Source organism: Ctenocephalides felis, unplaced genomic scaffold (assembly GCF_003426905.1).
Source record: "Ctenocephalides felis isolate EL2017-DRISC unplaced genomic scaffold, ASM342690v1 CF-g0.4_SCAFFOLD_00845, whole genome shotgun sequence".
Taxonomy (NCBI): domain Eukaryota; kingdom Metazoa; phylum Arthropoda; class Insecta; order Siphonaptera; family Pulicidae; genus Ctenocephalides; species Ctenocephalides felis.
The window spans coordinates 9,167,225-9,220,701 of NW_020536999.1; the positions used below are offsets into that span (position 1 = coordinate 9,167,225).

Genomic DNA, 53,477 nt, shown 5'->3' on the forward strand with positions numbered 1-53,477 from the left:
ACACCCATTGTAGTATTTTTACACCCATTGTAGTATTTTTACACCGATTATTGTAGTATTTTTCCAAACATTGTAGTAATTTTACACCCATTGTAGTATTGTTTACAAACAATAAGTAGTAATTTTACACCCATTGTAGTATTTTTACACCCATTGTAGTATTTTTACACCCATTGTAGTATTTTTACACCCATTGTAGTATTGTTCACAAACAGTAAGTAGTAATTTTACACCCATTGTAGTATTTTTACACCCATTGTAGTATTTTTACACCCATTGTAGTATTGTTTACAAACATTGTAGTAATTTTACACCCATTGTAGTATTTTTACACCCATTGTAGTATTGTTTACAAACAGTAAGTAGTAATTTTACACCCATTGTAGTATTTTTACACCCATTGTAGTATTTTTTACACTTTTCTGCTTTTTACAAAGAAACGGCTTGGCTGATCGTCGCACAAGACTGAGAAACGCTAGTCCTCATCAAGATACATCGAATGGCTTCTAAATTTTTGAAATCGGTCTAGTCGTTTTTGAGAAAACGTCGATTTAAGGTAAAAAATCTGTTCACACACATTCACACACATACTTTTTCTAAATTTGATCTCAAACGATTCAGAATAACGTCCAGGAAAACATAAATTTAGCATATCATATTTTTTACCAAAAACTCTTGGAAAAGTTAATAAGAATATATAAATGCATAAGAAATTTTGTGCATAGAAAAATTCTTTTACTCACTGTGATCCTCGTTCAACTTTTCTGCAAAGGACAAATTCCGGCATGTGATCATCAGTCATCGCCTTGGTTTTTGTTAAATACTCCATATTCAATCTTGAAAGCTTGACAGTCAACAGTGTATGTTGCAGTGTAGTCATCAATAAAAAGTCACTATGTAAATAAAACGATGTGACATTATTAGCAATCTCAACAGTATTATATAAAACCTATTTCTCTCGGTTAGACCAAATGTAAAAGACTCTTCATCCAGGATAATGGACTTTACTTTAACACAAGGCTGTGGTAGATTGAATAACGGCTGTGGTAACTCTATGTCTAGATTTAGGGTAAATAAAGACCCATTTAGGGATTGTAGTACTGCTGTGTTTGCAGATGTTCGTTCAATGGATATTATAACGTCTTCAAAGCTTATTTCTTTCTTTAATTTCATCTTGCATAACTCGTCTGTTACTTTTAAATCAACAAGCATAATTTTGGTACTGTTTGTACCAGAGTTCATAGCCACTATTGTATTATCATTAATCCAGCACCAGTGATTCCAAAACAATGGACTGGCATTATCTTTATCATCACAATCGATACGGCACGGTGGAAAAGTTTTGACATCCAAGACTTTAACACCATCGAATTCGGGTTTGCAAAACATAATACTATTATCATCCAAGACAGCAAAGAACATGTTGCTGTTGATTTTTGTTTCAGAGTTCTCTAAATCTAAATTGCTTGGAGCGTAGACAATATGGTTTACAAATTTTGGACAGTTGATTATCGATGAAGCCATTGGTGGAGGGACGCATACGCCTCTAAAATTTGTGAATAAAATTTTATCTCCATCTATAACAGATACGCAAGATCCATCGTCTTCATCTAAACCGTAACTGTGGTTTATTGTTCCTTCCCACCTGGAAGAAATAATAATTATAAATTAAAATAAATGTATTATATAATTTAATGCATTCATTATTTAATATATATATATATATATTATATATTTGTTTTTTATTATTTTAGTTAATTTTAATTGTTTTGAAAGTTCTAAAAAAAATGATATTTTGGAAGTTCTAACAAAAGTTAAGGTTTTGGAAGTTCTAAAAATAATTGAGATTTTGGAAGTTCTAAGAAAAATTGATATTTTAGAAGTTCTAAAAAAAATTGAGATTTTCCAAGTTCTAAAAAAATTTGAGATTTTGAAAACCTAAAAAAAAATTGGTATTTTAAAAGTTCTAAAAAAATTGAGATTTTGGAAGTTCTAAACGAAATTGTGATTTTGTAAGTTCTAAAAAAAATTGAAATTTTGGAAGTTCTAAACAAACTTGTGATTTTGTAAGTTCTAAAAAAAATTGAAATTTTGAAAGTTCTAAAATAACTTGAAATTTTGAAAGTTCTAAAAAAAAATTGAATTTTGGAAGTTCTAAAAAAATTTAGATTTTGGAAGTTCTAAAAAAAATTGAGATTTTGGGAACTCTAAAAAAAATTGAGATTTTGAAAGTTCTATAAGAAATTGAGATTTTGGAAGTTCTAAAGAAAAAATTGAGATTTTGGAAGTTCTAAAAAAATTAAGATTTTGGAAGTTCTAAAAAAATTTGAGACTTTGGAAATTCTAAAAAAAATTGGGATTTTAAAAGTTCTTAAAGAAATTAAGATTTTGAAAGCTCTAAAAAAAAAATGAGATTTTGGAAGTTCTAAAAAAAAATGAGATTTCGAAAGTTCTAAAAAAAATTAAGATTTTGGAAGTTCTAAAAAAATTGAGATTTTTAAACTTCTAAAAAAATTGAGATTTTAGAAGTTCTAAACAAAATTGTGATTTTGGAAGTTCTGAAAAAAATTGAGATTTTGAAAGTTTAAAAAAAAATTGAGATTTTGGAAGTTTTTAAAAAAAATGAGATATTGGTAGTTCTAAGAAAAAATTGAGATTTTAGAAGTTCTGAAAAGAAATGAGATTTTGGAAGTTCTAAAAAAAATTGAGATATTGGATTTCCAAAAAAGAATTGACATTTTGGAAGCTCTTAAAAATTGAGATTTTGGAAATTCTAAAAAAAATTGAGATTTTGAAAGTTCTAAGAAAATTAAGATTTTGGAAGTTCTAAAAAAATTGAGATTTTGGAAGTTCTAAAAAAAATTGAGATTTCGAAGTTCTGAAAAAATTGAGATTTTGGGAGTTCCTACAATTTGCTTCAGGGCACAATGCCATGCACCACTAGTTTTTAGTTATTTTTAATCTTTTTTACAATATAAGTTGTCTGTTTTATAAATTTATAAGTGTTTTTACAAATTTAGCATTTTGTTTCACAAATTTTCAGGGTTTTTTTATATTATAAGTATTTAGCTTAACAATTTTATAAATTTTTCTTATTTCAAATAACAAATTGATAAAAAAAATTCCAATATATACATATGCAAGTCTACTTACAAAACATATGTGATTTTTATCATAAATATTTTCTACCTGTAATACATAAGTTTAGCATCCTCTGTTAAAACATGTAGAGTTTTTCCTTTACCAATTCCAGTATCCCAAAATATGTCAACTGGTCCCGAATTTTTTGGAAATTGCAAACTTTGTTTCAAGTACCAATGATAGTTACCGGTTGTGTATAATAATAGAGACTTTTCACCAGTCGAAACATTCTTAGTTTGCACACAGAGTACTTCCGAATCATTTGACCAGGATAATTTTACCACTTTTATCTAATAAGATGGAATTGACTTATAATATTAATTATATATATATATATATATAATATATATATATATATATACATATATATATATATAATATATATACATATATATATATATATATATATATATATATATATATATTCAGTCTTCATTACTTAATTTTTTGTTACTTTGTTTACCTCTTCATAATTAAAAGGCAAATCGAAAGAGCCGTGCTGCAAACCATTTTTCTCAAAGAACGTAATCACATATTTGTTAGGAAGAGCTTGTGAAGATGCAATTAAATTACCAGACGGTCTCCAGCACAAAGGTCCTCCTAAGCCACTGACATGTTCTGACGTATATTGTAAAACTCCTTCTCTGTTAAAAACCTAAAAACAAAAGAATAGTCAATATGGGGTAAAAAAAAGTTAAGTGTTATATTATCAATTGATTGCGTCTATTTACTACCTTGAATTGTCGACCAGTGGCACTTGGAAATCCTACACAGAATAACGTACTATCACCCCTCCAGCTAATAATCGGCAACACATCACCGTCAATTTGTACAGCATCAGTTTGTTTAGCCTTAGCAGCCTCTTTACCTTCAGAACCATGAAACTGTGTCTCTTTCTTACCCCAACCAACGTTGATAAAATTCTTTTCCCCGAACTCAGCATTTGTCAAATGATATTCAGTCAAAGGAAAATAATCGCTTGTCATTAATATCACACTTAACTGTGCAGTTACAAGAACTAAAAGTTCCTGATCGGGGCTCCATGTAGCTGAAACTAAGCCACTTATACATTCCCCAACTTCTTCAATATCAGGTGTTCCATCGATGTTTAATTCTAACAGTGTCCCACTGCGTTCAGCTATGGATAATTTACGGGAAACTGATAGGAATTCAACATGTACAATTTCTAAGGGGACATTTGCTTGCCAGATCAACAATGGAGGGTTTGTGTCATCTTTATTGACATAGAACAATTTATTTTCGGTGAGCAAATACGAACTTGAACTGTCTGAATCCACTGACAGATATTTACAGTTTTTTATAATCGGTAATGATTTCCATTGGTGCTGGTGCAACGTTAGGTTCCTCATGATTTAAGTTTTATTTTGTTTAATTTTAATATAATTGTGACGTTTAACATAACCTAAAAACATTTGCACACATGAAGCACGTTTACGTTCAAATAGAAGGAGACCAAAGGCTGCCAATATTAAGGAAAAGTTTACTTACGAAGTGCCAACTATAAAAAGAGAGCGGTACGTTCAAATTTAAAATTTACAAAATTTTGTCAACAAAAACTTATGGATAAAAATACACAATCAAGGTATTATGGAGTTAGGCCTAACTTTGATTTTTCTATTTAAATCTGCTAAAAATGATAAAATTCAATACAGATCAAGGACATTATTAGCTGAATAATATTTGCATATTCTTTTCTCAAATCTATTGTAATAAAATATTTCAAATTCAAATATCTTGATGTTTCTATATATAAATTCAATACAGTTCTAATAATCTTGCAAAGATAAAAAAGTTTAGCCAGATAAAAAATTATTATGGTACTTAATATATTAAGTTAGTATAATAAAATTAGTATACTAATTTTTATGTAAATTAAGTATTTATTAACATACCTGTTGCATTATAATGTGTTAGATTTTAACATTTCTCTTGATTTAACAATAAAATCATGGTAATCTTGCATAAGTCATGCTCAAATAGTGGATTATATAAAAGAGTGTACAAATATCCTTTTTAAATAACTTATTTGTGCATTTCTGTGAATTGTATCTTCATCATTAGATTGTAGATGATTCCTCCCATTTTTAAATAAAAACAAATATCCTTCATAAATGACTTAATTTGGTCGTTTTATGAATTGTGTCTTCGTAACATAGTTGAACAGCCTGTCTGTAAATTAAATCAGTTTGCGTGTTGATTTTATGCAATATTTATTATATATAGAAAATTCACATCCTGAGAATTTATCTCATTTTTGTACAAATTAAGATGAATATAAAAATGTGAAATAAATACTGTCTTTCATTAAAAGTGAAAAGTTTAAAATGATTAACAATTGCACTCGTTTTATTCTCAACTTGATTAAAACACATATTAAATTTACTTGATTGTGTGTAATATCTTGATATAAACCTAAACAAATATAATTTTATTATATATTTAATATAGTTGTTCTTATAATTGATAATCATGCAAAGATAAAGAAGCTTATGTGCCCATATGCTTGTTGCCGATAAAAAACTATTGTGTACTAAATACTAATAAGCGTTCAAATAAAATAAGTAATTATTAAGATACCCATTGTATTGATGTAATGAGTTCTTACCAGTTTAACCAAACGAATAATTCAGGTTCTAGAAAATTAATCCAATTGTAGACAATAACTATAAATTCTATATGAATGCAAATATCCTTTATGATTCATATAATGACTTGTAATTGTACTGGTGCAAATGTTTAAATCTTCAAATTGTAGATTATATGCCAGCGAGAACAAAATTTTTTATGAATAACTTATTTTGGCCTTTCTGTGAATTGTATCTACATAACATGGTTATGTTGTTCTCAGTATACAGATTGTGTGTAATATCTTCTTTTAAATCTACATAAACATTATTTTATTATATATTCAATATAGTTATTCTTATTATTAATAATCATGCAAAGGTAGAAAAAAGCTTATGTATGCATACGCTTATACTACACGCTTATACTACTTATACGCGTATACTAAATACTAATAAGTTTATGAGTGAATTAAGCTATTATTTACATACCTATTGTATTAATGTATTAAATTTTTACCAGTTTATCCAGTGAATATAAGTATCCTTTATAAATAATATAACACCTTGCTTTATTTGTACTTCTCTATGAATTTTGTCATCATAACATGGTTATGTTGTTCTGAGTTCTCACTTTGTACATAATATTTTCATTTAAACCTAAATAATCATAATTTTTATTATAAATTTATTGTAATTGTTCTTATAATTAATAATCGTTCAAAGATAGAGAAGCTTGTGCGTGCATATGCTTAAAGATAGAAAAGCTTATGCATGTCGATTAAAAACTATTTTGTACTAAATACTAAAAAGTTTTCGAATAAAATAAGTAATTATTAACATACCCATTGTATTAATGTATTACATTTTTACCAGTTTATCCAGTGAATATAAGTATCCTTTATAATTAATATAACACCTTACTTTATTTATACTTTTCTGTGAATTTTGTCATCATAACAGGGTTATGTTATTCTCATTACTCATTTTGTACATAATATTTTCATTCAAACCTAAATAAACATAATTTTGTATATAAATTAATTGTAGTTGTTCTTATAATTAATAATTCTATAAAAATAGATATGCGATAAAAAACTGATGAAAAACTATTGTGTACTAAATGCTAATAACTTTTTAAATAAATTATTACCATACCCATTATATTGATGTGTTAGGTTTTTATGTTTTTGTACTCAGTAAACACAAATAATCATATTTAATGTTTAAATTTAAATAATACTTGTTGCATTTACAAAATGGACGTTGGTATATGTTTGACATAAGCATGGGAGAAATAAGGGACATAAGGGAGAAAGAATTGGCCTAAAAATTTAGAAAATATATTATTTTATATTATAATATTATTTTTATAGTACTTAAGCAATAAGTATTCGAATTATGATTAATATTTTACGTGTATTTATTTAAATATATTTTGTGCAACAATTTAAATTACTTATAATGTTGGTGACACTGCAACAAATTTTGTGTACTTCACCTTGTTGTCATTTCAAACCAAAAAAATATTGGAAAATGTGTTTATTTATTTATATATTTATTAATATAATTTATAGTTTATATAATATAATAATGTGATAATTTACATCAGTAATAAGTTTACGAACGTTTTTTTAACATTTTGGCGCTTGTCAAATTAGTGTTTGTAAATGCGGTTATGATTTGATTGTCAACATGTAGATTTAGTTTGGAATTTTCTTAATTAATTAGTACAATACGCGGTTTGCAGTGTAATAATTGATATCCAGGTATTATTTAAAGCTATTTTTGGTTAACATCAGTGTGTAGTTATAATCATTTAGTTTAAATTTGTATCTGTGTAATATATGTCACTGACAGATACAAAATCTAAATTGGTAAAAGTTTAGTCACGTTTATAAACTATAGTCACTCAAGGAAAAGTGCTTAATTAGGGTGCGGAATTGAATTTTAACTCGATTTAGCGTATTTATCAAGGCATTTCGCCCATATCGTCTAATTTAAACAGAAATTTCGAACGGGATTTATGTTTTCCTTCAGGAGATGTTTTTCTTCAGCATTTGCATCCGCCATTTTGAATTTGTGCAACAGCTATTAATTTAGCTACTAATCAGCTCGCAGCTCATTAGCGCGTCAGCATCCGAACTGTTAACATCTCCGCGCAGTGCAGTGCTACAAATATTTAAATATTATTATTTTAAATCAAAACAGTGTCTAAAAAGTGTGTTCCAGTATGCAACGAGCATTTTAAATAAGGTAAGTGCTTCTATTTTGTATCATCTTGCACAAATTTTGCATTTTATTAACATGACAAGTGACGCCGTCTGGTTCTGACACCAACGATGTTTTGCGTGCCTTAAAATGTAGTATCCATGCTTTATTTGTTGATTTACGATAAATATATGTAGGTTTATTTGATATTATTGCACTTTTTCCCATTATTTGTTGAGATTTTTGCATTTTTTCGCAATTTAAAATTTGTGTTTTTGGAAAATCCAAGATGGCGGCCATAACCGCAACCGATGGTTTTGTCCTGTTTTAAGCAATACAGTCGTTTCCACGACGTATTGATAATGAAAATTCGATACATTTTGATCTAGTGTATCTATTTACATATAAAAAATAGGTATGTACAGTTTTTTTTGCAAAAAAGCAAACTCAAGTTTTTCGGTGTTGTACCGAAAGAAAATGGCGGCTATTAACTGTCAACTAACGAAAGTTTCAATTGAAATTTTAACAATACAATCGTATCTGCAATGATAATTTAATGATAAATCAATTTCATTTCACGAACTGAATACAATTTTGTATGAAAATTTGAAAATATTTGCAGTTTTTTGCAAACTACGAATCAACCTTATAAGTACCTATACTGTTGAAGAAACTTCAGTTCATATTTTCTTAATTATTATAAATTTTTGTATTGAAAAAATTACATACATTGTTAGAACTGCTTTTTTTATATTGATACTTCAATTTTACGATAAATATAGCAACGAATATTATAAATTGGACGTTTGCTTCTTTCTATTATATTTTTTGGCAACGATATTATAAATTGGACGTTTGCTGCTTTTTATTATATTTTTTTGGCGAACGATATTATAAATTGGACGTTTGCTGCTTTCTATTATATTTTTTTGGCGAACGATATTATAAATTGGACGTTTGCTGCTTTCTATTATATTTTATTGGCGAACGATATTATAAATTGGACGTTTGCTGCTTTATATTATATTTTTTGGCGAACGATATTATAAATTGGACGTTTGCTGCTTTCTATTATATTTTAATGGCAAACGATATTATAAATTGGGCGTTTGCTGTTTTTATTATATTATTGGCAAACGATATTATAAATTGGACGTTTGCTGCTTTCTATTATATTTTTTTGGTGAACGATATTATAAATTGGACGTTTGCTGCTTTCTATTATATTTTTTGGTGAACGATATTATAAATTGGACGTTTGCTGCTTTTATTATATTTTTGGCAAACGATATTATAAATTGGACGTTTGCTGCTTTCTATCATATTTTTTGGCGAACGATATTATAAATTGGACGTTTGCTGCTTTCTATTATATTTTTTGGCGAACGATATTATAAATTGGACTTTTGCTGCTTTCTATTATATTTTTTGGCGAACGATATTATAAATTGGACGTTTGCTGCTTTCTATTATATTTTTGGCGAACGATATTATAAATTGGACGTTTGCTGCTTTCTATTATATTTTTGGCAAACGATATTATAAATTGGACGTTTGCTGCTTCCTATTATATTTTTGGCGAACGATATTATAAATTGGACGTTTGCAGCTTTCTATTATATTTTTGGCGAACGATATTATAAATTGGACGTTTGCTGCTTTTTATTAAATTTTTTGGCGAACGATATTATAAATTGGACGTTTGCTGCTTTCTATTATATTTTATTGGCGAACGATATTATAAATTGGATGTTTGCTAATTGGACAATAAAAAATATTACTATTTTAAATAGTAATTTCTTTAATTAATTTAAATTTCTTTTAATTACAGATATGGGCCAACATCAGTTACAATGATATCAAAATAGATCCTCTGGAACATCCAAAGTCCTCAAAGACGATCATCATCAGTGATGAACATTATCAGGTAAAAATATATTTTTTTTGGCAACGATATTATAAATTGGACGTTTGCTGCTTTCTATTAAATTTTTGGCGAACGATATTATAAATTGGACGTTTGCTGCTTTTAATTATATATTTTGGCGAACGATATTATGAATTGGACGTTTGCAATTTTTATTATATTTTTGGCAGCGATTTTATTAATTGGACGTTTGCTGCTTTTTATTATATTTTTTGGCAAACGATATTATAAATTGCACGTTTTTGCTGCTTTCTATTATATTTTTAGGCAAACGATATTATAAATTGGACGTTTGCTGATTGGACAATAAAAAAATATTACTATTTTAAATAGTAATTCCTTTAATTAATTTAAGTCTCTTTTAATTACAGATATGGGCCAACATCAGTTACATAATGACATCAAAATAGATCCTCTGGAACATCCAAGATCCTCAAAGAGGATCTTCATCAGTACATTATCAGGTACAAATATAATTTTTTTGGCAACGATAATATAAATTTGAAAAATTAATTTTTGGTACGGAAAGTTTTGGCAATTTGTCTTAAGGCACGATGCAATTCAACGTCACACAGAACATCATTTTCAATTAAAAAACACTATTTTCTTTATGAAACTACATATTAAAAATGTTTACTTTAAGATATTTACAGTACTATTAAACTCTAAAAATGCAAACAAAATATACATACATATATATTAACATAATAAAATATGAAAATTTGTTAATAAAAACAATTGACCGTTGAGTTAATATTTCATTCTGCAACAGGTCTTTTGGAAATGGTTTCATAGACATCAGTACGTCTTTGCTTGTACACAGGAATTTGTTCGCGGAAGTCATCAACCGCCTTTTCATCTAAAAATAAAAAAAAATATTAACAAACATATTGCCTTTATTATGTTTATTATTACCGTACCGAATTCTCCATAAAGTATCTCCTCTTTATCCTGAGCTTCAGTCAAAATTTTACCCCAAGGGTCAATTAAAAATGAATGTCCATAAGCTACATATCCTGCAGAAGCATCCCTCGCAGGTGATATAGCAGCCACAAAGGATTGGCAATCGACCGATCTGGCCCTGTGCAAAAGCTCCCAATGAAGGGGCCCCGTTCGCATATTGAAGGCACCGGGATAAATAAGCATCTTGCAACCCTGGTTCCTATACACTTGAGCCATTTCACTGAATCTGACATCGAAACAGATTCCGACACCGATTTTCACTTTGTCGACTTCGAAAGTGGTCAAACACTCTCCTGGTGCCAGCACTGAGGATTCTTTGAAGGCTATTTTGCCTGGGAGGTGGATGTCGAAGAGATGCACCTGAGGAATAATATATTTTACAAATACTTGCGGACACTATGTTATTTTTAATGATTTAAACTGACTTTTCTGTGAGTGGCGATCAGGTTTCCCTGGGGACACCAGACCGTGCAGGTGTTGTACAATTTTCCGTCGAGATGTCTTTCTGGAATGGTTCCTCCGACTACGTAGATTTCGTTTTCTTTAGCAGCATTGCTCAGGGCTTTGCAAGTCTCACCGCAGGGTACTTCCTCGGCATAGGCCGCAAAATGTTCTAAGGATAACAATCATTTTAAATATTTTCAAATATATTATTACTATAACTAGTGGTGTATGGAATCGTGTCTTAAAACAAATTGCTGGAACTTCCCGTAATGTAATGAAATATTCGAGAAAGTTTAAACGTTTTCAATTACATTATTACAAATATTGTAACTTTCATTATTTTTGCTATCATGTTGCAAATTTGTCTCCGGAACATTAACAATCGTCATTTCATTTCGAATTCAATTTCAAAAAAAAAAATAGTTGCCTAATTTGCACAAAATTGAAAAATTGCTCCCGTATAGTCACAGTCTAAACATTTGCATTTGCAAATAATTCTGTACGACTTTCACTTATACTGTGCTTTACTGGGCAGTATTTTCACATTTTTCACGCACTCATATGTTCACATTATAATAATCGCTTCAAAATAAAAAAAACTCAAATTTACTATAACAATTGTTATAATATATACGGTTGTTGGTTTCGGTTAGATTAGTGAAGAGGTTGATGCTGAACAGACCCAAGAAATTTTAGAGCTATGAGAAATTTGGTTTAAGTCTGGTTTGGTAAAATTATTTTAAAATTGGAGAAAGTAGAACAAACTGAGAAGATTGTTGAAAAAAGTAGTTTTTATGTTAATTTTGACATTTTTGAAAAATTTTAAAACCGCAAAAATTTTCATTTTCGATTTTTTTGCGGTTACTATAACTTACCTACCCTAAGAAAAGTTAGAAATGAAAACAAAAAATATAAAAATAAAAAAATAATAATAATAGAAGTTAACAAACCTCTTATTATTGAAAAGAAATTAAACAAGAATAACAAAAGTTCATATTCAGATTTTAGAAAAATAATTGAAATAATTCAGAATATCATGATAAGTATCATGCCCTAAAAGGGCAGAACTTTTCAAAATTCGACCCTGGAACATTCGTGAACCTCATTGTTTCTAAAAAGCTCGACTTTGCATTTTGCTTTGCATTTAAAATTTGTTAACAATGTGACTAACTACATAATTTTATTATTAAACTTTTAGTTTCTTATTTTATAGATATTTCATTAATCAAATTCTGTAAATTTGTGCATGCGTTTTTATTGGTGTGGTATATATTAATATTTTTATTATTTAAATTATCTAAATATTATCTAATTTCATAATTTTTGTAAAATGTTTTTGTAGAATTTGTTTAACGTGCTGAATGATAACACATATAGAGTGTCAAAACGTATCTAATAATTAACTTCCCGTATAGCAAGTTATAGTAATCGCAAAAAAATCGAAAATGAAAATTTTTATATATCTTTACGTTTCAGAGGTTTCTGAACAGTTTGGCATACCTTATAAACAATGGATGTATGTGTGTGTGTGTGTGCTTATGTGCGTGTATGTGTGTGTGTTCGGATACAAATGTTGGTCGACGATTTCGGGAACACGGATGAAGCGATTTGAATAATTCAACAAACATTCGATTCGTATTGATAAGGAGACGTGCTGATTAGTTTTTGGTATAGGCTGGTCTAGCCGCTTTGAAGATACGGGGTAAAAAGTGCCGAAAATGGTAACTTAGTTTTTAAGAGAACGGAGCGTCCGATTTTAATAATTTAATTACACCAAGATATTTAATTACAGTAAGGAAAGTTCCTGCCATTTGGCATAAGGCACGATGCCATGCACCCCTAGTATTTTTTTTAATTCGGCGATTAGGCTGCAAAATACTTCAAATATATATATATATATATATATATATACATATATATATATATATATATATATATATATATATATATATATATATATATTATCTTGATAGTTTTTTCGACGTTGAAACATATTTCAAAGTAACTAGCAGCCCATTCGTCGAAATAAAAAAGGTATAAAGTATAAAAACTTTTATTTATACGTTTCGACACAAGATGCGTGTCATCATTCAGCAACTACAACAATTTGAAAATATATATATATATATATATATATATTTATTTATTAACAAAAAATAAGATTTATTTAAGGTAATATAAATTGACAAATGTAAGATCGTTTTACCCTGTTATAATATTGATACAAAACAAAATTTTTAGGTTATGTAAAAACTATTATTCGTGAATTAGTATCTATACCATTCATTATACTAAAGGTTATGAAGTTACATTATATCATTTAATAATTTCATTAAATTACTTAAAAAAAAAAAAAAATTTTGAATAACTGTTATTCCGGCGAGTGTGAATGCGCCTTTATCTCTCGTCGGCCATATTGTTGAATCGTAGCAATGATGGCCGATGTTTGTTCTGTGTTCTGTGATTTGTTTGGCATTTAATATTACTCTCAATTGCCAAACAATAATAAAAAACCGCAATCAACGATACATATACATTAAATTCAACTAATTATGTACTAGTATCAAGCCTATAAAATGGAAACGAAGGAAATTAACGTCGAAAAGTTGTGCAGGGCTTGCATGACAGAAACCGATGACAAGAAAACACTGTTTCAAAATAATAATGAAAACAATGTTAAATTGTCAGAGATGTTATCGTATTGTACCTCTTTACAAATTTTAGACAGCGACGGTCTGCCGAATCAAATCTGTACCGTTTGTGAATTGCAATTGAACAGTGCTTATTTGTTTAGGAAAAAATGTTTGGTATCCGATGTAGAGCTGAGGGACAAATTAGGACTGATGAAGGAATCTATTGTTGTCAAACAGGAATTAGAAGAGGTAAATAGTAAAGGATACATTAGCCAATGCAGTTTTAGTATCGAAGCCAAGTATTCAATTCCTATATAAAATCTCTTATTTGTTTGTATTGTAATAGACAAGTTGTTTTTTAAGACTGGGGCATCACAAAGTATTCAAAACAGTTTGTTTTAATGCTCGAGAGCATAAGAAAATGCCATAATATTAAATTAAACACTTTTAAGTAATGTTAGGTTAGTTTTATATCACAACTACTAGTTGTACCCGATCACACATTGCTGTGTTATGCATATAAATAATAACCCAAACAAAAGTTATGTCAAGATGGAAAGGAGAGTTTGTTTTGTATGTGCTTGCAATTTCTTCAATGCTCGAAAGCATAATTAATACATGATATTAAAATAAATATTATGAGGTAATGTTAGGTTAGTTCTCACTAACAATTTTAAATCACAACTACCTGTACTCGATCACGCATTGCTGTGTTATACATATAAACAGAATTCCAAACAAAAGGCAGGACATCAAATAGGAAATTAAAAAGTATAGGATAGGATATTAAAAAATTTAGAGCTTTTGAATTGTAGACGTGGGTACAGGACGTCTGTCGGGTCATCTAGTATATATATATATATATATATATATATATATACAAGATATATACATTGTATATATATATATATATATATATATATATATATATGCATACAAATTATCGTCGACGATTTCGGGAACACGGATGAACCGATTTGAATGATTTAAAACACATTTTACTTGTAATGATAAAATGAAGAATTGTTTTCGGAAGGCAGGTCTAGCAGTTTCGGAGATACAGAGAAAAAAAGTAAAATAGGCATTTGGCGGTCAAAAATGATAGAGATTTTAAAAATGTTGTTACAATTTTTTGGGTTCCGTACCAAGATTTTTAATTTTTAAAGTTCACTTATACGGTTCAAGCAAGTATCAAATTTTTCAGAAAATATTTTTTCAGAATTTTCAAAAATATACAAAGTTTTAATATGTTTTAAATGTAAATTTTTAATTTGTTTTTATTAACTTAAAAAAATGTGTATATTCAGTTTAAAATTGTATATATTTCAAATGCGTTATCCTAATCGTAAGAAATATATCCTCAGATGTATTCTTTCGGCATCTCTTGTTAATGTAAACTCAAGTGTTTTGAGCGATAAGACCGCTGAATATTTGAAAATGTTTAAAACAATTGTTATTTTATTAATAATTGATCAATATATATTGATAAATATTTTTTTCCCTCGAATATTTAATTCTAGTATGGGAAGTTCCAGCAATTTGCCTTAAGGCACGATGCCATGCACCACTAGTTTATAAACTTATTATGATAAAATAGATAATTGACGCAAAAATGAAAAACGACTTCGGGGTTCAAGCCTTACCACTTGGTTTCAATCTATAAATTCAACTATGGCATCGTGCCTTAAGGCAAATTGCTGGAACCTCCCGTACCGGAAACTAAATTATTAAAGAAAACTTTGAAAAAAAATTAGAGTTTTGAAATCATAGCTTTCCGTCTAACGTGTAAACTTTGGTACGGAACCCGTATAAATGTACACAACATTTGTATTTATTATAATTTGTACAAATGGGATTACTTTTCTTATTGGATTTATGGAGACCCTGGACCTGCCTTCACAAAAAATTCACCAGTTGTTCAATTCATTCAATACAAGTAAAATGTTCCTGTAAATTACTTAAATCGGACACTCCGTTATCTTAAAAACTGAAATACCATTTTTGGCACTTTTTTCCCCGTACCTCCGAAACGGCTATGTCTGCCTTTGCCAAAAACTAATCAGCACGTCTCCTTATTAATAGAAATCGAATGCTGTTTGTATTATTCAAATCGATTGATCCGCATTCTCGAAATTGTCGACGAAAATTTGTATCCGCACACACACACGCACACACACACACACACACCTACATCCATTTTTTCTGAAGTATGCCAAAATATTCAGAAACCTTTGAAACGTAAAGATGTATAAAAAATTTCATTTTCGATTTTTTTGCGATTACTATAACTTACACTACGGGAAGTTAATAAAATAATCTCATGTATATTATCATTATTATTATTATTATTATTATTATTATTATCGTTTTCCTCCCCCAGGTAAAACAAGAGTCCGAACCCGAAGAATCAACCAAACCCCCGATTACCCCAACGCCGGTAAAAAGAGGCCCAGGCCGCCCCAGAAAAGTAGGTCGCCCAAAAGTGCAAACCCACGCATGCGAGGTTTGCCAAAAAGAATTCAGCAAAGAATCCAAACTAATTCGCCACATGACAGTACACGATGCCACCAGAAAGCCCTTCGAGTGCGACATTTGCAAAAAACGATTCCTGAGGATAGATTTGTTGACCAGACACATGGTTATCCATACCGCCCGACTAAATTTTACGAATAATATGAAATTTGATCACGATAGCTTGGATGCTAAATCAGACGAAGACTCTGATTACTGTCCTGAAATACTTGAACCGGATTGCGAGATAAATGATGATGATCCTGAAGATTTAAAGCCCTTGGTTGAAATTATTAATGAATCCAAACCTGAGGTTAAAGTTGAAGAGAATAAAAGTGTCAGCACCGATTCGGATAATGATAATAGAGATAACGATAATGATAATGATATTGATATTGATAATGTAGATGAAAATACCAATGACGATAACAATGATGATCAAGGTGATGATAAAAAGTTCTTTAGATGCGATAAGTGTCCCCAAACCTTCAGACGAGAAGAAAAATTAGACATGCACAAACAAAAAGCCCACAGAACAAAACGGAAATACGGTAAACGATTGGAAACAGACCTATCTTGTAAAGTTTGCAAAAAATCATTCAACCGATCAAGCCATCTAAGAAGACACGAAAAAATACACATGGAAGTCAAAGAACACAAATGTACCTTATGTCCCAAAACATTTTCCAGAGGCGAGTTCTTAATAAATCATTTAAACAAACACAGCGGTATTAAACCTTGTGTTTGTCACATTTGCAATAAGAGTTTTGCAAAACAGGGTGTTTTGAATAAGCACATTTTAACGCATAGTGGGGAAAAGACGTTTCTTTGTAATATTTGTGGTAAGAGCTTCAACGCCAGCAGCACCCTAAGGCAGCACGTGTTTAGGCATTCTGGATTGAAACCATTCGAATGTACTATATGTCATGCTAAGTTTACTGAAAAAGGTATAATTACATTCAATGTTATCATCATTATTTTAGTTTGCTTTTAGGCAAGTTGCATGAAGTAATAATCGAAGAAATAATCGATCCATTAATCACGTGATCGATTTTTTAGGGGTTTTTGGACTCTTCCTCTCCATTGGTGATATTCAAAATTACCCCCCCTTCCCCACCAAACATAACGTGTATTGTTAGTTACGAGAAAAATTTGTAAAATTTGAATTTTAAATATGTTAAAAATAAATACACGTGATTCTTACTAAACCCCTCCCTCCCCCATGTGATATTTCGCGATGTTTGTCCAACCGCGCTTCCCCCTAAAAACCCCCTAAAAACCTAAAAAAATTTTCAACAATTTATTTCCAATTAGTTTTTTCTTTCGCTAAAAACTAATAAATGTGATTTCCAATTGTGAAACTTTATTGAATTGTTAAAATTAATAAGATTTTTGAATTAAATTTATTATATTAGAACTCAGTGGTTTCCAACCTTTTCATACTACGCACCCCCTTAATTTTTCTAACAATCTAATTTTATAAAAACTAGACTAACATTACAATTCATTTATCAGGCTACAAATTAATATAAATTATGTCAAATATGTATAAAAAAATTATTTCTTCATTTATTTTGCACCTCATTTCAATGTTTTCGGTTTATTTTTTTGAAAATTTGAAAAGCAGCTGTACGCCTCCTGTTCCTGAGGGGTTGCGACCCACAGATTGAAAACCACGGTTTTTTCTGTAAATGCTAGATTCTTGATGTTTCGATTTTTATTTTCAATAATGTCTTCCAAAACTAGCCAAAAATATATCTCTAGAATTTTAGAAACAAATTCAAATTATTTTCGGAATTACAGAAGAAATAGTGAGCAAACGCTATTTTTTCATTCTCGGTTTTTCATTCTTTAGATTCTTTCTAATTAGAGGGAAAGATAGGAAAAAAACTAAACGTCCTGTCGAAACGATACAAAATTTATTGTATTCAGGATTAAACTCAAAAAAAAACTCAAAAAAAAGTTAAAATTAACCCACTTTTTAAACAATTTAAAGTGAAATTTTGAATAAAAAACCGTGATTTTTTTTCAAGTTGCGAAAAATTGGAAAATTTCTAAACTTTTTGGATTTTTAGGTTCAACCAGAATCTATACTATTGAATATACATATATTTGTTTTGATTTTTTTGTTTTGGATGAAAATTGTGACCTGCATCTTTCCCGCCAAATGACACCTGCACGCTCGTGGCGCATTGGCAAAATGCTTGTACCCGGCATATTATGAGATATATTTTATTGAAAAAAATAGGAAGAATGTTGAAACAAATAATAATAAAACCTGAAAGTTTCGTTTCAATTAAACATTTATTTCCTTCCCTAAAAATTAGTCAAAAGAGCGATTCTTTAAAAAGCCTCTAAAAGGAGGATCTAAAGGAGGCTTCTCCCTTAAACTACGTAACAAAAATTCTTGTAATGTAATTGTAATTAACTGTTGAAAAAAAGTTATTTGTCGATTTTTATGAAACTTTTTTTGGCTATAGGTCTTATGAAACATACTAAAATATTACGGCCCTACAATAGTTGAAAATGGCATTTAGCCTTAAGGCAATTTGCACGAACTTCCCGAAATGTATAATAATTGACGTAATCAACCAAAATTGAGATCTAAAATTTGAGATTTAGATATTTAGATCAAATTTTGAACTATTTATTTACAAAATTAAGTTATCGCTTTCAATTAAATCGAAACCTTACGATTTCGGACAGAATTTTCTCAAACACATTTAAATTATTTGTAATTATATTAATTATATTGCACAGACACTAATGCTTGTATGTCCTAAAATTGCAACTTATTATTTTAAATTTCAATGAATCGATAATGACTCATCACATCACGAAAGCAACTTTTGTCACAAATTTTGACTATGATATTTTTTCAAACTTTGATGAATTTTTAACATTAAACTATTTGTTGTAGGGCCGTAACATTTTAGTATGTTCTATAAGACCATGATATCTATCAATATAAAAAGTTTTATCAAAAAATATTTTTTCAACAGTTGATTACGAAGAAACGGTTCGGCCAATCTTTACCAAAAGCGGTAAGCACGATTCCCAACCAATATCTTTCGAACAGTTTTTGAATTTTCAAAAGCGATTCAAAATTGCGGGCTAAAACGTGGACGAAAATTTTTTCACTTTTCTGCGATTTACAAAGAAACGGCCCTGCCGATCATCGGACAAAACTCAAAAACGCCAATCCTCATCGAGATACATCGAATGACATTTAGATTTTTGAAATCGGTCCAGCAGTTTTCGGAGAAAACGTCGATTTACGGCAAAAAATCTGTTCACACACACACACACACACACGCATACTTTTTCCAAATGTTGGTCTCATTCGATTCAGAATGGCTTGAAACGTCGATAAAACATAAAATTAGCGAATCGGATTTTTTGATGAAAACAAACTTCTCCTTTGAGAAGTTAAAAAATCTAGTTTGATGTAGCTGCTTGCTTTAAGTTATTTAGATAAAATTCAAACTGTTTATATCGATAACAACATTTTGTTTCGCGAATTTCAATCGACATCAATTTAACCAAATATATTTTTTGAATTTTTTCAGGTACTTTGAAAAAGCATATGATTACACACACGGGCGAAAAGGCTCACGTTTGTGACGAATGTGGAAATCGATTCACGACAGGATTCTCTTTAATAAAACACAAAAGAATTCATAGTGGAGAGAGGCCTTATCCTTGTGATTATTGTCCGAAACGATTTATCAGTTTATTCATTCTGCAGAACCATGTTCGAACACATACAGGTAATAATAGAAAACTTATCAAAACTAGTTTTAATTCTAAAACACCTAATTTTCTGGCTGCCATTATAATTATTATTATTATTATTCTTTTAGGTGAAAAACCATTCCAATGTCAGTATTGCACTCGAGCCTTTGCCCAAAAATCAGACATGATAAAACACACAAGAACACATACTGGAGAATCACCTTACGTCTGCACAATTTGTGGACAAGCCTTCAAACAACCATCAGCATTGAAAACACACGGAAAGACTCACGAACGAACATTACATTTGCAACAAGTCGCTGCTGCTGCAGCAGCTGTACATTGATAGAAAGGACGCATGAAATTCAAATGATTTATAATTGGTCATTTTGATTTTGCTACAAAACACCACTCAGATAATTGTAAATAATAAGGAAACTATTGAGTTTTCTTTCAAAATTTATATTGACTTGTGAAATGAATATTTATATTATAAAGAGTCAATGGTTATTTTAAGAAAGTATTATAATAATTTTGTAAAGATTAGATTAGTTTTTTTTTGTTTTTGGTTTATGATGCTTATGATTTACAATTCAAGCTTTTTATATTGCTGTTTACATGGAATATATGTATACTATAATAATAGAATTTTAAATGTAGGCATAAATTTACCAAATATATATGTACTTAGAATCTTGTAATAAAATATATTATTAATGAATATTGCTTTTATAATAATGACCTGAGTTAAACACAGTTGAAACGTAAGATGTTTAAAGTACCCTATCATACAAACTTAAGTATTTCAGGATCTTTTTTGAAGTAAAACTTCTTTAGGCGCGATTTTGTAAATCTGTGAAAATGAAATGGAAGTGCGTTAGGCTCGAGTCGAGTGCCAATAATTCGTCATTCGCTCTCCATGATATCATTTCTATACGATTTCTATTGTGATTGGTCGTCGTGTCGCGTAAGTATGATTGCTTTGATTGTATAGTGAAAATAATAAAACAAATGAAAAATCTGTGCCGTGTAAGAAACGTAAGTTTATTGAAGCAATTTGTATTATTCGTGGTTATTATATATATTTTTGAGGTTACTAAAATGTAAATTATTTTTATAGACAAGACGGATACTACAATTGCTCAAAGAATGAAACTGTATGGCCAGCGAAAAACTAAAAGAAGCAAGCAGTCAATGAATGTCTGTTAATTTTATTTACATAAAGTTCTTCAAAGAAAATTACATGATGAGTGAAGTTGCAAAAACAATATTTCTTTAGGCGTTGTGTAACATAATAATTCTCTGCATTTTTATAGATATTAAAAAATAATAAAGCAGTACAGCTTTATTCTATCATGCCGAAGATATATCTTTTTCAGAATTTTTATTTCAGACACTTTTGGAAGTTTAGAGGAAATCTACATGTTTTTCGATCATGATGGCTATTAAGTATTACAAATAATTAAGAATAAATTGATATTCAGATTTATTACTCTAAACAAAAGATGAAGCATGACAATAGTTTGTGTAGCTATGTATCATTTATATACAGATATACTTCGTAATGGATATCTATGCAGTTTATTTATTGATAGTGTTAATGAAATTACTCAAGATTGTTATATTACAGCTGTCCATTGTGTGAACGAATATTATAGAATTTATTAATCAGCAATTACTTCATTTCTCTAATAAAGGTTCAAGTCATAAATGCTAATTACAATGACAAACCGATCAAGTCATATTTGAAGTATGACTTTCATTACATTATTGTATTCAAATATTATAAATATTTTTAATGCTATTATGAATATATAATTTATAATTTATTATTATATAAATATGCAAAATGTTTGGCATTAATAAATGTGTGCATCGAGTGTTACTATATTACTAATAAACATGATTTAAAATTATTTTATGATGTATTTATTTTTAACTTAAATGTCATCTCATACAATGACAAAACAGTTTTACTTCAATTTTGTGTGAAACTTAAACGCACTCTTTATTTTATCCATATGTCATGCTATTTATGTCAACACTTTTTACCTCTAAAAATTCCGTATTTACCTCATTTGGGATAATTTACCCCGGTTCTCTAACCACAGCCTTACAAGCTATAAAATATCTCAAACAACAAAATTTGCTTATACAAAATCATTTTTGAACATATTTAGACATATATCATACAAATATGGAAATCAGCTTCCCAAACAATAATCTTATAAATTTGAAAATATCAAAAGATGAGCCCAAGAAAGAATACCCTAAGTTGAATGATTTTTAAAAATGCTGATATCAGCACAATAAATGTTAATCCGAATGTAATGTTAATACGAAGTCATTCACAAAAGTACAAAAACAACCTTGAAGATCACCTAACTAACTGCCAGAAAACTTTGCAAGAATACTACCAAGCCCAGATTAAAAAAGAAACTTAATATCCTCCGTCAATCTCAAAATTTCTGTCAATGGTCAGATAATCATGTATCTCTGTAGATTCTTAGAAAACTTTATAGTACAATAAATAAATAAATAAATATATATATATATATATATATATATATATATATCCTCTTACCTGTGCCATAAGGAGAATTAAAACATTCTGGTAAAGCGACTAATTTTGCACCATTGCACTTAGCAGTTTCAATAAGTTTCAAAGCTCTTTCCACATTACTCTTTTTATCTGCTGTGACATGCAGTTGAATCAAAGCTAATTTGAATTCTACAAATTAAAGTAATATAGTAAAATCATGATTGGTTTAGTTAATTAATTTCATATTTGAATATTTATTGTATGACTTACTGGCTGCCATTTTCTTTGCTACATTCATTTGAAATGTTTGTGTTTGATAATATAACTTGGAATTTTCTTATCTATGAAAGAAACTGATATAATAATAATAGATTATTTAATAAATAAATAAAACATAAATATAACCTCTAATTTTGAAAGTCATTTGTAACAGCTGTGTTGTGTTGCACAATGTGGTTGATGTGAAGTTGGCAAGATGACAGTAGTGCAAAAAGACCGGTAAATTCAAATAGTTGTAAAAGAGACAAATTGGATTGATATAAAATTTTCAATTGACGTCATTTATACAGATTTTTAATACCTGTAAGTATGTTATTTTGCACAAACTTGCTCTTAGAAAAGACACGGTCCTAAACTTGTTGCACATTATTCCCAACTGCACTGGATTTTTATATTTAAACCACTTTTTGTGGGTCTATAATACTTTACTAAATTTGTTAAGACCGCTTTATATAAAATATCACTAAATAAATAATTAATATAAACGTAGGATATTTATTATAAACTTCAAAATGCAAAACCAATAATAGAAAATTTTAACAAGTAGTTCAGTTAATAACAATATAATAATTAACACATAGTTTTTATAACCACAACTTTTTTGAAATGACATCTCTTGTTCTTATAGTATACAGACTATCTTATTCGCAAATGCTTCGCAATTTGACAATTGAATTGTTTAATTTTACACTACCAATTGTTATTAAAAGTTTGATGTTACAGCACACAATACAATAAATCAATTGTCCCATAATTGTCCATTGTCAATTATTGTTATTTAACTTGTTTTAACTGTTTGTTTCAGAATTGTTTCATAAACATCTGTTCTTCGTTGTTTGTAAACTGGTACCTTGTTTCGAAAATCTTCCACTGTTTTCAAATCTAAAAAAAAACAGAATAATTAATATTAATATATATCTTATATATAAAATTCTTCTGTACGGGTGTATGATTTGATACTTCTCCTAATATGTTATTCGGATTTTAATAATTCTTTTTGGAGTTTGTCAAAGAAAATTTTCAAGATTTATTGAACGATAAAACTATAGTAATATTGTAGAAATAAATGGCTAAAATTACCAAAAACCACTTTGGAACTTTTAAAACAATTTGGAACTTTTGAATTGTAGACGTGGGTACAGGACAACGTCTGTCGGGTCATCTAGTATATATATATATATATATATATATATATATATATATATATATATCTACATATATATAAAAATAAGTCGGGGTTTCCTTACTGACGATATAACTCCAGAACGCACAAACCGATTTCGACAATTTTGAATTCGTTGGAAAGGTGCATGGCATCGTGCCTTAATGCAAATTGCTGGAACTTTACGCAACGCAATTAAAAATTCGAGTAATGACATTAGTGAGAATTATCAGAATTATGCTTGCAATTAAGTCAACGAGCAATTCTTGCCGCAAAGAAATATGATGTACACGTACTGAATTTTACCATTCAATCAAAAATTGCTGGCGATTTGGTGACATACCAATGATTCCGACTTGTCTTCCGTTTGACTTCAAACGATTTCAATTTCCAGTTTGCCTTGCGTTCGCAATGACAATTAACAAGTCGCAAGGCCAATAGCTTTGTGTTTGCGGGATAAATTTCAAATAGATTATTTAGAAAATCATTGTTTTTCACAAGGGCAGTTATACGTTGCCTGTTCACTAGTTGGAAAACCATCCGCTTTGTTTGTGTTAACGTCAGACCAAAAAACAAAAAATGTGGTTTACCAAAGAGCACTTCAGTGAAACGGATAATTTGCAGATTCACTTTCATTTACTTAGAGAAGTTCAACTAAAAAACACTTCATTTTTGTAATTGAAATAAATTCATTACTGTTGTATAATAAAACCAATTTTTCCTTTTCAAATATAAAACAAACAAAAAATGTCTTCATCTTTCTCACGAAACCATCTGGTGGCGAAACGGAGTTCCTCGGGTTTGCTAGTACATATATATATATATATATATATATATATATTAGTGATGTAACGAATGTTCGCATTCGCATTCGCATTCGCGAATATTCGCATATTTTTCGATATTCGCATTCGCATTCCTATTCGCAAAAAACGATGCGAATATTTAGCGAATATATTTAACAAACAAAAAGGAAATTATTATATAGTTGCATATGAAATGATAACACAACTGATAAGATTTGTATATTTTTATTTAATCATACTTATTGATTTTTCCATTCCACTATATATTTTCTAAGAATTAAATATGATAATGAAATATAAACTTAAAAAATTAAATAATGAATACTTGACTATTTGTAAATAAGCTTTTTACAATAAAAAAATAATATTTATTTCTATTTAAAACAAAAGTAAAGTTGTAATATTCATAATGTTAACATTTGGTTTCAATTGCACATTTTTTCACTAATTTTCTCTTTCTATGAATTAAAAATAATAAAATATAAACTACACAATTATAGTTTTGCTAATAACAAGTTGACACAGTTGACTATTAAATAATTAAACTCGCTGTAACTTTAAATTCTTAGTAATTAAATTGAAGTAAAGGAATGTTAAATTTTAAAAATAAAAGTTTTCATTTTCTAATTCTTCCTCGCTTTCACTTGAGTCCATCATCATTTTCATAGTTTCTTTTAGTGATACAGATTTTTCTGAAAGACTGGCACTGGAGCCAAAGTTTTCCTTAACCTGATTAGTCATTTCAGGACGCTTTGAATTTGAACATGAAGGAAAGCTTAAGTCCTCATTTCCAATTAAATCCAAAATATTTTTCACGACCTGATCTTTGGTTGAAGGATTTTTGAAAAATTTCGATTTGTACCGTGTTTCTTGTAGATTAGCAAGTTCATCTTGAGCTACATTAGAGTGGTAAAAATGTGTTGCTATCGTTTTACATTTGAAATGTCAAACATTTTGCGCGCGCTTTATTTGAAATTTAGCATTCGCATTCGCATTCGCATTCGCGAATATTGAAGATGAATACTCGCATTCGCATTCGCATTCGCGAATGTGAAAAATCCAACATTCGTTACATCACTAATATATATATATATATATATATATACATATATATATATATATATATATACATGTATCTTCTATCCTATTTACCTATATCAGCATGTATTATCTCGTCATCCACCCCCGCGCATTTGATAACCCTACCCCAGGGGTCCACGACCATGGAGTACCCGTATGCAATGTAAGGGGCTCCTGTGTCCCTTGCAGGAGACACCGCTGCCACGTACACCTGGTTGTCGACTGAACGAGCCCTATGCAAAAGTCTCCAGTGCAAAGGGCCGGTGGTCATGTTAAAGGTTCCAGGGTAAATCAGCATTTGGCAACCTGGATAAAGGATAATAAAGGATATTAAAAAAAGAGTGAGAGAATTGAAGTAAAACTTATTTCCTACTGTACAAGATGGCATTTAAGTAAAATTAAATACATCATATAACAATTTCGAATAATGTTTATTCGTAATATGGTAACACTCGTGATGCACACATTTATTAGTGTCAGTCCATTATACACATTTATATAATGATAAATTATAAATTATATATTTATAACAGCATTAAAAATATGTATAATATTTAAAAACAATAATGTAATTAAAGTCGTAATTCAAATATGACACGATCGGTTTGTCATTGTAATTAGCATTTAGAAATGAACCTTCATTAGAGAAATGAAGTAATTGCTGATTAATAAATTCTATAATATTCGTTCACACAGTGGGTTATGTTAAACAACGCCTGAACAAATATTGTTTTCGCAATTTCACTCATCATGTAATAATTGTGTTTGAAGAACTTCAAGTAATTAAAATTAACATACATTCATTGACTGGTTGTATTTTTTTTGCTTTTTCGCCGGCGATATAATCTCATTATCTGAACAGCTGTAAAATCTGTCTTTCCAAAAATATTTTTCCGATTTTGCATATAAAACCGTATTAACATTTATGATAACAATCTTGCTAGGTTGTAAAATACGCCTGACCGCACAGCAAATAAATAGCATTTTTACAGGTTTTATGACCAAGAAAGAAGGATAAGATATCGTTGCCATAACAACGCTATGTTATCGGCTATTCTATTGAAAAATTTGCCCCTTAATTAGTGCTAAAGAGGTTCATTGATGACTTGGACCAAATATTCTATAAGATGTAACTTTTGATTTAAAATTGAACTAATTTAAGGAGAACTGGTCTCAGACCAGATAAACAATCAAATTTAAAAGTACAACGAGTGATTTATAGAGTCGTCAAATATATTGTCTTGAGTTAAGAGTTTGTAGACATAGGGACCGATTCCGTCGCATAACAGACCAATGTTATGGCAAGGCTATGTTATGAAGAACTTTCCATACAAATTCTTTCTAAATATTGACAAAATCATGTGGCTGTTGTGCAGTGAGGCGTAACCTAGAAACCGCAAAAATGTCAAAAAAAGATCTTAGAATACAGGTCTTTCTAACTCAGCTTCATAACATAGTGACGTAATAGAGTTACGTTGCAGTATATGTGTAAAACGCCTGAATGCGCAGCAAATACGTGGCATTTTGACAGTATTCAGTATGATTCAGTAGCATAATGTATAAAAGTTGGAGCGTAGCCTTGTAACATTATGTAAAAATCTTTATTATTTCAAAATTTGCAATCAAAATGTAAAAACCCCAGTGAAAATCTGATTAATAGCAACCCCCTTGTATATCCAAACCAAGTCTAATTAAATTGTCTATTTTGTCTATCAAAAAAGAATCAATTTATGGACTATCTGCAGTCAAATTAAATTGCTGGTGTCTTCCAATTTTTTTTTGGTCTAGTCCAAAAACGTTTCTGCGATCGCCCAGCAAATAGTTAGACATTTTCACAGTTTCACTAACAAACAATAATCATATAATATAGCAATGCCATGACAATGCTATTTTATGAGACAGAATTGTCAGGTAAATAAATAATAAATACAAGTGTTATTATACCCAAGTCTCTATAAAGTTGAGCCATTTCAGCAAATCTGACGTCAAAACAAATGCCAATTCCGATTTTGCAAATTCCATCGACATCAAACGTCGTCAAAGTCTGTCCTGCTGATAAAATCGATGATTCTTTGACTGGTATCTGTCCTGGAATGTCGATATCATATAGATGCAACTGAAAAAATAAAAGAAAAACTTATTTGTTAATTTATTTATTCAATATTTATATAATGCTTAACGTTATTTAAATTATAAATGTAATAGCGAGCAAAGTCAAAAAAAAATCTGCAAAATAGTTTAAGAAAGAATTTTTCTATTTACTTTCCGGTGTGTAGCAATAAGTTCTCCTTTCGGCGACCAAACTGTGCAAGAATTGTACAATTTATTATCAGCTCCTAATTCTGGTATAGTTCCTGCCACCAAATAAATTTCACTTTCACGAGCAATGCTGCTTAAACTTTGGCTGGTCTGGCCTTCTGGAATACGTTCTGCATACTGAGAAAAATGACCTATGGAAGGAATATATACTGATGAATAATTGCAATGAATACTAATAGATAAACTTGATCTCTATCAACAACTTATTATTTTTTATCCTAGAATAAACCAAAAAGTCCTTTCCGTCAATTCTTCCTCATTAAGTAGCATCACTATCTATGAGTAGCATTGTCATGCCAACACTATCTTATACTTGTTGTTTGTTCGTGAAACTGTAAAAATGTCTAACGTACGATCAGGCGTATTTTACATATAAACAAGCAAGGAAAAATCTTATGATAACTGCACCATCTAAAATTCTGTTATCATAACATTATTCTTTATTTGTTTATATGTTAAATTCAGATGAAAGATTCGCCAATAATAAACAAGCATAAGATAGCGTTGCCATAATAATGCTATTTTTTGAGGCAGATTTGCCCTGATTATCTTACTAGGATCGTATGGGCAACTGAAGCACTCAGGAAGGGCAGCGACCCTGGCGCCTCTTTTTCTTGCGATGCGAACTGCCTGAGCTGCTGCATTGACGTTGGTTCGTTTGTCCTGGACAGTTTTTGCCTGGACTAGGGCCAACCTGAAACCTGAAAATTTATTTTGATAATTAGTTGAAGAGAAATACATAGTTTGAAACTTTACATTGGTTTTATCAATACTATACAAATAAAAAAATAGTTTTTAAAAATGGTTTGGTAACTCCAGGATGAGTTATTTTTGGTTAGCAGTCTTATTTTTGGTTTCAAGTATAAATTTTAACTAAATTAAGTATGACATAGGGCCTTAAAGCAAATTGCTGGAACTTCTCGTACCGAAAACTAAATATATTAAAAATAACTAAAAAAATCAGATTTTTGAGAAATTTTGAAATTATTGAAAAAAAAATGACTTTCTTGAAATTTTTGATTTTTTTAGTATTTTGCTTTTTTTTAAATTTTGAACATTTTTTTTAAGCAATTTGGAGTAAAAATGTGTAAAGTTTTTTACTTTTTTTATTGAATCTACGGAGATACTGGACCTGCCTTTACAAAAATTTCGCGAGTTGTTTATTTCGTCAATACAAGTAAAATGTTTTTGAATTATTTAACTTGGACGCTCCCTTATATCAAAAACTGAAATACAATTTTGCCTTTGCCAAAAACTAATCAGCACGTCTCCTTATCAGTAGGAATCGAATGTTTTTGAATTATTCAAATCGGTTGATCCGTGTTCGCATAATCGTCCACGAAAATTTGTATCCGCACACACACACACGCACACACATACATTCATTTTATCTAAAGTATGCCAAAATGTTCAGAAACTTCTGAAACGTAAATATATATAAAAATTTTCATTTTCGATTTTTTTTGCGATTACTATAACATACCCTACAGGAAGTTAAAAAATATTTACTTCTAACTAGAAAATTTCTATATATCCTGAATAGGTTTTAAAAAGTCCTAAGGGTTGTTACAAGTACATAATAAGGATCTAAAGTATTAGCTAACAAATTGTTCAAAATTTTATTATATTGACCAATAACAAATGATGCTAAAGACCAACATTTAACAAATAAAAACTATTATTATTTTACAACTTACCAGTTTTAGGTATCATCTTGATGACTGCCAAATTTTGTAATAAAGATTCCTTTATCAGTTTATTTGGTATAATTTGTTAAGACCAAATTTTGGTCAATTGGCATTCCACTTGCAAACTCCTTTATCATTTTATCACTCTAAAAATAATTTGTAGGAAATTTAACCAATTTTATTTAGGAGAATAAATCTCCTAGGAATTTATTTTGAATTTTGACAGAACATTTTGAAATTGCGTTGTGCAAAACAATAGAACGATATGGTCAAATACTTAAATAATAAAATTAATAATATTATTAAAATCTTTATACATTCATCGATACATTTATTACAATATATTATTATATATACATAAATATGTTACAGAACACATTTTTCTATGCTTCTTAGACATAGATTTTTTTGAATAGGTAAAACTATTTGTTAGATAGTTTATATATTTATAAATTAATTGCTCATTTTGAAGATTGTCATACATTTAATAAGAACAGCGAAAGGTTTTTACACATTTAGGGGTCCTTAACAGTTACAGTAATAATAGATTATTAAAGACCACAATTTGCAAACAAAAAGGTCTTAAATTGTGGTAAAAAATACCAGAAAAGGTGGCATGCAAAATCACATCTTCAAAAATAATAAATTTAATTAGTAATTTATATTAAACAAGACAATAATTTATTTTATACTGGAGTTTCCACTTTTTAAATCTAGATGCAATGTGATTTCCAAATAATTTAAATAAATAATTTACAATTTTGATTAAATTATACAAGTTGGTCCCAAAACTTATTGAAGACAAAAATATAGCAATAACAATTTTGAAACTGATTTTTCGGTTACATTTTTAAATAATACTCGATTAATTTTATATGTCTATATACATCTCTTCTAACATTTATCAAACATCATACTAATAGTTATTTTACAACGAATGAAACATATACAATCACTTTTTCATGAACTTTAAAGCTACCCTGGTTAAATCACATATTGGGGGAAAAGGTTAAAATATTTATAAAATATGCTGGATAAAAAAACATTTTAACAAAATGTTTAACAAAATGTATGCGAAACCGTATAAAATATCTTTAACGACAAAATGAATTTGCTCTATACAAAAGTTAGGTTATGTTTTTTAACCGTGAAAAATATTTTATAAATTTTAAAGAGGTTTTAGTATAACTGTATTTACCTTAAAATGTGTACCAGAATTCCAAATTTATTTTCAGAACTTCTTCAAAATTCTTGTTTTCCACTTTTTTTAACAAATTATATCAAAATTATCAACAGCACCTTGATTGAATTCTTTCATACTTATTTTTGGATTTAATCCCAATTTAATAATAGTTTTTAATTATATTTATCACTCTTAACGATAATGCATCATTGAACACATATTTGTAACCCAAATTATATCTAAAATGCTTTAAATTGTGTATTTATATTTTATTTTAAAGAAAACTTAATTTGAGATTGACTGTTAAGGATCGCAACTAACTTCAGATTAAATTGGATAAAAAATTTAATTAAATTATTTAAAGTTTTGAATTACAAAATTAGTTTATTTTTATTGATTTAAATTATTTGTGCTCATTAAATTATTTCTTTATACCTATTTGTTGTATTTGAATAAAAAAAATAGTTTTTAATTTATTTAAAATTAGACTTTATGTTGACGTCAACTTAATGTATTTTGAATAATTTTTATTTAGAATTAATCAATATAATTAAATTTTGAACACATTAAGTATTTATAACTTGAATTCATCTTTAATTACATATAAAACGCCTTTAATTATAAAATATTATGTTATTCAAAAAACTTAAAAAGTTTGACATTTCGAAGGCGGCCATCTTTGAAATAATTTGGATAAAAACTAAATTAAATTGATTAATATTTTTGTGGAAAAACTACAGTAATTACTGTATTTGTAAATACTTACTTATAATAATAATAATACTTATTTCGCTTGTTTTAAAAAGAATTTAAAAAATCAACTTTTATAAAAATCAAGTCTTAATTATTATTGTAGTGTTGCCAGAAAACAAACGTTGACGTCTTAACGTATTTTAAATAAATAAATAATTGAATTTAAAATTTAAAATTATTAGTGATATATTTGTGCTGGTTTAATTAAATCTAAAATGCATTTTGATTATAATTAAATTAGTTTTAATTGAAAAGCTGTTAAATTCTTATTATTAAAAAAACTAATTTAACTTTGACAGTTTGACAGTTTGAAAGCATCTAACTTCATATTAACATTTTTTTTTTTTAAACTAAAATAAATGTTAAAAAAGTTATTCATCTTCATTGTGTGGAGTTATATGAGTTTGGTTAGTTATATTTTGAACTTATATGTCTTATTGCACACAATTTTAAAAAAAATGTTTTTTTCGAACATAACCTATATGTTGTTTCAATTTTTAAATCAAACTTTTTATGTTGTTGATATCAAAAAAACCTTTGACGTCCACTCATTTTCAATCAATATATGGTTTAAATTAAAGCAATTATTTAATATTTAAATTATAATTAAAATCATTACGTCCAACGCTCATGTTGTATCAGCTCCAGAACATTAGATAATACGGTTTTAGAATATCTAAACAAAAAATACTTTCCTTAATCTTCTTATTCAGATTCTATTCTTTTCGAAAAAAAACCCGACCGTTAAGTCGGGTTTTTCTTCTACTTTTTTTTCTTCTTGATTTTGATTTTCAATACTATAACTTTTAACTTATAGATTGTATTATAATTTGATTGTTAAATTTAGCAAAAATAAAAATAAAATCAGGATTTGAGCTACCTCATCTTTCATCCAATCCACTTAACCCTATTATCATTTTTTTATTTCTGCGAAGAACCATTGTTTCCCTTGTTCTCTTGCTGAGAAGTAGTAGAAGATGCAGGAGGTGCAGAGTTGTTCCTGATTTTGAAGAAGGCCCTTTTGTTGATAGCCGTGTGCGTGCAGTTGCAAATGTTCTCGAACCAGCGGACGACAACGCCTCGGGCTCTGGTGACCACTCGCTGGGCCACCTTGGACTCACTTTGGCGGCGACCTGGAGAAAAAGGTAAGAATTAATTCGAATATATATTAGAAATAGACATATATATTAGGATAGTCCTTAATATACATATTTCTTGCTCAAATGCTTTCAAATTAATGAAAAAAAAATTGTTTTAGCTCTTAATATAAACTTCCGCACAGAAAGTCCGCACTCCAACCAAAGTTTCTTATGGAGATAACATTGCTAAAATTCCATTTGTTTTTCAGAGGTTGATAACTTAGCGACTAGTCAATCAAAATTGTGAGAATAACATTGCATTTGCTTATTTTGATCATAAATTAAAAAAAATTACAACAAAAATTGATATGTTTTATAAAATAAGTATTCACTTAGGAAAAAGAATCAAGACTCTTTGGATGGAGTGCAGACTATCCCAAAGTTTATATTAAAAGCTAAAACTTTCAGAAGATTTTTTTATCAATTTGGAAGCATTTTAGCCCCTGTTAGCAAAGAAATTTAAAAATATCCATATTACGGACCACCCTAATCTATAAATAAATATATTAACCAAAAATCAGTAAAAAAAAACATATATTGCTCTAGTCACAATCCAAATGTTTCGGGTATAATCCTAGGCTTCATTCAGTGGAAACTAAAAATAAAATATAAATTCAATTGAGATTGATAAATTATATAGAGTAAAAGTACTTACAGTTTGCTAATTTTATTGTTAAAAATAAAAAAATTCAATTATCCATGATATGAGGATATGGTAATGCACTAAACTATGTAATGTTTAGCATTTCATGTAAATATAAATTAATAAATTTCTTTAAAAAAAGTTATTTTCAAAAACCGCGTAAGAACGAAAACGTGTAAAACGAGTACCGTGTAAAACGGGGGATAGGTGTTTTTCACAATTATACTAATAAATAATCGCAAAAAAATGTGCATATATTTGTGTTATATGTAACTAGTTGGAGACATATCTAAGAAAAGATTTTTTTAAAAAAATATTTTTAACAAAACTCTAACATGTGTGGAACTAATTGTAAATTTTTTTGCACATTTTTAATTTTTTGCAAGGAATTTGGAAACACTATCTTCTAGATAAAGAATGTTTGTTGATTCCATTTTTTTTATTTATAGTTCTATCGTTATAAATGTTTAATTAAAATCCCTCGTAAATTCTTCTCTTGTATAAATTTTCTTCAAAGTGTAGTAATATAGCATTAAAAAAATCTATTTTGTGTATTAAAATGTTAATGTGTTCTGCAAGCATAGTTTTAAATTGTCTAGGGTTTTTAAATTATTTTTGTGTTTGATTAATTAAATTTGTCTTATTTTTCGTATATAAATTCATTCGCAATCTAGGCAATTAATTTTATAGATGAGATTTCTAACACGCTTTATGTTAAAAGGAGTTTTTGTTCAAGTAAAATTAGTATCGTAAACTAACCTCTTTTAACATCGAACGATTTAATAATCTCGTCTTTTAAATAAATTAGCCTAGATTGCAATATAATACATATAGGAGAAACATGTCAGAATTATATGAAAATATACAACACAAAAAAGATTTAAAGAATCCTAGAAAATTTAAAACTATGCGTACACAACATATTAACGCTTTAAAACACAAAATAGAGATTTTAGCCCCCTTATAACATTTCAGTCTAGTAGTTTGCAGTTATTAAATTTTTTATTCAACACAAATAGCTGTTCATTTTTTTTTACTGGTGAAATATTTAATACAATATTTTCGATGCCTCTAGTCATACGCACGTATACATATAAACTTTATACAAATTGAAATGATTTTCATAATTGAAATTTCCGGATGTACTTTGCTTTATATAATACATAAGCTGTCGTTTGCATTTGTGTTTTGATTATACAACGCTGTTTTACAATTCTACAAGGTTTTTTATTTTAAAAACAAATCTGTCATAACATATACGAAATGTGTCTGTTTTCCACGTTTTTCCGTCCGTTTCCCGTCACATACAGAGTGACGACCTGTTACGTAAATATATATATATATATATATATATATATATATATTATTTTTAATATTTTTATTTATTATTATTTTTTTAATTCTCGCAATTAATTTTATTAACTCCAATAATAAGTTCTAATTTTAATGAAACAAAAACCTCTTTTAACATAGAATGACTTAGAAATCTCGTCTATAAAATTAATTGCCTAGATTGCTATTGAATTTATATAGGAGAAACGAGCCAGAACTTTATAAAAAATTACGACAACACAAAAATAATTTAAAAAATCCTAGATAATTTAAAACTGTGCTTACAGAACACATTACCGCTACAAAAAATAAATACGCGTTAACACTTTCTGGGCAATGAGTCAAAATATTTGCAACAAAATTTTCTTTTGTCTCCAGTATCATTATTACAAATAGATAAGCGTAATATACAACAAATAATGATTAATATATAAATAAACTATCTAATGAATAAATTTTAATTTAGTTTAGATAGATTTTAGAAATAAAAAAAAATCCTTCGAGCCGGATTTGAACCAGCGACCTATGGATTTCGGCATTTGTTTACATTCTACAGTCCACCGCTCTACCAACTGAGCTATCGAAGGTTGTTTATACAGACCCCAAAAAAACGATGACATATTGGAACAATTTGACACGTGCACTGAGGGTTACAATATTATTTTGTGAAAGAATTATTTATAATAATTTTATTTAAATTATACAAAATTAGGGCGTGCGTCAAACAAAATTTATAAAATTATTTATATCCAATATTTTTTTACAATGAGTTAAGTTTTTTCTTCAAGTTTATTAGTATACCAGACATTGTTAAAAATAAGTTATGTAACTAGGTGTAGTTAGCATTTTGCCTTAAAGCAAGTTGCACAAATTTTCGATATATGTAAATAATGAACTTAACCAATAAGAATTTAGATATTCCCAACTACCATAATAGTTTTTTTTAATGGAGCAATTCAACTTTTCTCCTCCCTCGAACATAAATTACATCCCTCTCTCAATTTACTGCAAGTGCTCGAATCTTTTTAAAGGAATGAAAATTCTGCGAAAGTCAGAAGATGGAAAAGATTTATACAAGTTCTATAATAAATTCAACTCTTGATATAAAATTATTCTTTTTCATAAAATAAGATTTCATTAAGTCTACAAAGCTACGGAAGAAAAGATTCATGAGAGTTGGAGAAAATGTAATTTAAATATGAATTAAAATCTTGGGAAAGAAAAGTAGAAACGTGATTTGGGAATAGTTAACGATTTTATTTTAAATATTAAGGAATGGTTAAACAGATTCATAAAAATTGTCAATTTTTTTTCTGCAACAGTTAATTACAAGAAAACGGCGAAGTAGATTTTTACCCTAAATTAATCAGTATCATTCCCAACCAATATCTTTCGAAAAGTTTTTGATTTTTTTAAATCGAGTCAGAATTTAGAGCTAAAGCGTAGATGAAATTTTTTTCACTTTTCTGCTTTTTACAAATAAATGGCTTAGCTGATCGTCGCACAAAATTTGATAAACGCTAGTCCTCATCGAGATACATCGAATGAATTTCAAATTTTTGAAATCGGTCCAGCCGTTTTTGAGAAACCGTCGATTTAAGGTCAAAAATTCTATTCACACACACACACATACATTTTCCAAATTTGGTCTCAGTCGATTCAAAATGACTTGAAACGTCTAGAAAACATAAAATTAGCAATTCGAATTTTTTCGTGAAAATAAACACTCTTCTTCGGCAAGTTAATATAAATTCATATCAATTTAGGCTAATAAAATTTATCAATGGTCAATAAATTTAAAAAAATATATATTTTCAGATACTTTTATGAAACTATAAATTTGCGAAAATTAAGAAATTTTAAATTGTGGCTTACCTTGTATACCGGTTTTAGAAGAATCCTGAAAACAAAGAAATACTTAATTAATATGTATTATATATTAATTAATTATATATATAATTTAAATATTTAACAGAATACATCAAAATAAAATATAAATTAATTTAAAACTGTTCTGTTTTGAGAACAAAATGTGAACAAAATTAATCACCTTAAGAAAAAATAAACTAACGTAGTTAGAAAAGCTCGTGGGTTTTATAAAAAAAATTGCAATTTTAGTGTAACTTTGTATGACAATAGAGTTCCTGATTTCAATAAACATACTAAAATATTATAGGCTTACGATAATAATTAAATTTTGGCCGCGATTGTAAAAAATCTTCAATATATTTCGGTATATTTTTAAATCACTCATATATTAATATATTTATTTCTTATTAAGTCAATTATTTAGGGCAAAATACCATTTATACCTAGTTTAGTTATTAAATTTTATCGTGTCTATAAATTATCATTATCATTCCAATGGCAATTTGTGAAATTAATTATCAGTCATAAAGAGATACGAGGCAGTTCGCATATGGCAACACCATTTGTAATGGAAATTTAGATTACTAATTAACAGTTAATAGTCTTCACTACAATTTTAGTGGCACAATGGTGTACGTGTGGGGACTATTAAATTTATATCGGAATAATGAACATGACAATGCGTAGTAGACAGTTTGTAATTAATTTAAACGTTGTCATCAGATGGAATTCAATTCGATAATTGGTAATAAAATAGTTAGAAAAGACATATTACATCAATCAATCATTGTATTAGAGATGACTGTTATAATTTTATTATACTAGATGACCCGAAAGACGTTGTCCTGTACCCACGTCTACAATTTTTCAATATCCCATACTAATATTTACCGTATACCTAAATATAGTAATTATTGGTTTTTAAATTACTCTTCACACCAAAATGCATACATGTACATCAATATGAGCGGTGTTAAATGTAGAACTGCTTTAAATAAAATGATGAGTCTCAATCTCCACAGTATATTGGAAATTGAAGTCTTTTAAACTGTATAAAAAATTCAGAAAAAATTAATATATAGTGTACGCAGTAAAAGTTATGCACTTGACAATTTTACCCTAGATTTTTCCACCAATTGCTCCAATAATGTTGCCTATAATTTTTATAATTTCGTATCAAATTTTAGCTGGTTTTTAGTAATTATAATATCTAAATTACATTTTTTTAGCAATAATTTATTATAAATTATTACCAGGGACGCTTCTAGAGTCATCAGCACCAGCATGCCATTTTTTTTTTTCTAGCGTACCCGTGCCCCTATATTTTTCCTATTTTAACAGTTTATTATTAAAATTATTATCACTAATTAATATTTGGCTTTAGAAACATTTTACTTATTGATTTTGGCCATTTTATGCGGTTTGTTCTATTGAGCAAATCGTAGAGAGCAAAAAAATTCTAGTCTTTCATTATTATAACACTGGTACTTCATGTTGGATTATTTTGATTTAATTTTTTATTATTTAAGATATCCAAAATTACATCTTAAACTTCTCCTAATTGATATCGTAAGGGTCGAATTGTATGTATTCATCTTTACTTTCCCATTTGTTGTTTTAAAGTGAAGTTTTTAAAGTATTTTAATAATTTTGTGCAAAGATTAGTAAAAGATGCAAAGAAATTATATATTTCTTGAATTATATTTAAAAAAACTATATGAAAATTTCATATGCGAATTTTGTGTTGACGCCCCCCAAGGTAGGACCGGCCCTGATTATTACTTATTTTTATATTTTAAGTGAATTAATTTATCAAATCTTGTTCATATGCATATTCAATTTGCCATACACATACTGTATTTTATATTATTTTGATTCCTGCACATCTCAGCTGCTTTTTGGCAATAATAATGTAGACATTACATTTTTCTTATTAATATCCTTGAATTTTTATACATATTCTAATATCGTCTAGACTCATAAGTAAATTGAAATTTTTGGCTGATGATAGTTTTCATTTCTTTTTAATGCAAACAATGACATGTCGTTTTTTGCCATTTTTTTCATTTATTTCTACAATATTGCACAAAGATCCCAGTACTTTATAATCACATACATCCTAGAAAATTTCCTTAACAAACTTCAGAAAGATTTATCAAAATCTGAATGATCGTTTGGAAGGAGTATACAGTGAGTGCTTGTAAAATTGATTCCACGTTTTAGTTAGAAAACGTTTGTATGAGAAAAAGAGAAAGGCTGTTTTAGGGTTTTCCCGGCAATTATTCGATTTTTTTTTCGCCGTAAGAACCATCCTGGGACTTACGGCGAACCTCGTAGAAAACATTTTAAAAAAAGAATTGGCCAAATTGGTCCAGGCGTTGTTGAGTTATGCGCTTACCAACACATTGTGCGTATCATTTTTATATATAAGATATACTAATATTGTCTAGGCTCATAAGTAAATTGAAATTTTTGGCAGATGACAGTTTTCATTTGTTTTCAATGCCAAACAGTGTCTCAAATATTTTCAACGTCTAACAATAACATGTAATTTTTTGCATTTTTTTTTCTATTTATTTCCACAATCCAACTATATTTTTATAATCACATACATCCTAAAAACTCCCTTAACAAACTTCAGAAAGATTTATCAAAATCCGAATAATCGCTTAGGAAGAGTATATTTACTTCAAAATAATTTTATATATTATATTTACCTGTTTGTTTTGCAGCGCCCTTTTTCCTGCTTCGACCTCCGCCTGGCGGATGACACCATCAACGAATTTGGTGGCCTCCGCCAATTTGTCAGGGTCGGACTTGAATTCAAAAATTTTTTCTTCTAAAGTCAGGGCAGACGTCGATTGGCCCTCGTCCAGGCTTAATTTTAAACCACCAGGCTTCATTTTTAGAGTAAAAGTCTCAGAGTAATTGTCTCAGATTTTAAAATTTACTTTTTGTTAAAGTCACAGTAATAGTCTCAGATTTTAAAATTCACTTTTTAATAAAAGTCACAGTTTTTTTTTTAATTTTTTGCAGCACAAATGTATATATTAAAATCACTTGTTTTTACATTTTTGTGGTAAAATGTGTTTCACTACTACTGTAAAAAATAAACATTTTATTGGTAAAAAATACCAAATTTGGTTCCATTTGAAATTAATTTTCAGAAACATTTATATAAAACACTTGTAAATAATTTAGCAATTATGAGATAAATTTATGAGGCGATTCTGCCGTAACAGAGCTCATAAAATAGCGTTGCTTGTTTATTAATAAAGAAAATTATGAAAATGTGCGATAAGGCGTATTTTACATATAAACAAGCAAGGAAGAATCTTATGATAACTGCATCATCGAATATTCTGTTATCATAACATTCTTCCTTGCTTGTTCATATTTAAAATGCATCTGATTGCACGACAAATAGATAAACATTTTCATAATTGTCAATACCAAGAACAAGTATAGAAGAGCGTTGCCGATGAAGCTAAAGTATATTTTATATCACTACTTTCTCACCAAAAAAAATCAATCTTAAACTTGCAGTATATAATTGCAAAGCAACTGCATTTGTGCATTTATTTATGAATAATCCAAAACATTTTAAACTATAGTCATAAACTATTTCATAAACGGAGAAGAATGCCGGCATTAGAATTAAATTATCTGGGTAAAGAGCAGAGTTTCAAAAATTGGCAAGGAGAGTTTTCAAAATCTTTAAATAATAAGGGCTCAACATACGCTCTAACAAATATGAAGATAACACAAAAAACGTGGTTTAAAAAGGTAAAAGATGACAGAAAATTTATTTCTACTATATCAAGACTGAGATTCGGGCATACAAGAAGCAAATCCCATCTTGCAAAAATAGGAATACAAAATCCCATGTGCCAGTGTGGTAGAGAACAAGAAACGATAGATCATATTTTTTGGAAATGTAAAATATATATGAAACAAAGGAAATCCATGTACAAAATGTTACAGGACAAAGAAATTGTGTTCCCCATAAATTCACAAGTGTTGATATCTTACAATAATATTGAATGTTGACATATACAAAATTATGTATAAGTATATAACTAGTATTAAGATTGATTTATAAGTTTGGAATTGTAAATAAATGTATATATCTATGTCATTGGCAAAATGATCGAAAGATTAAAAGCCACAAATAAATAAATAAAAAAAAACTATTTCATCATTGCAAGACAGTACAAATTATCTTCATAAACTTTTCCATCAGTTATCCTTAGAACTTTACTTTAATACATAGTTGAGCTCGTTATTATTCAGAATCTTCAAAAGCCCTAGCCCTTAGGGAATAATCTTCATCCCACAAAGCGATGGGTTAAGTATGGGGGCGAATACCCTGTCTCATCGTATATAGTTATTGAATAAAATTATTAATGTCCGGAAAATGTTCTCCCAGGACCCATATTGGGTATTTCCTAAAGCACTTGGATAGATATGGGGTTGCAAATTGCGGAATAAGGGAAAAAAAGATATATATATATATACAAGATGACCCGACAGACGTTGTCCTGTACCCACATCTACATTTTTTTAAATATCCTATACTAATATTTCCCGTTCAGTTAAAAATAATAATTATTGTTTTTCGAATTACTATTTACACCAATATATGAGTGATGTTAAATGTAGAACTGCTTCAAATAAAATGATGATTCTCAATTCCCGCAGTTAAACCACACTTTAATTATCCCTTTAACAAATATTAAAATATGTTCAATAAAATTGTATATTAAAAATTATACACTGCAATTAATAGAACAAATTTATTACCAATAGCTCAATTTGTTTTAATGCCAAGGATTATCCAATATCTTTAGTCATACCTGTAGATGTGGATGTATAAATTAATGATTTTTTGTTTATTCACGACTAAAACATTGATTTATCAATTTATCATACAAAATACCATCGTCTACCTTTGTGATGTATTCATGGTCATAACATAAGATACACGTGTTGAAAATTGAAGTCTTTTAAAAGGTATAACAAATTCAGAAAGAATAAGAATATAGTATTCGCGATAAAGGTACAATATCACCTTGGATTTTTCTACCCAAAATAATTACCTCAATAATGTTGCCTATAATTTTCATAATTTTGTACCATATTTTAACTGGCTTTTAGTAATTTTAATATCTAAATTACATTTTTCTCACTAATAATTCAATATACATTATTACTTAGGTTCATATTTGAAGTGAATTAATTTGTCAAATCCTGTTGACATGTGCTCTATTCAACCTACGATCAACAAAGTTCTTGCAGTAAATGGAGAGGAAAAAAAGCGTGTGCCCTGTGAATTTTTTTACTTTGCTCCAATTTGCATGATATATTGAAAATAGGCTAATCTTAATCTTAAGTTCAGAAGTGAAAACAATTTGCACTCCGTCACCACCCTCCGCATTCATTGGATTATAACTCTTTTAATTCTGATTTTATCAGAACTTGTAATATACTATTTTAAAGGTAATTCAATGAGCTACAACTTTCTCCATCATAAATTTTACCGAAACTTCTCTTATTTTGAAACGGCGAAGGGTTAAAGGGCTCGATAGAAACTCTGGTCGGACAGCCGCGCACTCTTTAATCAATCATAACTCTATCAATATTTGTGTAACAGAAAAATAATAAAAAGCAATAATTAGTCAGAAAAAGACTTTAAATAATAATAAGAAATTGGTTGTTTTTTAAAAAGATTTTTTTTCATGAAATCATGAGCTTTTTGGAAATCGTTTGTACTAAAGTTGTGGTATTTTCTAGAATCCATCAAGATCTCTTAAACCAAGTTAATTCTAGATGGAATACGATTATTTTTAATTTTGGTGGAAATGGCACTCATAAACTGTTTGATTCTAATGAAAAAAAAAATAGTATGCAGGCTCTATTTGCATGATAGTTCACTCATTTTACACGCAGAAGTACCCACTGTAAAGCTTATTTTGAGCCCTATAGAACCACATTTTCATATCTATCTTAATATTGTTAATGGGACACGGACATTAGGTTTTTTGCATTTTTTTCTATTTATTTCTACAATCTAACTATATTTCTATGAATCAAAAAATCCTATAAAATTCCCTTAACAAACTTCAGACAGATTTATCAAAATCCGAATAATCGTTTAGGAGGAGAATATTTACATACATCATTACAGAAAATTTTTTTATATAAGATAAAAGTAAAAAATATTAATAATTTTCCAGGTAACATAAATTCATGTCTCATGTTCCCGTATATAAAATTTCCTTATCTGGCGTCCTCTGGCGATTAACATATTTGTTTTATGTTTCGCGATTAAATTGTCGTAAAATAAACAAGAAACATTTGTGGAAAAGTTGGAAACATTTGCGTGATGTAAGCCAATTTATTTAGAGGCCACAAAACTGAATTTCTTATCGGGGTCGAATTGAGATTTTGCATGTGGTCAAAGTATAAATAATAATAAAAAAAACAGGTGAATGGTAAAAATGTTGATTTGTGAACATCACTATCACATTCTACCATCCTTGCCAAGAAGTATATATAATTATTATTATGATATCCTTATATAATTTCACTTCCAAACATGTTTTCGATGAAATGAGTGATGGCGCATGTTCTGTAGAATCAAATCGTGTTCTATTGATACAAAATTAATGATAAAACCATTACAGTAATAACATTGCCGTAAATGAATTTATTAAAGCCAAAATCAATACCTTTTTGCACCTGTACTAACACATTTATATATATTTACTTGTCGGTGTAATATTCTGCGGGTGCGTAAAAAAATCGTAAACCTCTATGTGTTTTAATTTACGATTTCTGGCCTTTCTTATCTTCAGGATCGTGTACGGGTTTTATCCTTACCGCGAGTCTCTTGTTATTAGAATTACAGGATATTTATGCCATTTAATTAAAGTTCAGAAGTTTGATGTTTCTGCCCAAAAATGGATCAATTCTCGGTAATCACACAAAATTATTTCAACCACGAATCGGCCCCTAAGTGCACCTAGAATACCAAATCTTTAACATATCATTGGAAACCGGTTATTTATCCATTTCCCTCTAATTATTTACTCTAACTGTTCTGATTATTAACTTCCCGTATAGCAAGTTATAGTAATCGCAAAAAAATCGAAAATGAAAAATTTTATATATCTTTACGTTTCAGAGGTTTCTTAGAAAAAATGGATGTATGTGTGTGTGTGTATGTATGTATGTATGTACGTGTGTGTATGTATGTGCGGATACAAATTTTCGTCGACGATTTCGGGAACACGGATCAACCGATTTGAATAATTCAAAAAACATTCGATTCGTATTGATAAGGAGACGTGCTGATTAGTTTTTGGCAAAGGCAGGTCCAGCCGTTCCAAAGATACGGGGCAAAAAGTGCCGAAAACGGTAACTAAGTTTTTAAGAGAACGGTGTGTCCGATTTGAATAATTCAAAAAACTTCATTTTACTTGTATTGACAAGATAAAGAATTAATCAAATTTTCATGAAGGCAGGTTTAACGGTTTCGGAGATTTAATGAAAAAAGTAAAAAAAAATGCCATTTGGCGGTCAAAAATGATCATTAGACATATGCACATTAAATTATCAGATATTTTATAGAGATTTTAACAATAAGTATGAATTTGGTTTAGAGTCCTATGGGTTCCGTATCAATGTTTACGCGTTAGACGGCGACGCGGCGCTTACGCGCTTTCATATTTCGTCTTTATGCAGTTAAAAGTACGATTGCTTTGAAAAAAAGTTTAGATCTTCCAAAATATGTCAAAATAAAGAAATTCAAAAAAAAAGAAATTTAAAAAATTTTTTTTTTTTTTTTTAAAAAAATTTTTTTTTCAAAAAAAAGTAATTTTTTGTCCAATTTATAGTTTCTCAAAAATCTTATTTTTTCGAAGTAATTTTTTTTCAAAAATGTTAATCGTTTTTAAAAAAATGATAATTTTTGGTACGGGAAGTTCCAGCAATTTGCCTTAAGGCACGATGCCCTAATTGCCTTAAGACAGAATTCCACTTACAGCTAGTTTGCTCAGATTATCCCTACGTGACCTACGACTAGAAATAGTGGTTAGAGTATTATTCCCTCGTGGTCTACGACCGTAAAAACTATTTTTAATTGAGCAGTAAACAGAGGGAATCGTGCACGAGAACCGAGAACCCATTATTAATGAAATGCATATATATTCGCGCGTGTTCAGCACTTTTCATGTTTGCCTAGCACGCCACGACCGCCTGAAGTTAGCTTCGTTACACGGCCACCAACCGCAAAAATGTGTAACAGAGAACCGCGGAGGGTAAATAGAAAAAAAATTCATAATTATCGTTTTTTAACTTGTTTATTAACTTCCCGAAGGAGAAGTTTATGTTTTCATCAAAAAATTCGATTCGCTGATTTTATGTTTTCTCGACGTTTCAAGACATTCTGAATCGAATGAGACCAAATTTGGAAAAAGTATGTGTGTGTGTGTGTGTGTGAACAGATTTTTTGCCGTAAATCGACGTTTTCTTAAAAACGGCTGGACCGATTTCAAAAATTTAAAAGCCATTCGATGTATCTAGATGAGGACTAGCGTTTCTCAGTCTTGTGCGAAGATCGGCCGAGCCGTTTCTTTATAAATAACAGAAAAGCGAAAATTTTTTGTCCATGTTTTAGCTCGTAATTCTGAATCGATTTTGAAAATTCAAAAACTGTTCGATAATTATCGATTGGGAATCGATCTGATTAGTTTTTGGTAAAGATCGGCCAAGCCGTTTTCTTGTAATAAAATGTTACAACATTTTTTTCGATAATTTATATGTTTTTTACGGTGGATATCATAGTCTTATAGATCATACTAAAATATTACGGCCCTACGACAAGTCGTTCGATTTTAAAAAATCGTCAAAGTTTGCAAAAATTAGTATAGTTTTCTTGGCTTTGGCAAAATTAGACCTTTCATCGAGGTTTGTTCAAAAACGCCTGAACTGATTTCAGAAATGTAAAAGCCTGTATCTCGATGAGGATTATCGTTTGTCAGATTTGTGCGACGATCTGCCGAGCCGTTTTTTTGTAATTTGGAAGAAAGTGTTTAACCATTCGTCCACATTTAAGCTCATACTACCGAACCGATTTTTAAAAATCAAAAACTGTTCGAAAGTTATTAGTTGGGAATGGTACTGATTAGTTTTAGGTGAAAATCTACCGAGCCGTTTTCTTATAATTAACTGTTGGACAAAAAATTTAAGGCAATTTTTATGGAACTTTTTTTGGCGATATATTATGGTCTTATAGATACTTATAGAACTTACTGAAAATTTAAGGCCTTACGACAAGTAGTTTAATTTAAAAAAATTTACCAAAGGTTGAGAAAATGAGTAGTTTTTTTTTGACGTTTGGTAAAATTAAAATTAGACGATTTAGTTGGTATAACGATAGAGTACTTGGTCTTAATGAACATACTAAACAATTAAAGTCCTACAGAAACTGATTCAATTATAAAAATTGTTGATTTGTGTGTAATTGTGTGTTCGTTCGTTTTCAATTATGTGTGTAATAAATCCATTCGGAATACTTTTAATAACTCATAAATTAATTTATATTTTATTGATTAAGTCGATTATTTACACATATCGGGAAGTTCGTGCAACTTGCCTCAAGGCAAAATACCAATTTTCCAAATTTGGAGTCATTCAATTCAAAATGACTTGAAACGTCGAGAAACATAAAATTAGCGAATCGGATTTCTTGGCGAAAACAAATTTCTCTTTCGGGACTTACCAATTGAAAGCTAATAAACTATTAGGAGCAAAAGTAATATTAGAAACTGTTTACATTTTTGCAAACCAAATTATATTAGCTCAAAACCATCTTATATAAATATATATATATATATATATATATATATATATACATATATCTTTTATCCATTACCAGGTGTTTTATCACAATGAATCATAAAAGCAATCCATAACCACTTTACACATCACATAATAAAACTCATAAAACGCACACTTGACGACGGAATAATAATAGATTCTAATAATTATTTAATAAAAACTAATTCACAACCACTTTGTTAATTAAATCACTGTGTTCATTAATTATTGTTATCAATAGAATTGTTTTTATTTATATATTAGAAGTAAAATCGTAGACCTCGCTCGGACGAGAGCTGAACGGTGACTGAATTTTCATGTTGATATATTGTGCGGACGACTTGGTGTTAGTTTCTAGGGGAAAACGGAGTAAAAATTGTAATAGACTAGTTGTGAGTGATATTTTGCAAGTTGCGTGAAAATTTTGATGCGTATACATAATCAAATTTGTCGAAAAACCAGTCAAAAATTGTACACTTTTTTGCTAATTACATACAAACGGCTTTGTTGGTCGTCGTGTAAAATTGATTTAAGCTAGTCCTAACCTAGCTACATCGAATGGCTTTTAAAATTTTGAAATTGGTCCAGCCGATTTTGAGAAAATGTCGACAAAAATTAAAAAATGGTAGAGGGTATACCGAAGAAAAATTTATCTCATTTTAAAGCACTGATTTTATTACTCTAATACACGTACGTTAAAGATTTTTTATTATTTTTGTTATATATTTTCGTGAAAATATATAATTCCATTCCATTAAGGTAAGTTATAGTGATCGTACAAAATCGAAAATATTTTAAGAAATAATAGTTTTTTTTAACTAGTTATAGTTAAAAGTTATAAGTGGTATTAGCTGGTAGTTTTACTGAACATAGTCAAATAGTTGTTTGTTTGACATGTATTCCTTGTTGTGATGTAATTGGTTTAATTAGTGATAATTGGTTCTTAAAAATTCTTAAAAAAATGTATGTATGTTCGAGTGTGTGTGTATGTATGTGTGTGTACGGATACAAATTATCTTCGGCGAAATTCGGGAACACGAGTCAACCGATTTGAATAATTAAAAAAACATTCGATTCGTATTGATAAGAAGACGTGCTGATTAGTTTTTGGCGAAGGCAGGACTAGCCGTGCCGAAGATACGGGGCAAAAAGTGCCGAAAACGGTAATTCAGTTTTTAAGAGAACGGAGCGTCCGATTTGAATAATTCAAAAAATATTTTGCTTATTTTGACGAAATGAAATGATTAAATTGTTGGAAAGGCAGGTCTAGCTGTTTCGGAGATACGAAGAAAAAAGTAAACAAAAAAGATATTTGATTTAAAAATGAGTACTAATTTTGTTACTATTTTTTGGGTTTCAAAGATCACATAAAGGTCACTTATACGGTTCAAAAAAATTCAAAATTGTCAGTTTTTTTTTCAAAATTTTCAAAAATATACAAAAATCTATACTTTGAATATAAATTTTAAATTTACAATTCAGTTTAAAAATGTATATATTTCATATGCATTATTGCAATCGTAAGAAATATATCCTCAGATGGATTCATTCGGCATCTCTTGCTAATGTAAACATTCTTAAGTGTTTTGAGCGATAAGATCGTTACTATATATTATATGAAAGAATACATGTACAGTAATTATAATTATCTATTTAAAAATGTTTAAAACAATTGTTATTAATCATTGATCAATATTTATTGATTACTGATTTTTTTCTCGAATATTTAAATCTGGTACGGAAAGTTCCAGTAATTTGCCTTACTGGAAAGCACGATGCCATACACCACTAGTTAAAATTATCTATAAATCCAAAAATTACAGCATCTATCCATTTCCACCCCGGTTTCCCTTACAATGTTTGAGTGTGTTGGTCACGTTACCCTGGGCGATGTATAGTACTATACTCTATCGTGATGGTGGTGGGATGAAAATGGAAAATACAAACCCCGGCTCCGGCATCGAAAAATAGAGAGTGGGAAAATCGTATTTTCCCCGTAAAAGCGATGTGAACACAACACAATGCTTCTCAATTAATTATTATAATCGATGTATGATGTATGTATACATGTACACAGTGGGTGCAAGTACAGCAGAGGTGATAGATATATTTAACAGACATAAATTCGAATAATGGAAAGGATTAGCGGCGGGATGATAAAGCTCGGACGAGTCAGTCGGAACAAAACATAGGACAATGATAATAATTGACTAGTGGTCAATTGGCATCGTGCCTTAAGGCAAATTGCTGGAACTTCCCGTACCGTAACGAAATGTTCGAGGAATATTAATAGTTCTCAAATAGATTATTATGAATACTGTAACTTATACATGTTTACAGAAAAGTAAATAAACAAAACTTAATCAGTCGAACCTAATATGAAGGACATTGTCTAATATTTATATAGAATTATATAAACTGAATTGCAAAGTTAAAGTTATTAATTTGAAGAATATAAGTGGGCATTAGAACTTTAACTAGAATCAAACTTAAAATCGAATTATTTTCGGTATTAAAAAAACATTTTTTTTGAAATAAAAACAAATAGAATTTTTTTCCATAAAGTTTTTTGAATCATTCAAATCGGAGGCGTAGTTCTCTCAAAAACAACCATTTTTTGCACATTTAGCTCGGTATTTTCGAAACCCCTAGACCTGCTTTTGTCAAATACTACGTTCTCTCAAAAACTCGATTTATATTGTCTGTACTCTTTGCTCCATATCTCCGTAACGGCTGGAGCTGCCTTTGCCAAAAACTAATCAGCACATCTTCCTATCAATGGGAATCGAATGTTTTTTGAACCATTCAAATCGGTTGATCCGTGCGCCCGAAAACTTGGACGAAAAATTGTATCCAACCATACATACATACACACAAACATTCATCAATTTTTTCTGAAGTTTGCCAAAATGTTCAGAAACCTTCAAAACGTGAAGAAATGTAAAAATTTTCAATTTCGATTTTTGGACGATTACAATAACTTACCGTACGGGAAGTTAATAAAATAAAATAACTAACTCGTATATAGTTACCAAAAATTGCTTCAAAGATTTTTAAAATTTTGAGATTCTTTTTAATACTCTGACAAAAAATCTTGGGGGAAGGAAGGGTATTGAAAGATATCACATGTATTTATTTTTAACGGATTTTTTGAAAAATATACAACAATTTTCAAACGAAAATAAGAAAAATTACAATTTTTACTCGTAACTAGAAATACACGTGATGTTTGGTGAGGGAAGGGAGGGCAATTTTGAATATCACCATGTATCACCAAGAGGGAAAAGAGCGGGTCCAATAATCCTTAAAAAACTCGCTCACGTAATTATTGGACGCCACTTTAGTTGTCGTTCTACCTAGGAGGCGTACAATAATCACGTGAGGTTTTTAGGGGGAGGGAGAGTTGACAAAAAAATTTGAATATCACCACGTATCATCAAGAAGGAGAAAGGGTCCAGAAATCCTTAAAAAATCGATCCTTAAAAAAGTGATTAATGACGCCCCTTTAGTTGTCGTTCTAGTTGTGCTCAGGAGGACTTCAAGAGTAAAGATATGCAAAAATTCTCATTTTCGATTTTTGGACTATTACCATAATTTACCCTACTCCTAGACTATATGTTTGAGATGCAGTCAATGTTAAATACATGAGTTTGCGCCCTTAAAGCTTTCGTCTCGCCACCAGTCGCCGCCACCTGAAGATCTTCGGACGCGCGCACTAGCGTCTCTCTCTCGCTACTAGGGCTGGAAAAATGCCAATAGGCCGAATATCGAAAAAAAAAATAGTTATACTTTTTTTGCATTAGTCGAAACTATTTTGAATTGCATAGGTTGTAATGTTTAAAAACACTTTACACAAAATTCGATATTTTATTTTCTCTTCTCAGTCTATATCTTGATCGATATCAATATCTGAAGAGAGTTCTCTCAATTTTTTTTTCAACCTTAGTCGATCGAGTATGCAAAACCCAAATTGTTCCTGGTGAATATTCTTCTAAAATAGTTGTAAGCTTTCATATGCTCGTGGAATTGAGTATATTGGTCTATGGCTGGGCTTCTTAAACTTTCGTCTTTCGCGACCCCATTTACGATTGTGAATTTCTTGGGGACCCCATTTATGATTGCGAGTTTCTTGACGACCCTACACACATACATAAAAAGAAATTAATATTGTTAAATGATTTATTTATTTAGAAGATACGAACATCAAGACGTGATGTTATAAAATGATATAAATATTTGACTTCAAAATCTTTTGTGACCCCAGAATTTTTCCACGCGACCCATAGTTTAAGAAGCCCTGGTCTAGAGGATTTATTAACTTCCCGTAGGGTAGTTATAGTAACGGGTCAAAAATCGAAATTGAAAATTTTTGCCTATCATCACGTTTCAGAGGTTTCTGAACATTTTGGCATATCTCAGAAATAATGGATGTGTGTGTGTTTGTGTGTGTTTTGTATGTCCGCATTTTTCCGTTAACGTTTTCGGATCAACCTATTCGAAGGTTTGAAAAAACATTCGATTCCTATTGATAGGAATATGTGCTGATTCGTTTTTGGCAAAGACAGGTCCAGCCGTTTCGGTGATATAGAGCTAAATGTGCAAAAAATGACAGTTTTTGAGTGAACTAAGAGCGTCCGATTTGAATGATCTAAAAAACTTTCTGCTTGTATTGACAAAACAATTGCTTTTGAGTAAAAAAAATATCACATTTTTTTTTATTTTCCATAAAATATTTTTGTAATTTTGGATTAAAAATTCAAAAAATGACCCAGTCTAAGCACAGTCTAAGCGCCACTCTGGTACAAATGTTTACCCGAGTGCGTTTAGACTGTTTATGTACTTTTGCAATTTTGTGAAAACTATTGAAAAATGTGAAAATGCCGCCAAGCTAAGCACAGTATGAGTGAAAATGTTGGACAGAATTATTTGCAAATGCGTTTAGACTGTGACGGGAGCACTTTTTCAATTTTGTGCAAAGCAACTATTTGTTTTTTTGAAATTGAATTCGAAATTAAATGACGATTGTTAATGTACTGGAGATAAATTGATTTATGATTTACATTTGATTTGCTCAAAACAAAAACAAAATAGCAAAAATAATGAAAGTTACAGTATTTGTAGTAATATATTTGAAAACATTAAGTATTCCTCGAACATTTCGTTACGTAACGGGAAGTTCCAGCAATTTGCCTTAAGGCACGATGCCATACACCACTAGTTAGTATTTTTACCAGCAATCTCTTGAGTTAACGATTTTCTGCTCTATATTCTCGCTAAATACTTTTAGTCATAAAAACAATATATAATTTATCATGTCTTACTACTAATTCTAAGTTATATCTTGAATCTCTTATCTCTTATTTAAATTTATGTTATTATTTATCAATATTGCTAGATGTTAACTATTTAACAGATGTAATAAATATTGTAATTAAAAAAAAATATCTTGAATAAGTGCGGTTCCGATACAATGCAGCTTTCCACATTACGTACACACTTGACTGTATCTGTCTAAAAATATCGATCTTACTCAGTTCGATTCAATTCTTCCAGCACTAGTCTCGGGGCTTCTCTTCCAGGCCTCTCTTCTTCTATTTACGATAATTGAATATTGACTTATCGTATCGTATCGCTACCACTGACCCCAGCAAACTATAACTCAGGGAAATGATCCATCACACTTCTCTTGGAGGCAGATATTAATATTTCCATTCACTTGATTGAATATCCATGAGAAGAGCTCCTTGGTCGTCCTTGACACCATAAAGTGAGAAAACTGATTGAGTTAGGAAGATAGTAGATACTCATCTTATATCTGGTCTGTCGCCTATAGTTGAATAGTAGATAGGATACCGGCTACCAAGGAATAAAATTAATAGAAATAAATGTAAATAGCTCTAAGAAGGCTCTAAATCTGGAAGTAGTTGTAGTCGGTCTGACTCTACAACTACTTCCAGATTTCCCATAGGCAGTGTTACAGACTTATATCGTGTCTGTTCAAGTTTTTTGGTCTAAACCTGAATTAATTTTATTTTCATTTTTATTAATTACCCGGCAAACGTTGTTTTGCTAAGTAAGGTATATTCTAAACAATTTCTAGAGAATCAAAAAAATTAATACTTTAAGTGTATAAGGATGTGTTGATTGAATGCTATTACAATGAGGTATTATACAAACTATAAACCCCATTTGTTTGTCTATATTTTGTCAATACAATCAAACTGGAAGTTTCATACACTTTCTATAGAAAATATGGTATAATCCAATCCAAGTCTTTTTTGGTCTTTCGACTTATTGATTACGTTTCAAGTTTTTCAGATTCTTTTTGGATTCTGGACTTTGTGTATAATTGTGAATAATACTACTGAACTTATACAAAATTTTCAAATTTCTGCGAGGAGAGATAGAAAATGAATTAAGTATTTCTACTTTGACCTGCTTTTTGAAAAGTTTCAAGTAACATTCGATGAGTGAAAGTAAATTTAATAAAGGGCGAGGCACAAGGTCCAATTTGACTTTGAGCATATATAAACTATATTGTGAAAACCATAACAATTATATCACAACAAATAACAAATTTCAAATAAACAATTATCTGACTACGTTCAGTAAAACTGCCAGCTACTTCATCATTGTAGAAATGTGTTTTT

General features: G+C 29.3%; 5 protein-coding genes and 1 non-coding gene across 6 annotated transcripts in view; 1 reads left to right on the plus strand and 5 right to left on the minus strand.

Moving 5' to 3' along the window:
• LOC113363216 (elongator complex protein 1) overlaps positions 1 to 4,589 on the minus strand; it is a 13,900-nt gene extending 9,311 nt beyond the window's left edge. The window contains 5 exon segments of the mRNA XM_026605698.1: positions 744 to 939; positions 942 to 1,645; positions 3,190 to 3,431; positions 3,605 to 3,796; positions 3,876 to 4,589. Of these exon segments, the coding sequence (XP_026461483.1) occupies positions 744 to 939; positions 942 to 1,645; positions 3,190 to 3,431; positions 3,605 to 3,796; positions 3,876 to 4,511 (1,970 nt within the window). The 5' untranslated portion in view covers positions 4,512 to 4,589.
• Positions 4,590 to 10,607: 6,018 nt separating this feature from the next.
• LOC113363810 (omega-amidase NIT2-like) lies at positions 10,608 to 23,097 on the minus strand. Its single transcript, XM_026606292.1, has 5 exons — positions 22,963 to 23,097; positions 22,735 to 22,881; positions 11,253 to 11,440; positions 10,785 to 11,187; positions 10,608 to 10,723 (listed from the first exon to the last, which is right to left on the minus strand). The coding sequence occupies exons 1-5, from the start codon at positions 22,988 to 22,990 to the stop codon at positions 10,623 to 10,625; spliced, it is 867 nt and encodes a 288-aa protein (XP_026462077.1). The 5' UTR covers positions 22,991 to 23,097; the 3' UTR covers positions 10,608 to 10,622.
• LOC113363788 (oocyte zinc finger protein XlCOF6-like) lies at positions 13,752 to 20,558 on the plus strand. Its single transcript, XM_026606273.1, has 4 exons — positions 13,752 to 14,153; positions 16,285 to 17,362; positions 19,985 to 20,185; positions 20,279 to 20,558. Exons 1-4 carry the CDS (start codon positions 13,848 to 13,850, stop codon positions 20,494 to 20,496), a joined length of 1,803 nt encoding a protein of 600 aa, XP_026462058.1. The 5' UTR covers positions 13,752 to 13,847; the 3' UTR covers positions 20,497 to 20,558.
• A 652-nt stretch (positions 23,098 to 23,749) lies between the features above and the next one.
• Positions 23,750 to 30,051, minus strand: LOC113372663 (omega-amidase NIT2-like). Its single transcript, XM_026613018.1, has 6 exons — positions 30,036 to 30,051; positions 28,893 to 29,039; positions 28,282 to 28,469; positions 27,964 to 28,135; positions 26,092 to 26,325; positions 23,750 to 23,853 (listed from the first exon to the last, which is right to left on the minus strand). The coding sequence occupies exons 1-6, from the start codon at positions 30,049 to 30,051 to the stop codon at positions 23,750 to 23,752; spliced, it is 861 nt and encodes a 286-aa protein (XP_026468803.1).
• A 2,765-nt stretch (positions 30,052 to 32,816) lies between these two features.
• LOC113372674 lies at positions 32,817 to 39,848 on the minus strand. The gene is made up of 3 exons (XM_026613030.1): positions 39,663 to 39,848; positions 36,952 to 36,976; positions 32,817 to 33,095 (listed from the first exon to the last, which is right to left on the minus strand). The coding sequence occupies exons 1-3, from the start codon at positions 39,846 to 39,848 to the stop codon at positions 32,884 to 32,886; spliced, it is 423 nt and encodes a 140-aa protein (XP_026468815.1). The 3' UTR covers positions 32,817 to 32,883.
• Trnay-gua lies at positions 35,572 to 35,663 on the minus strand. Its single transcript is given in 2 exon segments — positions 35,572 to 35,607; positions 35,627 to 35,663. It is a non-coding gene; the product is annotated as a tRNA-Tyr (tRNA).
• Positions 39,849 to 53,477: the final 13,629 nt, after the last annotated feature.

Bases quoted from the DNA above. Each gene is read 5' to 3' on its own strand.
- LOC113363788 (XM_026606273.1), top strand. From the start codon at position 13,848: ATGGAAACGAAGGAAATTAACGTCGAAAAGTTGTGCAGGGCTTGCATG. The intron at 14,154-16,284 runs GTAAATAGTAAA...TTCCTCCCCCAG, and splicing joins TCAAACAGGAATTAGAAGAG to GTAAAACAAGAGTCCGAACC. The intron at 20,186-20,278 runs GTAATAATAGAA...TTATTCTTTTAG, and splicing joins CCATGTTCGAACACATACAG to GTGAAAAACCATTCCAATGT.
- LOC113363810 (XM_026606292.1), bottom strand. From the start codon at position 22,990: ATGAATGTAGCAAAGAAAATGGCAGCCA. The intron at 11,441-22,734 runs GTAAGAGGATAT...TGTTATCCTTAG, and splicing joins TAATTCTCCTTATGGCACAG to AACATTTTGCGGCCTATGCC. The intron at 10,724-10,784 runs GTACGGTAATAA...TTTTATTTTTAG, and splicing joins GATACTTTATGGAGAATTCG to ATGAAAAGGCGGTTGATGAC.
- LOC113372663 (XM_026613018.1), bottom strand. The intron at 28,470-28,892 runs GTAAGATAATCA...TTCCTTCCATAG, and splicing joins CAGTTGCCCATACGATCCTA to GTCATTTTTCTCAGTATGCA. The intron at 26,326-27,963 runs GTATAATAACAC...TCCTTTATCCAG, and splicing joins TCAACTTTATAGAGACTTGG to GTTGCCAAATGCTGATTTAC.
- LOC113372674 (XM_026613030.1), bottom strand. From the start codon at position 39,848: ATGAAGCCTGGTGGTTTAAAATTAAGCCTGGACGAGGGCCAATCGACG. The intron at 36,977-39,662 runs GTAAATATAATA...CTTTGTTTTCAG, and splicing joins GGGCGCTGCAAAACAAACAG to GATTCTTCTAAAACCGGTAT. The intron at 33,096-36,951 runs GTAAGCCACAAT...CTTTTTCTCCAG, and splicing joins TTCTAAAACCGGTATACAAG to GTCGCCGCCAAAGTGAGTCC.